The 72,089-nt window shown below is 44.1% G+C and overlaps 1 pseudogene across 1 annotated transcript; it reads left to right on the forward strand.

Moving 5' to 3' along the window:
• Positions 1-15,892: 15,892 nt before the first annotated feature.
• LOC308273197 (putative RNA polymerase II subunit B1 CTD phosphatase RPAP2) lies at positions 15,893-40,493 on the forward strand (annotated as a pseudogene). The gene is made up of 4 exons: positions 15,893-15,949; positions 35,599-36,098; positions 36,607-36,824; positions 40,019-40,493. The product of its transcript is annotated as a putative RNA polymerase II subunit B1 CTD phosphatase RPAP2 (transcript).
• The last annotated feature ends 31,596 nt before the right edge of the window (positions 40,494-72,089 follow it).

Raw genomic sequence — 72,089 nt, forward strand, 5'->3', positions numbered from 1 at the left:
CTTTGAAAAAAATAAATCAAGAAAATAATCTCATCTACAATGGCAACAAAAAATAAAGTGTTTAGGGATAAATTTAATCAAGGAGGTAGAAGACAGTGAAAACCATAAAATATTGATGAAATAGATAAAAACACAAATAAATAGGAAAATGCCCCATGTTTGTGAACTGAAAGATTTAATATTGTAAAAAGATTCATACTACCCAAAGCAAGCTACATATCAAATGCAATCACTATTAAAGTTCCAATGACATTTTTCACAGATAGAAAAAGCAATCTTAAAATTTACAAGGCAGCCTTGAGCAAAAAGATCAAAGCTGAAGCATCCCTATTACCTGATTTTTAAACTACATTATAAAGCTAAGATAATTAAAATAGCATGGTGATGTTGTAAAAACTTAGACCAAAGGAATATAAATGAGATCCTAGAAACAAATCCACACATTTCTATTCAATTGAATTTTGACAAAAGTGCCAAGAACACACAATGGGGAAAAGGAACATTTCTTTAATAAAGCATTTTGGGAAAACTAGATAGTCACAAACAAAAGAATGAGATTGGACCACTGTCTTACTTTAGATATGAGAATCAAGTCAAAATGGATTAAAGACTCAAACATAAGACTTGACGCTACAAAACTACTAGAAGAAAACATGTTGGGGAATTATACAACATTGGTTGTGACAAGAATTTTTTTGGACTCGAGCCTCAAAAGCTTAGACAACTACAGCAACAATAGACATGTTCTCACTTTCATGTGGAATCTAAAACAAACTCATAGAAGCTAGAAGAAGAGTGGTGGTTACCAGAGGCTTGGGTCAGGAGGACTGGGGGGATGTTGGTCAAAGGGTATAGAGATAGAGTTAGCCAGGTGTGATGGACATGCTTGTAATCCCAGCATTTGGGAGGCTGAGACTGGAGGATCACGGTTCACGGACAGCCTCATCTACTTAGTGAGGCCCTCCGCAACTTAGTGAGACCCTGTTTCAAAATAAAGAATAAAAATAGGGCAGGCAATGTGGCTCGAAGGTCAAATGCCCCTGAGTTCCATCCCCAAATCCACAAAAAAAAAAAAAAAAAGAAAAGAAAAAGCATTATGGCCTAAGAAGAAAATGACCATTAGCACGTAACCTCTTTCCCCACCTAGAGGTCAAAGAGTAAAACAACGCTAAGTATTTCCAAGAGATTCTTCCCAAAGTTCTTAAACCTTCTAGGTATATTTTCCCTTTTTCTTTTTTTCTGTACCTCTGTTTCTTTCTTTCTTTCTTTCTTTCTTTCTTTCTTTCTTTCTTTCTTTCTTTCTTTCTTTTTTTTGTGGTGGTACTGGGGTTCCTGGAAGCCCTTCTACCTCCGGGCTACACCCCCAGACCTATTTTTATTTGGAAACAGGATCTCCTAAGCCAGCGCACGCGGCTTTGATCACGCCCGACTTTAAGGCTGGCTTTGAACCTGCAAGATCCTCCTGTCTCTGCCTCCCAAGCACGGGGATTACAAGTGTGTGCCACCACGCCCGGTATCAAAATAGATTTTTAAAAATACTATCATGATTATTCCTAGAACGGGCACTTGCTCACAGAAAGACAGATCCAGGCTCCAGGCCTGGCCCTGCCATAGGCTGACCGGCCATGTGACCTTCAGCCAGTCATTGGTCCCCTCTGAGCCTCCTTTTTCCCATTAGTGAAATTGAAAAGTTGTGTGTAGTCGGGTGTGATGGCACAGCCCTGTAATTCCAGTATTTGGAAGGCTGAGACAGGAGGATTGAAGATTCAAGGCCATCCTCAGCAACTTAGTGTGATCAAATTTATTCTTTTGAAACCAAAATAAAAAATAAGTAAAATAGAACTGAGGTGTAGCTCAGAGATAGAACACCCTGGGTTCAACCCCCAGTACAAAAAAAAAGTTGTATCATCTTTGAGGACTCTTCCAGGTCTGTGATTTAAAAATAAATGTATAGCCGGGCATGGTGGCACACACTTGTAATCCCTGCGCTTGGGAGGCTGAGGCAGGAGGATCGTTTAAAGCCAGCCTCAAAGTCGGGCGTGGTGGCGCACACTTGTAATCCCAGCATTCGGGAGGCTGAGACCTGGAGGATCGTGGTTCGCGGATAGCCTCAGCTACTTAGTGAGGCCCTCTGCAACTCAGTGAGACCCAGTTTCACAATAACAAATAATAGGGCAGGGGTGTAGCTCGGAGGTCGAATGCCCCTGGGTTCCATCCCCAGACCTGCAAAAAAAAAAAAAAAAAAAAAAAAAAAAAGCCAGCCTCAGCTACTCAGTGAAGTTCTCAACAACTTAGTGAGACCCTGTTTCCAAATAAAATATAAAACAGGTCTGGGAGTGTAGCCCAGAGGTAGAAGTACCCTGGGTTCCATCCCTAGTACCACCAAAAAATAATAAATAAATAAATAAATAAATGTATAATATACTAATTCTTTCTCATAATATGTTAGGATTGAATAACTCCATATATTCTCCTAGTCTATTTAACAGCAATACAGTTGAAAAAAATTGGTAACCACTATTTCTGAATGTTTTCCACCCCTTAGAAAAATAAAAAGAATCCAACCTTTAAAAAAAAAAAATCTATGCATCATTCAGAAGAAAGTAGTTAATTGCTTGTACAGATGATACCATCCATTGAGCATGCCTTCAACATATTTTGGCTTAATGAATGAGTGAATAATGCCTTTGTGGGTGTTTGCCAAAGTTTCAAGGATGACAATTCACATTTCTAGGCTTGATTCGTTATAGACAGCTAGCTTAGCTGTTTTTTTTTTCCTACCAAAATTGGCTTTGAGTCACTGATATGATTCATAACTTAAAAAAAAAGAAAAACAGGTTGAACCTGAAATTACCCCGGCAGGAAATGAGGTAAAGAGCACAGATCAAGTGAAAGGGCCCACTATCAAAAAAAAAAAAAAAAAGGTAATTCATATCATTTTCTAGTTCCTGAAATGAAAGGAGGAAATGTCAACAAGTCGTTTTATTCTCATCCCTTTGATTACATTGGCTGAAATGGTGAAATCAGACGCAAAGTGCAGAGCAATTAAATCTGCAGGGTCCCAGAGGCACAGTCTTCAGGTGTGGCTGGCTGGCCTCCCCACTCCACCCCCAGATGAATCACTCACCCATCGGGAGGTGAGCTGAGGGAGGTGACAGTCCGTGGGCGAGAAGAGGCACATACCAGGTTTCCAGGGATCCAGGCCAGGCCTTGAGCCACACACAAAATCACTAATGTCAGGCAGGGAGACGCTGAGGGGCAGAGCAGAGAGGTGACTGTCAGAGAGAAGGCGATTGGCCCGCAGAACTGGCCGGGCTGGTCTCCCTTTAAAAGAGGAGAGATGGCAGAGATGCTGGGGCTTCCTGGGGAGGGAGGCTGGCTGAAGTAGGAGGTGATGACAGGTTTGAAGAAGGATTCCGAAAGGTAAGAGAGTGGTTTCAGCCCCTGCTTTCAACATCCTCTCTGCAACCCCAGCTCTCAGGAAGAGCTGGCACCTCCTTAGGAAGCTGCTTTGCCATGAGCTATTTTCCCATGGGGAATGGTATATCCTTGAGCTTGTCTAGAAGCCCATAAAAGTAATCAATCCAGGAGAGTAAACAAGACACCCGGGGAGAGAGTAACCCAGCTAAATAGGAGGGGGTTGGTTCAGCCCTTAGTGCCAGAAAGCTCCCTGGTACCTCCCCTGCAGTGTGGGCAGAAAGATTCTCTGCCTTCTTACTTTTTTGGGGGGACTGGAGATTGAACACAGGAGCATTCTACCCTCCAAGCTACACGTACAATCCTTCTATCTCAGCCTCCCAAGTACTGGGATTACAGGAGTGTGCACCCATGCTGGGTTATCCCGTGCTTTAGAGAGCTGATCCTCACTCTCTCCTGTTCTCAAGCTATTGGGGCACTCCTGCTTGGAGCTCATGCCCTTTCTTCTAAATCTCATTCCATGTGCCCATAAATGTCCTTCCCAAATGGTCCTGAGCCCTCTTCCAGGGCCGGCGCCAGTCACAACAGCTGGAGGAGTTCCCACCTCGTCCTGCAGGGGGCGTGACAGTCATGGAGAGGAGGTAGAAAACATCGCTCCTGGCCCTGTGCCACGAGGCCTCTGCGGTGCAGGATGGAGCGTGTGGTGAGAACAGAGGAGCGAAGACCGGGGTCAAGGCTGGGGGAGATATCAGTGCCCCCCCTTGTTACCTTATGCCAATATGTAACACTAGGTAGTCTCCGAGTTCCTAATTGGACCTTGCCTTTCAAGTGCAAGGCAGTATTCTCAATATCAATGGGTAAACTGTATTGTACTTAACAAGTTGGTTTATAGCTCAGAGACCAGTGTCACATGAGCCTCCATTTGTGCTTTTGCCTTGGCCTTGAAAATGTTGGGGGTGGGAGGCACACCGTGTATTTCCATCCAAGGCCGGTTATTTATTGCTTTTAGGGTGCGAGAGTGATTTGAATTTGTTCAGCAGCGAAGGATTGTTGCTTTGCTACCTGCCAAATCTTCAGTCCGTCAAAGGGATTGTCGTGCTCTACACAACAATCTAGAGCCGTATTTAAACTAGTGTCAGTAATTCATGACAATACATTTGGGTACAAAGAAAAATGCAGGCGTCAGGTTGGACTATGGTTTCAGGAAGTAACTCTAGTGACAGCTTCCCAGTTTATTTAAATTTCCAGACACTCTTTTTAGTATCCTTCTTAAAGGACTCTGTGAGGTTGAGTACTTAGCAAATTAATGAATTTTCTGTATTTCGATTTATTTCAGTGAGAGCACTATCAAAATATTTAAACAACTTTAATTCTAAAAATCTTTTAATGGATCTCAAAATTTGCACTACTATTACTATAGCAACTACCCCGAGCTGCTAGGCTCATGTGTCTTGCTGCTCTACAAATCATCAAAATACCAAATCAAAACCAAAGTCGTGTTAAATACATCCTGACACAGAACAGAATTCTGTTTTGTGCTTTGACTAATGCTGCTAAAGGGGCTTGGTTCCCAGGGAAGCTCATTATGAAAGGTTCTAGCTTGTGCCTCCGGATCTGATAGCAATCGCAGGGAGCAACATCATTACAAAACGCCAGTTACTGCGGAAAGAAATCAAAGTCCCTCTGTAAAAGGGGCAGAACAGTTTGCGATGGCACATGCCTATAATCCCAAGACTCGGGAGGCTGAGATAGGAGGACCACAGGTTCAAGGCCCACCTCAACAACTTAGCAATACCTTCAGCAACCTAGCGTGCCCCTGTTTCAAAATAAAAATAAAATAAAAAGGGCTGGGGGGATAGCTAAGAGATAGAATGCACCTGGGTTCAATTTCCAGTACCGAAATTTAATTAATTAATTAATTAATTGGGTTTTGTGCATTCAATCAATGATTCTGAAATAGATGTTGCATCCTACTGTCTGCCTGTTTTGAGTCATGGAAAGAGTAGTGGTGAGAAACATCTGAGGAGAATACGTGTTCACTCACTAGCTAGACGAGACTCACCAAATCATGATCATTGGTTTTCAGTGATAAATATCTGCAGCCTAATCTACTGTCCTGGCAAGAAGGGACAGGTCCTCCATCCCTTTCCTGAGAAATTCTGTGACAGGTACCACATACACACATGCCTACCAGTGAAGCTCCTCACCCGGACCCCTGTTGGCCACCTCTAATTTCAGCACCACTGGCTCCATTTGCTCATTACAGCACTAACCCCTTGGAGGAGCTGAGATAAAGAAAGAGACGTTTGGGCGACCAGGTCCACCCTCTGCACATCCTTGACATTGCACCCTCCTTGGGGTGAAGTGGGCGCATTCATTTTCTCTGAGGAGCAAGGTGTGACATCATCTCCTCAGGATGCTCCCCTAACACATTGGATGGCTCCCATCATAACACTTCTCAGTGTCTCCTTAGTATTTACTTATCCAGACACATCATAAGGGCAGGGACCGTATCTACCTTGCAAATGATTGTGACTCTAGGTCCAGTCCTGCCACCTTCTGAGTGCACCGTAAATGTTCCTTAAACTGAATCAGAACTCAAAAGCTGAGCATGATTGTGTGGCATCCTCTCAACATAGTGGGTGGTGAGGACTTGCCCTCTTTCCCGGCCCTCTCTTGCCTCCTTTTCAACAGTCTAATTATGTTCAACGGGGAACCTGCTCATCACCTACAACCAACCCTGGTCTCCAGCCCTGGCCTCCCAGGGCATGTGCGAGTTGTTCCTAATGGTTGAGTTGCCTGCTAGTCTTAGTGTCTGTGGTTTGGCTACAAGTACTCCAACTTAGGACATGACTAGGAAAGGAGGGATTCACACCTCTGTGTGAGTAAGCAAGGGACGTGGCACAAAACCTCTGCTCTGGAAGCCATGCTCCCCATTGTAAGGGCTTTATCCTTCCCTGACTCCAGTGAATCTCCTTACCTCTCCTGCTGAGGTGCTGCGATTGGAATTAAGAGTTGCATACTATAGAAACAGAATAAAAGAATAGGATATAGAAGAAAGGGGGCTATATGCTCATCCTTAACTTCTATTCTGATAAAGTCATAATTAACTAAATTGTAACTGTTTACCCTCTAAGCGGGGATAATTCTAACTTTCCTTCTGGCTTTGGCAGGCAAGACTGTCCAGAACGATTGTTATCTGAGTGGAATGTGGCCCAGGAAGGCAAGTGGAGGCATGTTGTTCTGAGACATAAAGGTTAGGGGCCATCATTGCCACAGGCGAATAAACAGTCATGCCTACTTATACATCAGTCTATTTGGTGGTACTGGGGTTCCTGGAAGCCCTTCTACCTCCGGGCTAACACTCCCAGAACTACTTTTTTTTTTTAATATTTTATTTGGAAACAGGGTCTCTTAAACCAGAGCAGCTGGCTTCGAACCTGCACGATCCTCCTTTCTCCGCCTCCCAAGCGCGGGGATTACAAGCGTGCAGCACCACGCCCGGCTACATCAGTCTATTTGACAAGAAGCCTTTGTGAGTCTTTGACGTAGAATGTAAAGAGATAAAATCCCTGAGCCCAGGTTACCAATAGGTTAATACGGGAGAAAGATCCAAGTAAGTACTTAGGGCAAGTTTAGCAAAGGTTATGAGAGAGTTGTGCTTGGAATACAGGAGAAGATTTGGAGGAAAACACAGAGGAAAGACATCCAATGAGTCGGAGGGAGGAGATGTCAGGAATGCTTCCAAGACTCATGCTTAAACTGAGTCTTGTAGACCGAGTGTGGTATGAAGGAGGTGGCAAAGAGGAGACCTCAGGGTGTACAAATGTTTGGTTTGTCTCCAGGGATCGCAAATAGAGCAGGTTGGGCCAGAGTGGGGAGGTGAGAGTACAAGAGTCATCTGGAGCCAAGACATGATGGATCCAAGGTGCCTTGCTCAAAGAGGACCACAGGGTGGCTCAAGATCTCCACCTCACAGGCCTTTTACGAATGTGTGGAGTTCTGCGGAGCTGAATCTCCTTTCTTGTCGCGTCAGAAACACATCAGAAAATATCTTTGATTTGGGTGTGGTAGCACACACCTGTAATCCCAGTACTCAGGAAACTGAAACAGGAGGATCTCAGGACTGCGGCCAGCCTCAACTATTTAGCGATATCCTCTACAACTTAGGGAATCCCTGTTTCAAAATAAAGAATCAAAAATACGGCTGGGGGTGTAGCTCAGAGGTATAATGCCCCTGGGTTCAATCCCCCAGTACTTCAATTATATATATACACATATTAGCATATTGATACGTATAAATGTTTGTATTATCAATGGCAGAGTCCTTGTTCATTTCAGAAATCAGCAGTGCATAGGACATAATAGACTCTCAGAAGATGCATGTTGGATAATTAGATTAATTAATTATCCGCTATCATCCAGAGGGGAATACTTCTTATCAAAATGACAAGAACAACTTTGTGTGTGCGTGTATGTGTGTTTTGCTGGGAAATTGAAGCCAAATTTACTTAAAAACAATAATCTCCACATTTAGGAAGCTTAATTAACTCCAACTAAAACAAATGACTAGAGATCGACAGGCAGACTCATCGTGGTAAAATTAGCGAGCCGGCGCAAGAAGAAAAACTTGAAAGCAGCAAGAAAAACAGTCGTCATTAATTACGAGAGAACCACAATAGGAAATTCAAGCCGATTCCAAAATTCCTATAGAATTACAAATGACCCACCAGAGCCAAGCAATTTTGAAAAAGAACAATAAGGCTGGCAGATTCACACTTCCTGATTTCAAAACTTATCACAAAGCCACAATAATGCAGACAATGTAATACTGGCACAAGGCTAGACATAAAGATCAATGGAATAAAAATAAACTACAGAACTGGAGTTTGAACCCAGGGGCGTTCTACCTCTAAGCTACATCCCCAGCCCTATTTTTTATTCTTTATTTTGAAACAGGGTCACACCAAGTTGTAGAGGGTCTCATAAGTAGCTGAGGCTGGCCACCACCCTGGGTCCTCCTGTCTCAGTCTCCCATGTACTGGATTACAAGTGTGCACCATCACATCCAGCCTGAATACTACTATTAATATAAAGGATGAGGTGCAGAAAGGAGAGTTGAACAGAACTTAAGTTTAAAAAACCAATAGAGAGAAGAGAGCTCGTATATGGAGGAGGAGAGATAGAAAGGAATGAGACGTTGGCCATATTTTTGGAAAGATGTCTTTGGTTTGTAGGAAATGATTTTTTAAAGGATGCCAAGATCTTTCATTAGTAGGCTTTTCAACAAATGATACAGAGGCTACTGGGCAGCTATATGCAAAAGAATGGTATGGAACTCTTATCTCACGCCATACACAAAAATTAACTCAAAATAAGTAATTATTATTATTATTATTATTATTATTATTATTATTATTGTGGTACTGGGGTTCCTGGAAGCCCTTCTACCTCCAGGCTACACTCCCAGACCTATTTTATATTTTTTATTTATTTGGAAACAGGGTCTCTTAAGCCAGCGAGGCTGGCTCCGAACCTGTACAATCCTCCTGTCTCCACCTCCCAAGCGCGGGGATTACAAGCGTGCGCCACCACGCCCAGCTAAAAAATAAGTATTTAATAAAACTGAGGATCTGATTTTGAAACGGACTCTTGTCTGTAACACCAAAAACATAGTCAACAAGTAAAATACGGGCAAATTGTGGTTCATCAATATTAAAACCTTAGCCTCAAAGGACACAATCAAGAAACTGAAAAGACAACTCAGAGAATGGAAGAAAACATTTGCAAATCCAGTTTCTGATGAAGGATGCATATCTAAAATAGGTAGATGAGCCGGGCGTGGTGGCGCACGCTTGTAATCCCCGCGCTTGGGAGGCTGAGACAGGAGGATTGCGCAGGTTCAAAGCCAGCCTCAGCTACTTAGTGAGGCTCTCAGCAACTTAGTGAGATCCTGTTTTCAAATAAAATATAAAAAAATAGGTCTGGGAGTATAGCCCAGAGGTAGAAAGTCCCTGGGTTCCATCCCCAGTACCACCAAAATAAATTAATTAATTTAATTAAATAGGTAGATAATAGGGCCGGGCGTGGTGGGGCACGCTTGTAATCCCCACGCTTGGGAGGTGGAGACAGGAGGATCGCGCAGGTTCGAACAAGACCCTGTTTCAAAATTATAAAAAAAAAAAAGGTCTGGGAGTGTAGCCCGGAGGTAGAAGGGCTTCCAGGAACCCCAGTACCACCAAAAAAAAAAAAAAAAAAAAAAGGTAGATAATACAACTCAAAAGTAAATAGGTAGATGATCCAATTCAAAATTTTGACAAAGGGTCACAATCAATGTTTCCCTGAGGAAGAGCCCCAACGGGACAGTAAACATTCAAAACAAGGCCCTGCATCACTAACCATCAGAGAATGCAAACCACTATGAGACCACTCATGACCATCAGGATGGCTAGAATAAAGGCAGATGTTAACACACCTTGGTGAGGACGTGCAGAAATGGGGCCTTCAATACCCTGTTACAGGCAGGAAAACAAGTTGTGGAGCCACCTGGGAAGAGAGTCCCGCAGTTCCTCCAATGCTTAGAGCTAGCGTATGACCCCGCAATTCCACCCCTAGGTATACAGGCAAGAGTGATAAAAATATGTCAACAGAACCTTGTACACAAATGTCCAGAACAGCGTTACAAGAGCCAAAGGTGGAAACAGCCCAAATGTCGACCCAATGATGAACGCAATTCCATGAACTATTATCTGGCCATTAAAAAAACAAAGCACTCATACATACTATAACATGGATGAACCTTGAAAACATGCTAAGTTAAAGATCCAGACACAAAAGGCCACATATTGTATGACTCCGTTCGTAAGAATTGTCTGAAACGTGCAAATCCACAGGACAGAAAGTAGATTAGGCTGGGCGTGGTGGTGCATGCCTGTAACCCCAGTACTTGGGAGGCTGAGACAGGAGCATTGCAGATTGGAAGCCAGCGTCACTCAGCGACTCAGTGAGGCCCTCAGTAGCTTAGTGAGTAAATGAATAGGGCTGAGGGTGTAGCTCAGAGGTAGAATGCCCCTGGGTTCAATCCCCAGTACTGAAAAAAAGAAGGGAGGGAGGAAGGAAAGGGTGAAGGGAGGGAGGGTGATCAGTAGTTACCAGTATCTGGGAAAATAAAGAATAAGGAGTATGTTGGTTTCCTAGGGCTACCACAACAAACCACCACAAGCGAGGTGCCGTAAAACTACGGGAATTTATTACTGTATGGCACCAGAGGCCACAAGGTACCAGCCAGGCCATATTTCTCAGAAGACTCTAGGGAAGAATCCTTCCCCTTCTCTTTCCAGCTGATAGCAGCTCCCAGAAGTCCTTGGCTTATAGCCACGTCACTCCAATCTATCTCTTTCTTCACGTAGCCTTCTCCTCCTCTGGATATCCTCTCTACCTTTCCTCTTCCCCCTCCCCCTCCCCCTCCCCCCTCCCCTCCTCCTCCTCCTCCTCTTCCTCCTCCTGCTTCTTCTTTTGTACTGGGGATTGAACCCAGGGGCATTCTACCTCCAAGCTACACACCCAGCTCTATTTTATTCTTTATGTTGAAGCAGAGCCTCACAAGTTGCTGCAGCTGGACACAAACCCATGATCCTCCTGTTTCAGCCTTCCAAGTACTGGGATATCCTTTACTCTTCTTCCAGGGACACTAATGTTTGTATTAAGAAACCGTGCTAATCGGTATGACCTCATCTTAACCAACTACAGATGCAAAAGCCCCATTTCTCAATTCAGTCACATTTTTTTTTTTTTTTTTTTTTTTTGGTGGTGGTACTGGGGTTCCTGGAAGTCCTCTACCTCCAGGCTACACTCCCAGACCTATTTTTACATTTTTATTTGGAAACAGGGTCTCCTAAGCCAGCGCGCGTGGCTGGCTTCGAACCTGCGCGATCCTCCTGTCTCCGCCTCCCAAGTGCGGGGATTACAAACGTGCGCCAACATACCCGGCTATCAATTCAGTCACATTCTGAGATGCCAGGTAGACATAAATTTGGAAAGACACATTTATACCCACCATAGGAAGTGACTGCTAACAGGTCTAGAGTTTCATTATGAGGTTATAAAGATGTCTTAAAATTCACTGTGGAAGCCAGGCGTGGTGGTGCACATTTTTAATCCCAGTACTTGGAAGGCTGAGACAGGAGGTACACAGGTTCATGGCCAGCCTCTGCTACTTAGTGAGGCCCTCCACAACTTGGTGAAACCTTGTTTCAAAGTAAAAAAAAGAAAAAAAATAGGGCTGAGGGTGTAGCTCAGAAGTAGAATACCCCTGGGTTCAATACCCAGTACCAAAAAATAAGAAACAAATAAATAAGTGAAGTGCAGGCTAAAGATAGTGATTCATTTTAGACCTCATAAGTTAAATATGCATGGAAGTATTTTAACCAGAGCCATAGAAAGACAGAAGAGGGTATAATTTCATAGCTAATTGAGCAAATGCTTGAGAAAAAGAAAAAGACAGAAAGGGAAGCTCTATCAACCCAAGATATTTCTGGGAAGGAAGAAAATATAGATAACATGGGATGATTAGAAAGTAGAAACTGGGAAATAGAAAAACTTAAATTATCAGAAAGATTTTTAAATAGGTTAAACCTTCCATGTAAAATATAGTTTGTTATGGTGGTACACACCTATCCAGTACTTGGGAGGCTGAAACAGGAGAATCACAGGTTCAAGGCCAGCCTTGGCAATTTAGCAAGACCTTATTTCAAAATAAAAAGAACTGGGGCAGGAGGAATCACTCAGAGGTATAATGCCCCTGGGTTCCATCTCCAGTACCAAGAAAAAAGCAAATCCGGCTAAATTCTACTTAAAGATACATATCTAAACCATAAGAACACAGAGAGAGCCCAGGCGTGGAGCCCGTATGGTGGAGCCAATTATGTTTCCGTGTAGGTTAATTTGAATTTAAAAGTCAATATGGGACATATGTCACCTATGGCCTGATACCTGCAGTACTTTGAGGCAGCACCCTATAATTTGAAAGAAGCACATGAACATTCACATGTGGGATAAAGACCATCACATCAGCATAGGTCAAGTTTTGCTGCCAAAAGCATTATATAATTAACTTTTGTGTTTTAAAAACTCTTTGATTTTCATAATTGCAGATGGAAAATTGCAGACCTGAACCAGGCAAGTATTAGCCAAAAGAGAGCTGATGTCCCTATTAGCAATATCAGACACAATAGATTCTCAGACAAACTCCCTTAATAGGTGTTACTGAGTCAGGGTCTTCCTTAAAATTTTAACTAAGCTGGGCGTGGTGGCGCACACTTGTCATCCCGGCGTTTGGGAGGCTGAGACAGGAGGACTGCAGTTCGCAGACAGCCTCAGCTACTTAGTGAGGCCCTTTGCAACTCAGTGAGACCCTGTTTCCAAATAAAGAATAATAAATCGGGCTGGGGGTTTAGCTCAGAGGTAGAATGCCCCTGTGTTCCATCCTCTGTACTGCAAAAAAAAAAAAGCTTGTTTTTTGTTTGTTTTTGTTTTGTTTTGTTTTGTTTTGTTTATGTAGTACTGGAGATGAAACCCAGGGGTGTTGTGCCTCTGAGCTACGCTCCAGCCCGACTTTTTTTTTTTTTTTTTAGTCTTTTTTGTTTTTGAAACAGGGTCTCACTGAATTGTGAAGGGCCTTGCTAAGTACCTGAGGCTGTCCACAAGCAAACCCGTGATCCTCTGGTCTCTACCTCCCTAATGCTTGGGATGACAAGCGTGTGCCACCACACTAACCTGGAATATTAAACAATTATAAATGTATATGCTCTTATTAAGATAGCCTCTAAACACATAAAGACAAATTGTATAATTAGGAAAGCTTGGAGTTCACGTCAAATAACCTCCCATTTATTACATCTTGTCTGTTCCCCGGCATTTCGGCATGTGGCTTGTCTTCAAGGCCACATTTTAATAAGCCAGTGACAACTGGGGAGAGCAGGGAGTGTTTTCACACGGCACCTTGGGCGAACGGCTGTGGGCAAAGATCTTCACTTCAGTATCTCCCCTACGCTAAGCTACGCAGCCTACAAGTGGGGAACCTCGGCTCCTGTGGCAACAAGAGGGTTTAAGTAAATGTGCCCAAACTCACACAGCTCCTTGTCAGAGGTTAGACTCAAACTCAGTTCTAACTTCAAACATCCAAGGCCTTTTCCATCTATCATGAAGCCAGGGTAAGACATTGTCCCTTGATTTAGTGAGATTAAAATGGCAGCCATTTTGTAGGACGAATTGAAATCAGAACCAGGTATCTATGTACACTCTTGTCCCAGGGGCATGTTATCAAGGGTCTGTGCAGGGGAGATGCCTTTTAATATCGTTCTCTAGTTTCCTCCTCTATCATCTCCCAAACTCTAAATAGGATGAACTCACAATCCCAAGACCTTTCGATATTTCTTAGCCTTAAAAGGCACTTTATGCACTTAACAGCAACAACAGAAATGTAGAGAGCAAAGCTAAAAATTTAAATGTAAAGGCTTTTTAAATTTACTTTTTTTTTTGTATTCTCATTTACTAATTATTTCCTGTAAAATAGGAAGGGAAAAATAATTATAACTAAGATTGGTCACAGTAACAGCAGTCAGCAAAAAAAAAAAAAAAAAAAATAGAGAGAATCAAATCTAGAAATAACGACCACACATTTTCCTGTTACGTTTAAAGAACAGCAGAGATCACTGGGGAAGAAAAATCATACTGTGTGCGTGCTTCTCTTCACCAGGGATATCCCAGACCACTCTAGACAAAGGCCTCATGCCTCACAAAGAACCTGGGAGCAAGATGGAGCCGTGCAGCCTTACGGCCCACCACCAGAGGGCGGTCATCAACAGCAAGTGAAAGGTCACCCTCCCCCAAGCGTGCACCGGAAGAGTAAATCCACGTGTGTGTATGGGGGGGGGGGGGATCCTTTTTATAATCAGAAGCTGCTGCTAGAATTAGGAAAACAGTGATCCAAAGTACGATTTTTTTTAAAAAACTATTTTTGGTAATCCCAATTCATTATGAATTATTAGAGATCCACGTGTTATAAATAATAACAAATAAATTTTAAAATTTTTAAAAAATAAATAATAACAAATTATCCCATCTGTTTGGGTGAAATTAATTACTCACACCAAGCAATTCCAGTAAGCTTCAGCACAAATTGGATTTTATTTTAGGTAGATTTTAACACCCCCCCCAAAAAAGATGGAGAATAAAAGGGATTCAAACTGCATTTGTCTTTTTAGAAGGTATAAATTTAAATCTTTATTCCTTATAAACTACTGATAAGTTAAGAAGTTCAAATTCTACTTTTATTATCTTTCAAAAGTATGGAAGGTGTGGCCTTCCCTAGCCTCCCTGTCTCCAGATCTCCATATCCTCAGTACCAGGTTTCTCTTGGATAACTCTTTCCTGTAAGTGGCTTCCACTGAGAAGTTTATTCAGTAAATCTGATCCGTCATCCAAAACTCCCGTGGGCTTCCAGGAGCCAATAAGCCACCAGTAGTGTGTGTGTTTAGAGGCTTTGGGTCCGTGTTTCTATGCTCAAATGCATTACTGGGTCTGAACACTGACTCTACTTCTTAGTACATATATATATATATATATATATATATATATATATATATATATATATATATATATATATATATATATATATATAACCTCGGGTCCGTCTCCCTGTTGGCATCTCTCTTTCCTTTGTACAAAATGGGAGAGATAACTGCACTTACCCCATGAGGCTTTTGTACAGATTCAATAAGATACATGGTGGGAATGTCCAGTAAACATTAATTTTTTTTTTTTTTTTTGTGGTACTGGGGATAGAACCCTTCTTCGGGCTATACTCCCAGACCTATTTTATATTTTTATTTGGAAACAGGGTCTCTTAAGCCAGCGAGGCTGGCTTTGAACCTGCGCGATCTTCCTGTCTCCACCTCCTAAGCTCAGGACTTACAAGTGTGTGCCACCATGCCCAGCTAAACATTAATTTTTATAATGCATTTATTCTCAGATATTTATTGGATCCCTACAACGTGCCCAGTACTAACCTAGGTGTTTGGAAGCATCCCTGAACAAAATATCTAATGATTCCTGCCATTGTGGGCTTGCATGCTAGCCAGGGGAGGCAGACAGTGAGTAATAGGCATTCTAAGTGAGTAAAGTAGGCTAGAAAGCAAGAAGGTAATGAATACTCTAAGAAGATATAGAGACTGGCCAGGCGTGATGGCGCACGCTTGTAATCCCAGCATTCAGGAAGCTGAGACAGGAGGATCGTGGTTCGAGGACAGCCTCAGCTACTTAGTGAGGCCCTTTGCAACTCAGTGAGACCCTGTTTCAAAATAAAAGAATAAAAAATAGGGCTAGGGGTAGAATGCCCCTGGTTCCCATCTCTTGTACTGAAAAAAAAAAAGACCTCATTTAGAAGGTGGGGCTTGGGTTCAGGAATGGGGAAGGCATGGGGATAGAGTTTAGCTATGGGGGAAGAAGCATCTCTGGCAGCAGGGACAGCCAGGTAAGAGGCTCCCAAATGCTGGGATTACAAGTGTGTGCCACCACGCCCGGCCCCCCTGATTTGTTCTTGAATGTGTACGCTTAATCTTCTTAAGCTTTCTAAACTCACACACACACACACACACACACACACACACACACACACACACAATCTCCATTCTTACTGCCCTTCTCATTTCTAGGCCAGTTGGTTTCTTATATAGCCTCCTCTTCGGGGCCTCTCCATTGTAATCCAAAGCATACAAAGCTTTCTTATTGATTTTGTAAGGTGCCACATTGATCCACCTGTGATCCCTACGTGAGGATATCTAATGACCATTTATGACTCACCAGAAAAAATCTAAATTGTAACAACTGTCCTCGAAATTCTGAACAACTTGAAGTCATGTAAGGCTTCTTTTATAGTCCCAGAAATGCTCAGCATGATAACACGTAAACACTCAACTCTCGGCGCATTGGTTTGAAAAGAAAATTGGAAGGAAAGTAAAAGTGAAACTCCCATCATGTCAAGTTGTACCAGCACTGAGGACTGTATTGGGTTTTTCTTTTTATCATCCAGTACAATTACACAAAGATTTGCTCTAGAGTGTATAAAATCTCTGAGCTGTGACAAAGGCAGATGCTAATGACACTATAATTATCACCAAGCTACAGAGCAGCTGTATCACGGTAAACATTCCCTGGGCCCCTCTGTAATCCGCTCCTCCTCTGGCCCCCGACAGTCATTGACCTGTGCTCCGCTCCTATAGATTTTCCTTTTCTGCAGGTCATAAGGGAATCATCTGATGAGTCTGGCTTTACTCCTCATAACACATCTGAACACCCACGTTGTCATTTCTAGCCATGGCGCATTCCTTTTGCTGGGTAGTCCTTCCACTGTATGGATGGGTCACAGCACGTGTATCCATTCACCAGATGAAGAACATGTGAGTTTTTTCTTGTTTGGAGCAATTATGAATAAAGCTACTATAATCATTCCATGTCCGGGTGTTTTTTTTAACATATGTTTTCATTTTTCATGGGCCAATATATAGAAGTGAAATTGTTGGATCATGTGGGTATGCCTAACTTCTGAAGAAAATGTCAACTGTTTTCCAAAATGGCTAAGCCCATTTTACATTCCCATCAGCAATCTCACCAGTTCCAGAGGTTCCACATCTTCACCAGCACTCAGTGTTGTCGGTGTTTTTAATCTCTTACTATTTTTACCCGTGCTAATAAGCCTATTTCATCAAAGTTTTAATCTGCTTTTGCCTAATGACAGTGCTGGGCATCATTTGATGTACTTAGCATGTTCTTACTAGGACACATACCTGATGAAGTGTTTAAATCTTATGGCATTTTGGCCGGGCGTGGTGGCGCACGCTTGTAATCCCCGCATTTGGGAGGCGGAGACAGGAGGATCGCACTGGTTCGGAGCCAGCCTCGCTGGCTTAAGAGACCCTGTTTCCAAATTTTAAAAAATATATAAAATAGGTCTAGGAGTGTAGCCTAGAGGTAGAAGAGCTTCCAGGAACCCCAGTACCACCAAAAATAAATAAATAAATAAATAAATAAATAAATAAATAAATATCTTATGGCATTTTTTCATTGGATTGTTTCCTTATTATTAAATTCTGAGAATTCTTTATATATTCTGGATACATGGGCTTTATCAAATGTAAGTTTCAGAAATACGTTCTCCTACTCTGTGACCTCCCTTTAAAAAAAATCTACATATAATAGAATTCACACTAGTGCACAATTCTATGAGTTTTAATGCATGCAAAGAATTCTTTAGCACAGATACAAGATATTTATAGAAACAGTACAGAAAAGCTGGGTGTGGTGGCGCACACTTGTAATCCCAGCATTTGGGAGGCTGAGACCAGAGGATCGTTTTTCAAGGACAGCCTCAGCTACTTAGTGAGGCCTGTTGCAACTCAGTGAGACCCTGTTTCAAAATAAAGAATAAAAAATAGGGCTAGGGGTGTAGCTCAGAGGTAGAATGTCCCTGGGTTCCATCCACAGTGTTGCAGAAAGAAAGAAAGAAAGAAAGAAAGAAAGAAAGAAAGAAAGAAAGAAAGAAAGAAAGAAAGATTCTAACATCCTAAAGAATCTCTCAGGACCCTTATTGATCAGACTCTCTTCTCACTCCAACCTCTGGCAACCTGTTCTCTTCCCTATAGTTTTTCCATTTCCAGTAGTATTTCAAATAAATGTAATAATATAGTTGTAATATTTTGAGGCTAAATTCTTTTGCATAACATGGGAAAGAATTTAGCCTTTTCCATAGCTTATCTATTCTTATCTATTCATTTTCCCTCTGAAGAATGCAAATTGTTTCCAGTTCTTGGCAATGAGGGTTTTGGAGAAAGAAATGCAATTTTCATGATGAATAAAGACAAAACATTAGACATGGCTGAAGACAGTAGGTTCATGCAACACTCTCAAGTCAGTAAAGAGTCATTGAAAAAGGGAAGAGGGAATGACCACCCATGGGAGAGCATACCCATGAGAAAGGAGAGAAGCCAAACTCAGTAGGAAGATCATGACGCACCCAAGAGGAAGCCGGGCCAGCTGGAATGGCTTGCAGTTGAGCTCAGGAGATAGGGAGCTGTTGGTAGCATTGTGAACCTCCAGCCCCTTTAAATATTTTATTTACATTTTTATAATTTCTCCTCCCTACTTCTCAGAAGGCGTGAAGGTGCTATAGTAAAAAGCTATTTGCATCGGGACAACCAAAAACTAAATCAGAAAGAAAATTCAAAAGTTATATTGAGCAAAGAGCCAAAAAAAAAAAAAAATCTGCTGAAAACCTGAAATCACATGCTTAATTCTCTAAACTTCCTATGATCCCCCCCCCCAAAAAAATGATTTTTATTCCCTGGATCACCAATTGAAAAGATATCTATTTTTCAGAAAAAGAGTTTTTTCCCGTCACTAAATCCCCAGATAAAGATGTGACATAATATCTTCTGTAAAAGGTTAATAAGAAGTATTGAATAACATCCTAAAAAGAAAATAATAACAGTTTTGCAGCAGCTGCAAAAAAACTTTCTTCATAGGAAAATTGATTGCGCCTACCTCCATCATAATCCAGTGGCCCACAGCATGGGAAAATTTGGTGTATTCACGTTCAGCTGCTTAAATGATACCATGGTCAATAGTATCACTTAGATTAAAATCACCTGTAGGTAAACCGGGCCTGATGGTGCACGCTTGTAATCCCAGCACTCGGGGAAGGGGAGCTGAGACGGGCTCTGAGATGGTGGTTCACAGACAGCCTCAGCTACTTAGCGAGGCCCTTTGCAACTCAGTGAGACCCTGTATATATATATATATATATATATATATATACACACACACATCACCTGTAGGTACATGATAAATGTATACTTTATTAAGCTCTATCCCTGAATGACTAAATCAAAATGTGCGAGTGGGCCCCAGTCCTGGGATCTAGTACAGCAAAGTGTTATCCCTGAATGACTAAATCAAAATGTGCGAGTGGGCCCCAGCCCTGGGATCTAGTACAGCAAAGTGTGAGAACCACTTCTACGTTAAGTAGGGCTGCTTTTAGGTGATGTCATCGTGCAGGAACAGAAGTGAAAAGATTTAGGATAATGAATGTTTAACATGTCCTTGAAGCCATCTTTCCAGATGTTAACTGCGTCTATGGTGCATGTGGCAGCCCACTAACTGCCTACAGCTGTGGTGAGTACCTGGGGTGCCAAACTTTGGTATTATTAACTAAGCCTTGGTAACCTAAATACTTGGAAGTAGGAGAGTCTACAAAAGAGGCTATGCTATTGGTCTTTGAAAAAAATCCCAGTAAGTAAATTAATAAAATAAGCAGACTCCTAACATTGCCATGTCTTTTCGTAGAGTCTGCCTTAAGTGTGTTAGTACACTGCTGGTTTGGTGTCTACACCGTCCATCACAGATGAGATATAAACATAGTCCAGGAGACCCTGGACACAAAAACACCATGCCTGCAATTTGAGTTTATGTATGGTTTTGTTTTGGGGGTTTGGGGGGTTTGTTTGTTTGTTGTGGCACTGGAGAAGGAACCCAGGGGCATTCTACCTCTTAGCTACACACCCAGTCCTATTTTTTATTTTTTATTTTGAAACAGGGTCTCACAGAGTTGCAAAGGGCCTCACTAAGTGGTAGCTGAGGCTATCCGAGGTTCACGATCCTCCTGTCTCAGCCTCCCAAATGCTGGGATTACAAGCGAGCGCCACCACACACGGCTGAGTTTATGTATGTTCTTGAAAGTAATAAACTCCAGTTTTTTAAGAAGACTCTCTGTTTTGTTTTGTTTTGTTTAAGAAAGGCAGACTGCCACGTGCAGCGCCTCACGTGGACGTGTCTGGAGTCTTGGAAGCGTTGACTACCCTACGTTCTCCTACAAATGGACCTTGAGAGCTTGTTTGGAGGTTCTAGCGGGGGAGCGCAGCTACTCGTATACCCTTGACCGAAGACCGGTCCTCCTCTATTCGGGGAAGGTCGTCCTCTTCGACCGAGCGTGCAGCTTCAAGAGGGACACACTGGAGTGGTGAGGGAGGAAGGAAACACCCGCCTAACCAGCCAGATCAGCTGAATCAACCCTGACGATCTACGGGGTGACAGATGTCACAGCCAGATCGCCCTCACATCCAACTCTGTTGTTGTTTTAAGACTGTGTTCTCACTATTAGTCGCAGTTACTGAAGTGTTACAGTAGACATTACATAAGTCTCCTTCTTTAATCAGGAGATCACTAGATTTGGCAATTTTCTAATTACAAGCAGGATAAATAGATGAGGCTAATTGGTGAGAAAAAGTTGAAGTTTCAAGTCAAGAAAACATACTGCATTTATATTATAATCCAATTTGTGCTTATATCTATAGCATACCCAAAGGTCTTGATATACACCTTTTTCCTTGACGGTGTTGGCCTGTATAACAGTGTCCACGGTCACTATCTGTTTCTGGAAGCAAGTAGCATTTGTTAAGCCCCTGTAGGAATGTGTGAAATGTTGTGTGTCTGTGTTACAAAGCATCTCTTAAGAATTTATACTTTGAGGGGGGAATAATAGCACATCAACACTGAAAGACACATTGAAATAACTTGTATTTTCAAGCCCCAATATAAAAATAAGAAGACTTCCACTAAAAATAATACAATGCTGAACTTTAAGTCCATAAAATTTTTTTTGAAACATCATTTTTGCCTATCACAATGTGCAAGGAAAATCAATAACCACCTTCATTGTTTGCTTTGGAATAGTTAGGAGAACAAAATATGTGAACATTATATTTGACTTACTGATAAGAATTAACCTGTGTTTCTATTTAACCCAATTCTTTTGGTCTTGTGGGCTAAAAGTATTCTGGGTGTAAATTTTCTGTTCATTGGGGATCACCCTTTCTCTTCCCCACCCCCACCTTCAATTCTCAAGAAATGCGTTCCCTAGAGTGATTTAGTGACCTATGTTCTCATGTCTTCACTATATACTGTATTATATATACATATAAATATATACTTTATGATTTCTGTCCCTAAAGAACTTTGGTTTGGCTGGACACCTAACCCTTCATTTCTTTTCAATCATGCAGTTGTCAGTAGCTGGAAGTTCTCTTCTAGCTCCCCAATTTTTTAAACATTAAATATTTCAGACTCATTCCAAGCCATTTCCTTTTCTAGTCCTTGACTCTTTCTTGAAATGACCCCCTTTAGTTCAGCCAAATGTAAACAAAACTGAATTTTAGCTCTGTTCTTTCAAGAGCTGTGTTTAGACTATGATTTGCTCCGGACCAATGCTTTTCAAAAGGAAGATTTTGATCTCTGGGGAATCCTTGAAGGTGAAAGATGCCAGGGATAGGAAGCCAGGATTTAAAAATACATATTTGTTCATCATAACTTATGTTGGAGTAAAAACTGACATTTAAATGCAAGCAAAAATGCATCTGAGCCGAGTTAGCCACTTACATAATTCACAACATGCAAAATCACCCCATAATTCATTAATATAGTCCTTTGTAGCCCCATCTTATTTCAAAGTGGATTGTGTGGTACAATTCCACTTTTAAGAAATGTCCAGAAGAGACAAATCTATAAAGACAGAAAGCAGACTGGAGATTGCCCGGGGCTGGGAGATGAGGATGGAAGGAAACTGAGAGCAGCTATTAATGGAGATGGGCTGTCTGTGTGTGCTGGTGGGGGAGTGATTCAAATGGTCTAAAATCAGATGGTGGTGATGGTTGTGCATCTTTGCGAATATACCAAAAAATATTAAACTGTACATTTTATTTATTATTATTATTATTATTATTATTATTATTATTATTATTATTATTGGTACTGGGGTTCCTGGAAGCCCTTCTACCTCCAGGCTACACTCCCAGACCTATTTTATATTTTTATTTGGAAATTAAATAAAAGGGTCTCTTAAGCCAGTGCGGCCGGCTTCGAACCTGCACGATCCTCCTGTCTCCGCCTCCCAAGCACAGGGATTACAAGCATGAGCCACCACGCCCGGAATAAACTGTACATTTTAAAAGGGCAAACTTTATGGTGTATGCATCATATCCCAGCCCCATTTTATTTCTTATTTGGAAACAGGGTCTCACTGGATTGCTGAGAGACTCACTAAATTACCAAGGCCGGCTTTGAACCTGTGATTACTCCTGTCTCAGTATCCCAAGTACTGGGATTACAAGCGTGTGCCACCATGCCCGGCCTAAACCAAGATATTTCAAACGTATTATATTGGGGAATTTTTAATACTTCACAATGAGAGCAGAATGTGAGAATGAGAATCTATTCATAGCGGGCGGGGATGTGAATGAATGCAAAAGCTCTGAGGGAGATTTGGAAACACCTCAGAGTTGAAAATAAGCATATCCTCTAACCCAACAGTCCCATTCCTCAGCACACTCTTACACATATCTGCACAGGAGCATCCCGTAGCCCCCTTTGTAATTGGGAAAGAACGGGGGAAAAAACAAATATCTGGCAATAAAGGGATGGAGAATTGAACTGTAGTGCACACATGCAATAGAAAACTATATAGCACCAAGAAAATAAATTAGATTTACACACACTCAACACATTTAGAAGCCAGGCATGGTGGCACAGGCTTGTAGTCCCAGCGCTTGGGAGACTGAGACAGGAGGATCACAGGTTCACATGGCCAGCCTCAGCTACTTGGAGGCTTTCTGCAACTTAATGAGATTCTGTTTCAAATAAAGAATCAAAAAAACAAAAAAATAGGGCTAGCTCAGAGGTAGAATGCCCCAGGATTCAATCTCTAGTACTGCAAAAAAAAAAAAAAAAAAAATGTACAAAGAGTGTCACGAGATTTTTCTAGAAGGACGTAAAATAGGAGAAATAAGACCGAGTTAAGAGTTCACACTATGCACAGAATGAAGTCCACTCATCTGCTAGAGCTGGGTCACAATGGACTCTTAACCTTTTAGCAGCCAAAGCAGATTAATATGATTAATTACAGAATCAGACTGTGCTTCAGGAACATTCAACTACGGCTGGCACTAAGGGCAGAGAGATTTCTCCTACAGAACTTTTATAAAGGTTCCTTCGAGCCGGGCGTGGTGGCGCACGCTTGTAATCCCCCGCGCTTGGGAGGCGGAGACAGGAGGATTGCGCAGGTTCGAAGCCAGCCGCGCTGGCTTAAGAGACCTTGTTTGCAAATAAAAAAGTATAAAAATAGGTCTGGGAGTGTAGCCCGGAAGTAGAAGGGTTTCCAGGAACCCTAGTACCACCAAAATAAATAAATAAATAAACAAATAAATAAATAAATAAATAAATAATAAAGGTTTCTTCGTGGCAGGCACACGGTCAGCAGCCTCCTTGGCACCCTTCTGTCCTCCTGGAGACTGACCTCATTTCTGCAAACATGCCTCTGAGAGCTGCATTCTCCAAGGGTCTGGCTTTATCTGCAATTCCCTTGTGAGAGCCTGAGTTAGAAGCTGGGGTATTCAAAGTATCTTGTCTGGCCAGAATGGTGCTAAAAAGAAAAAAAAAAAAAAACTTGCCTGCCTCAGGTGAGCTTTATACTCCTTAGAGATGGGAAAGGGAGATCCTCTGCACCCATTAACCCATCTCTTCCGATACTTGCCTTCCATTACTCTCCCTAATCTCTGGTAACCACCATTCTACTCTGCGTTCATGAGACCAGCTTTCCTAAGCTCCACTTACGAGCGAAACCATAGCGTAGTTGTCTTTCTGTGCCTGGCTTATTTCACTTAACATCCTCCAGGTCCATCCGTGTTGCCGCCAATGACAGGACTGCATTCTTTTTACTGCAGAACGGCATTCCATTGTGTCTGCACACTGTGTTTTCTTTCTCTGTCCATCCACTGATCTATATCGGGTTGGGTTCTGGATTATTGCAAAGAGTGCTGCAATAAACGTGGGCGTTTATTATCAACGTGCTGATCTCATTTCCTTTGGATACATACATACCTAGTCGTGGGCTTGCTTGATCCTTTAGTAGTTCTACTTAAATATTTCGAGGAAACTCCATACCAATTTCCATAGTGGCTATACTAATTTATATTACCACCAACACTACATAAAAGTTTCCATCTCTTCACATCCTCTCCAGCATTTATCTTTTATCCTTTTGATAAGAGCCATTCTAACTAGAATGAGGTGATACCACACTGGGTTTTTGCTTTGCATTTCCCTGGTGATTAGAGAGGCTGAACATTTTTTTATATACCTGTTGCTCATTTATACGTCTTCTTTTGTGAGGTATCTATTCGAGTTATGCTGTCCAGGGTGGCCTTAAACTCCTTGGACTCAACAAGTTCCCTGCCTCCGGCTCAGATGTGTGCCACCACATCTGGCTCTTTGCCCATTTCTAAATTGGATTATTTGGGTCTCTGGAGTTCTTTATATATTCTGGGTATTAAGCCTTTGGCAAATGCATAGTTTGTAAATATTTTCTTCCATTTTCTAAGTTGTCTCTTCGCTCTGCTAAGCGTTTCCTTTGCTGTGTGCAGAAGCTTTTTGGTTAGTTGTAATCCCATTTGTCTACTTTCGGTTTTGTTGTCTGAAGTGCAAGAGGTTTGAACCACGTTAAACTGACTTTGGACTTTGTCCTGAGGGTAGTAAGAAGCCACTGGAAATGTTTAAGCAAAGAGGTAGAGTCCTGTAACCTCTTCTTGTGAAATAAATCCACCAGAATGACCATGTGATCCAGCAATCTGACTGCTGGGTGTACGTCCCCAAAGAATTGAAAGCAGGGTCTCAAAGTGATATTTGCATATCCCTATTCATACCAGTGTTATTAACAATAGACAGAAAATGGAAACGAGCCAGAAGTCCACCAATGGAAGAATAGACAAACAGAACGTTGTCCATACATCTAATGGCATATTATTCTGCTTTAAGTAGAAACAAAATTCTGATGCATGGTAAAAAGGCGGATGAACCTTGGGGATATATTATACTAAATGAAATATGCCAGTCACAAAAGGACAGACACTGTGTGGTTTTCCCATGTGAGGCACCAAAAATCATCGAATTTATAGAAAGAGAGTGGTGGTTCCGAGGGCCTGAGAGGAGAAGACAAGGGAGTTTCTATTTATTGTGTATAGAACTTCAGTTGGAAAAGATGAAGACTCTCTAGAGATGGGGAGCGGTGACAGCTGCCCAGTGTGGATATACCTAATGCCCTGAACTGTCCACCAGGTTCGAATGGCAAACCTTACGTTGTCTCTATTTTGCCATGATACAAAAATACAATAAAATTAATCCATTATCATTTCTTGCTAAAACTCTGTATAAACCTCCTAAGTGGTCTCCCTGTGGCTGCTCTTGATTCTGTGCAGCTTATTTCCCACAGAGGAGGAGGAGGAGGAGGAGGAGGAGGAGGAGGAGGAGGAGGAGGAGGAGGAGGAGGAGGAGGAGGAGGGAGAATTTTGCAACATGAGTCAGGACTCATTTCTACCCTGCAGAAAAGCTTATAATGGCTGCCAAGACCTTGCTTGGTGGTCCAGTCCCTGTCGCCTCCTCAGTTTCCTCTCCTCCATTCTCTCTCCACTGCCCTTGGGCTGTTTTTGGACACAGACACCAAGCTCCCACTTCAGAGCCTTTCACCCTGGAACATTCTTTCCTCTGATCTTCACTCTGTTTCCTTCTTCCCTTCATCCTGTTCAAATGCCGCCCCTCTAGCATCTCCCTGGAGCACTTATCTAAAAACTTCCCTTCCTCCTTTCCTTGATAGCACTTATCCCTGTGGCGTTATTATATTTTCACTTGTTGATTTGTTTATTGTCTATCTCTCCTACAATGTACGTTCCACGAACTGTGCTTTGAGCACTACTTAACCCCCAGGGACTTGAACAGAATTTGGCATGTACGAAACACTCAGTATGTATTTTATGAGCTGGAAGAACAATTAAATTTGCATCTCAGAAAGATTGTGAAGATGGATTGGAGTGGGAGGCCAGAATAGGGGATGCTAGCTAGATGCCGGCATGACCCACAAGTAGTGGTGATGACCAGGTTAGTGGCAATGAACTCACGGGATACAGGGATACAGAGATGCTTAGAAAAGATGATCAGAGGGCTGGATGGAGGGGTCATTCAACGGAGCAGGAAACTCAAGAAGAGGAGAAGCAGGATTGCAGAAAAAGATGCACTCAATTTTAAACTTGTTTAGGAGACTCCTGTTCAGTGGGAGCTGGATATGTTCAGCAGAGCAATTTGGGCAAGAGATGTAGATTTAGCAGCTCATAAAAATATAATCTTAGTGGAAATTTTGATAACTGTTGAGTAGTTAGTCAGAGGTTATACATTTGAATAAGCACTTGAATGTACATACTCAGTGTTGCCAATTAATTTCAGACTCGTGGGCTTTTGTACTCTGCCAAGCTGGTCATATTTTAAAGGCTGTATGTGGAATGCAGGAAATGAAACTTCTGATTACAAAGAAAAAGTAACACTACTCTTATTTTTATTGCAATGATCAGCTTTAATGGATGATATCTAATCCTCAGGCTATATATTTTTAATTCACTGAATTAATATATAAACTAGTGGTAAGCCTTGTGGAAACATCATTATCTTTTATATTTATTTATTATTTAAATTTCATATGTGGAGGACACTGGGGATCAAAACCTGGGGCATTCTACCTCTGAGCTACACCCCCAGTCCTATTTATTTTTAAATCTGGAAACAGGGTCTTGTTAGGCTGCTGAGAGCCTCGCGAAATTGCTGAGGCTGGATTTGAACCTGCGATCTTGTCTCAGCTTCCCAAGTACTGAGATTACAGGTGTGTGCCACCACACTCGGTCTTTTTTATCTTTTAAAGTGGTCTGATCACAGAACAGCCTCAGCAACCTAGTAAGACTCTCAGCAACCTAGAAAAACCAAAATTAAAAAGGGCTGGGGATGTAGCTCAGAGGTAAGATGTCCCTGGGTTGAATCCCTGTACCACACACACAAAAAAAGAGGTCTGAGTCTCGAGGTGTAGCTCAGTGGTGGAGTGTTTGCCTAGCATGCTTATGGCTCCAGAATCAATCCTCAGCACTAAATACATAGAAAAATAAGCAAATTAATAAACAAAGAGCAAAGGCTCCTCACCCAACTTCATCATTTCACACCTTAAATCCTAGAGACATTAATGACTTGCATAAGTTCTCATGGTTGGATGGAGATGGAGCCAGACTAGAATACAGATCTCCTGTTCTGTGTCTAAGCACGGGGCATTGTTTCATGTGGTTTCGGTATATCCTCAGAAGGACTCCAGAATTGCTCTTTGCTACTGCATTGCAGTTCACCTGGATACCTGACTATCCTGCCGTGCCCCGTCTGTTTCACACCGGGAGCCTGTTGTCAGACACTGAGTTCTCACTCTTTATTACCTTTCAGCAAAATTTAACTCACTGTCAAATATGTAGTGGGACTGCTGAAGAGTAAAGATGCGACCTCTGAGGCATGTTCAGATTTCAAACCACTGAAAGCAGATGTTGCTACCCTACAGAGCCAAAGTCTAGGCTTTAAGACCCCTCAAAGACTGGTTTTCTTGAATGAGTGTCTTGCTTCAAAAGATATATATTATCAGGGGCTGTCCCTAAAGACCAAAAATTGAGTGACTGCTTTCAGCATGAAAATCTTGTACTGGAGGCAGAATAAAGAATGATTTCAGTTGTGATGGGCAACCAGCCAGAGAGGAATTTTTCTGTCCAGTCCACAAACTAAGGAAGACAGATCCTTTGAATGGCTGTCCCCACCACCTTCACAGCCTCTTCATCTTGCCTGCCTGCCGAGAGTCTTCCTTACAGCTGGACATGGCTAAATGATCAGGTTAGGACCACGAGACAGAAGCAGACAAATGCTTTGAAGTGGCCATGGCCCTCTTCCCTGTTTCCCTTGGACAAGATGGCTATGACAGCTATCTTGAATTTACAAAGGAAAAAGCCAAGACAATCACACACTGTCGGCCCTGACGTTGTCTAATTGTTACTCCGAAACCCGCTAATTCCAAAATTTTTAATCACGTGAGAAAAACTATCTCATCTTATTTAAGCCACTATAGAGGTATCTTCTCTTTCCCATAGTTAAATATCATTGTAACCAAAATCCTAATGAATTAACTCAAGTAGAAAGGTTTGAGGGATGGAGCCAGGTGTGGTGGTCCACACTTGAAATCTCAGTACTTGGGAGGCTGAGACAGGAGGAGATCGGTTCATGGACAGCCTCGGCTACTTAGTGAGGCCTTCTACAACTTAGTGAGACCTTGTTTCAAAAATAAAGAATAAAAAAATAGAGCTGGGGTTATAGCTCAGAGGTAGAATGCCCATGGGCTTAATCCCCAGTACCACAAAAACAAAAATAAAAAAGAAAGGTTTCAGAATAAGTTGAGACCTCTAGAATATCTGTATGGGGGTAAATCTAAAATCCAAAATGCTCCAAGATCTGAAACTTTCTGAGCAGTGAAAAATTCTACACCTGACTTCATGTGCTGGGTCTCAGTCAAATAGCAGGTACAATAAATACATTGTACAAAATGACCCTCTAAGTTGGTGTTTAAAATGTATGCAAGCTGAGACAGGAGGATCATACAGGTTCGAAGCCAGCCTCAGCTAGTGAGGCCCTCAGCAATTTAGTGAGACCATTTCCAAATAAAATATAAAAAATAGGTCTGGGAGTGTAGCCCAGAGGTAGAAAGCCCCTGGGTTCCATTCCTGGTACCACACACACACACACACACACACACACACACACACACACACACAAGTGTATGCTAAACATAAATAAATTTCATGTCTGGACTTGGGTCCCATCTCCAAGATGTCTCATTATATATAGGCAAAAATTCCAAATCCAAAATCCAAAACACTTCTGCTCTCAAGTATTTTGGATAAAGGATACCCAATCTGTGTGTGTGCGTGTAATGTATGCATGTAAGTGCATGTATACATATGCTATTTAAGGGTCTCTAAAATCTCCCCTCCTACTTTGAAACTACTATACATGTTCTTTTTAATAGATCCAGTTTTGTTTCATGCATAGAGCCATAATAAATAATGGGGGGGGGGGAACCTAGAAAGTTAGCATCAGAAGACAACTTCCACACATGTAAACTTTTTCAATTTGGTCAGCTCTGAATATCACGCAAAGATCTGAGATAATGTCCTAGGAGCATTAAATGACATAAATGAGTAGAAGCCTCATTAGAGAACGGCGGCGCTCTGCAGAGCTGTGCCCCGTGTGCTAGCGGAGGCACAGGATTAGGGGAAATGTGCTTTGCCCTGCCAGCACTTGTCCTTACACAACCTTGGAACAGCCCACCCCCTGGCCTGTGCAGCGTGTGGGGCTTCGGCTGACTAAGCAATCGCTCGCAAGCACTGGGCTCCGTTGCTATTAGCGCCTTGGCCAGATCACTGTAAACCATCTGCTGGCTTTCCCTACATCCATCATTCGGCAAAGATCACGGTTCAAGCTGTTCCACCACGCGGAGGCCAAAGCTCCCTGATCAACACTATTATTCAACGCAAAAGTCAAGCTCTTGCCAGCCACGGGTTGTTTCTTAGAGCCTTTGTGCCCTCCCCATACCCCCCAACACTTTTTAACAAGTAATGTTGATAGTAGGCCTTTGAAATCCAGAGACATTTCCTCCGTTCCCTAACTGCAAGAAACAGACAAGCAGGTGTCTGAACAATATTTTGTTTTCCTCCTTGGACTAGCTCACAGTGAGATGGGTGAAGCCGCCTCCCTGGCTATATGAGAATACCCCTTAGCATGCTCAGGCTTCCTCTTCTGAGCTGTCGTCTTGTGACTCTCAGACTGCCTAGGACCAGCCCCTGGAAAGTCCATACATGCCTCCCCAGCCAGTCACCTGCCACTTTGGGGAGAGTGGCTTCTCACACTCAGGTTAGCCTAGATTTAAGTTACCATGCCTTCTGGGCAGTGGACCTTTAATAACCACCACCAAAACCAAAGACATGAACCTGGAGGACTACTAGGCCTCGGCAGCAGACTGTCGGAGACACGGTACACCAATACCAACCCCAAGTACATCTAGCCCCAGCCTGCCTTCATTGGGAGCCTGTGCGTTCCCACTCCTGTGGGCTGCTTTGATTACTCTAGCATTTAAAAATAACAAAAATAAATACAATCTGTACATGTTTTATCTGTCCTCTTCCTGCTATCAGCTATTTCTTAAAACAAGGCATTGGCTGCTTAATCAAACAAGTTAGGAAAGTGGCTGCGATGGTTTGCGTGCCCCTCCCAAGCTCATGTTGGAATTTAATTGCTGTTGTGACATGTGAGAGGTGGTGAGGTCCCCAGGGCTCTGCTTTTCTCTCTCTCTCTCTCTCTCTCTCTCTCTCTCTCTCTCTCTCTCTCTCTCTCTCTCATGTCTTCTGCTATACTGTAATGCATAAATGCAGTAAAAATCCCCTCATCAGATATGGCCCCTCTGTTCCAGATTCCCTAGCCTTGAGAACCATGAGTCAGATACATTGCTGTTATGATTGACCTAATCGGCATCATTCTGTGGTGTTGGCAAGAAATGGACCCAGACGGTGTCCGTGAAATCCGACAGGCTTCCCAAACCAGTGGGCCTGTACCACGCTACTATAACTACACAAACTTTCCATGAAAACGATGAGCCAAAAGACAGTCTATTATATCACTTTTTCTCCGATGGGAGATGAGGGGACACTTCAGCGGCCACTAAGTGTTGTTTGCTCGGTCTCCTGTAGCACGAATGTTCTCTATTCTGACCTAGTCCATATCTTTCTTTGTTACTTGAGTAAATGTCTTTGTTTACTCTGTTTAACACAAATGAAACATCACCTGATTATTCTCTCATTAAATGTCTCATTAGCCTCTCCCACTAATTCTGCAAATTATTCTTTTCACTGGTGTATGGAAGCTGGCAAAAAAATAATGAAAATAATTAATAAGTGATGTGTTGATGTGTTTGTCCTGCTGCAGTGGCTTTTAAAGAAAAGAGCATGATAATTACTATAGCAATCTTTTGGGTACTTATGGCTGATGTCATAACTAATTTCAAAAATCTTTATAAATAAAGCTGGGCATGATGATGCATACCTTTAATCCCAGGACTTGGAAAGCTGAGACAGGAAGATTACAGGCTCGAGGACAGCCTTGGAAAGGAGTGAGACACCATTTCAAAATAAAAATAAAATAGGGTTAGAGGTATAGCTTGGAGGTAGAATTCCCTTGGGCTCAATTCCCACCAGTAACACACACACGCGCGCGCACACACACACACACACACACACACACACACACTTTATAATAATCACAATCTCCTCTCATGCCTTCGGCCAGACTTTCTGGGTCTTGTTAAAAGTGCCTCTACAATCATGGGAAGTATGTTCAAAGTAATTTAAGAGAACAAATCCTACACCTTTGCAAAAATAGCCCAGTGGGGATTACTGGCGTCAATTCCAGACCTTGACAGACTGCCTGGTGTGAATTTCACCCGCCACTTGTTAGTATCCAAGGGCTTGATTCTGGGCAGCCTGGGAAGAGACTTGCAGAAATATAATGAGAAGGAGAACCCTTGTCCGAGGAGGTTTAAGATTTTTTATTTTCTTCTTGTTCTCTATGGAATGGGCACCGGGCCTACACCTGCCACCTGTCGGAAGAAACCCAATGAGCAGTGGCCGCTACCTACACTCCTGGCTGTGATGCGAAACAAGTGCGTGGCGCTGCTCCCTCTCACTGGGAGAGAGGCAGCAACACATAAGTAGAACGCATGGCCGGCAGGTGAAGCCGAGGACCGGGGGTGTCACCTTGGAAGCTGTGGGTCACAGGGCGGAGGGTGCTCACGTGTGTTATCGTGGTGGTCACCAGTGCTGCCGGCACCCTTCTCTGCATATTTCCCAGGTGAGGCCTCTGTTCTCCCGGGTGTGAAACAAGCACAGTAATAATCTCACACATTAGGCAGGCATGTCAACCGGGAGAGGTCCCACCGCCACATCGCGTCTATGTCTCTGTCCCCCATTGTTTGCCCACACCTATAAGACCTGCCTGGAAATGTGCCGGGGCATCTTGTTCTGTCTTTTGTTTTTTGTTTTTTTGTTTTTTTTTTTTTTGTTTTGGTACTGGGGATGGAACCCTGCGGTATTCTACCTCCAATCTGTAACCCCTAGCCCTATTTTTTATTCTTTATTTTGAAAGAGGGTCTCACTGAGTTGCAAAGGGCCTCACTAAGTAGCTGAGGCTGTCCGCGAACCACGATCCTCCGGTCTCAGCCTCCCAGATGCTGGGATTACGCCTGGCTCTTCCTTGGTCTTTATCACGGTCCCTATTCCTACTCCGGCTGCTGACACTGTCTCTCCTATTCTGCTCACCCCCAGCTGACTGCCAATTCCCTCTCACAAAACCAGATGGAATTACAACCCAACACCGCACACAGCTCCAATGCGGGTTACCTACTTGTTCTATGTATGTGTCCCTATCTGCACTTTGATAAAATAAGAATCTTTGGACACCATAAAATGATGATTACATGTTAGCATTACATGCTCAAAGGTCAAGAAGAAATATAAGAGGGAGAATCTTACCCAGTTTCCTTTTCAATTGTATGGTCTGATCAACCCAATGGGGTTATATAGTGAACTTGTAAGAGAAGTCTTTTTGCATTGATTGCTTGCTAATCCAGAAACTAAAAATAGGGGGAATGATACCACTATAATGCGGTGAATTAGCTCAGGCTTAACGAGTCCCTGCAACAACTGCTTTGTTAGATTAAAGATAGAGTCTTTTGCTTTAAGGATTAGGGAAATTAGTACTGAAAGGTCAAAAATGGACCTTTCCAATGCTAGCCCCAATGCTAAAATTACTCAGTAGTAATTTTATGACCGAATTTGAAAAGCAAGGATCAAATTAGAAAGGCTCTTCAGCTGGGCATGGTGGTGCATGCCTGTAATCCCAGTACTCAGGAGGCTGAGGCAGGAGGATCACAGGTTCAAGGACAGTGTCAGTATGTAGTTAGACTCTCATCAACCTAGTAAGATACTGTTTCAATATTTTTTTTTAAAGTGCCAGGCATGGTGGTGCATAATTCCACTACTTGGAAGGCTGAGACAGGAGGATTGCAGGTTTGTGGCCAACCTCAGCTACTTAGTGAGGCCCTTCACAACTCAGTGAGAACCTGTTTCAAAATAAATAATAAAAAATAAGCCGGGCGTGGTGGCGCACGCTTGTAATCCCCGCGCTTGGGAGGCAGAAACAGGAGGATCGCACAGATTTGAAGCCAGCCGCGCGCGCTGGCTTAGGAGACCCTGTTTCCAAATAAAAATGTAAAAATAAGTCTGGGAGTGTAGCCCGGAGGTAGAAGGGCTTCCAGGAACCCCAGTACCACCAAAAATAAATAAATAAATAAATAAAATAAAATAAGGCTGGGGCCAGGCATGGTGGCGCACGCTTGTAATCCCAGAGCTTGGGAGGCGGAGACAGGAGGATGGTGCAGGTTTGAAGCCAGCCTTGCTGGTTTAAGAGACCCTGTTTCCAAATAAAATATAAAATAGGTCTGGGAGTGTAGCCCGGGGGTAGAAGGGTTCCATCCCCAGTACCACCAAAAATAAAAAATAGGGCTAGGGGTGTAGCTTGGAGGTAGAATGCCCCTGGGTTTAATCACCAGTACCGCAAAAATAAATGAATAAATAAATAAATAAATAAATGCCAGGCGTGATGGTGCGCGCTTGTAATCCCAGCTTTCAAATAAATAAATAAATAAATAAATACTGGGCGTGATGGCACACGCTTGTAATCCTAGCTTTCAAATAAATAAATAAATAAATAAATGCTGGACGTGATGGCACACACTTGTAATTCCAGCATTCAGGAGGCTGAGACTGGAGGATCACAGTTCACGGACAGCCTCAGCTACTTAGTGAGGTTCTCCGCAACTCAATAAAACCCTGTTTCAAAATAAAGAATAAAAATAAGGTCAGGGAGTGTAGCTCAGAGGTCAAATGCCCCTGGGTTCCATCCCCAGACTTGCAAAAAATATATATATATAAAATATAAATAAATAAATAAATACAATAGGACATCTGGCCACGCTCTGGTGATCCCAGGACCCGGGGTTCTTATGCCTCCCGAAATGCAGATGTAAAGTAGACAAGTGCCCTGAAGCAAGAGGATACTTTTAAGAGAAAAACAGAACTAGAAGCAACTGTGTAAAGGAAGACTGAGTTTGAAGCCGGGCACGGTGGCGCACGCTTGTAATCATTTCGGTGCTTGGGAGGCTGAGACAGGAGGATCATGGGTTCGCAGCCAGCCTCAGCTGCTTAGTGAGGCTCATTGCAACTTCGTGAGACCTTGTTTCAAAATAAAAAATTAAAAAAAAAAATAGCGCTGGGGGTGTACCTCTGAGGTTGCATGCCCCTGGGCGCCATCCCCAGTATCGCAAAAAAAAAAAAAAAAAAAAAGTTGAGTTTGAGAGAAAAGCTCTATGTATTGTTGAACAACTTCTAGAAGAGGATATTATAGCATTCCTGTGAGAGAGTGACGTCATCATACCTGCTCACTACAGTGATGTGTGGATGAGCAGTTTACTATTAAACTTGGTGGTTACCCATCCCATCAGAAGAAGCTGGGGAATTATACTGGAACAGAAATCATGCAATATTTCTACCCAAACCAAAAAAGTCTATGATATTGCTGAAAGGAAGTCTTTTTTTGTAGCAATTTTTGTTCCAAAGCATCTAAATTTTTTGAAGCCCAAATTTCCCCAAACTCCAGTATGGGTTCAAGAAAAAGAAAGACATCCTGATTGTCAGTTGCTAAAGGAAAGGCGAGATTCAGAAGAAGCACAGTTATGCAGGAAATCTATTAAAATGTCCACCATTGAGCCGGGCGTGGTGGCGCATGCTTGTCATCCCAGCATTCGGGAGGCTGAGACAGGAAGATCATGGTTCATGAAAAGACTCAGCTACTACCTAGTGAGGCCCTTGGCAATTCAGTGAGACCCAGTTTCAAAATAAAGAATAAAAAATTGGGCAGGGGATGTAGCTCGGAGGTCAGATGCCCCTGGGTTCCATCCCCAGGCCCGCAAAATAAATAAATAAATAAAAATAAAAATAGGGCTGGGGATATAGCTCAGAGGCAGAACACCCTTGGATTCCATCCCCAGTACCGCAAAAAAAAAAAAAAAAAAAAAAGTCTGCTATTGATAATCCTGGTCAGTTTGAAGAACAGTATGAATGTAATTCTTCTAGCTTTTGTAGTGATATTACCAGTTATATGAGCAAGAATTTGTTTCCTCCGTTCTACCAGAAAAACAGACCAAATGCAGAGGGTACAAGGCCACAGCTGCACCAAAAAAAAAAAGCATAATGAAGAAGAAAGCTGATCAAAAAGCTTTGCTCTACACACAAAGAACAGAAAGTAAGTAGATGTCACTAAGCAGTCAGGCCATTGCAGCTTGGACAGTCGAGAGAAAGCTGCTGCTTGTGGACTTCCCTTACAGATGGCGAATACTGCGATTTCTTCAGCTCATTGTTTGCATGAAAGATTAAAAAGAAACTTGAGGAAATTTTGAAAATAAATGCAATATGTCAGAAATAACTCTTGTAAGAGTAAAGAAAAGTGCTGAGAATTTTAAGAGTATGAAATTTGCCAAATCAAACCAAGCTTCTAGGTCAATCTCCGGCTCCATGAAAGTGTGTCCTGGAGTTGCAAAGATAAATGTACTTAAGCTAGGGATGGTGGCACAGTCTTGTAATCCCAGAACTTGGGAGGTTGAGACAGAAGGATCGCAGGTCTGTGGCCAGCCGCAGCTACTTAGTGAGGCACTCAGGCACTTAGTGAAACTCTTTCTTTCTTTCTTCCTTTTTTTTTTTTTTTTTTTTTTTGGTGGTACTGGGGTTCCTGGAAGCCCTTCTACCTTAAGGCTACACTTCCAGACCTATTTTATATTTTTTTATTTGCAAACAGGGTCTCTTAAGCCAGCACGGCTTCGAACCTGTGTGATCCTCCTGTCTCCGCCTCCCAAGCGCGGGGATTACCAAATGTGCGCCACCATTCTGGTTAGTGAGACCCTGTTTCAAAAAAATATTTTTTAAATAAGGCTGGGGGTGTGGTGCAAAAGTAGAATGCTCCTGGGTACCATCCCCAATTCTGAAAACAAAATAAAAACTTACTTAAAGTTTAAGTTTGTTCAGTGAGTAGAAGACAGAAGAAACTTTGAAGTTTTTGTATGGCCAGAATTATGATTTTGTATGTATGAAACCCTCTTCAGCTGCTCTGGTTAATGAAGAACTTGATGAAGACGGCATAGATTTTGATCCAGATAGTCATTCCGCCACTGTGGGGGAATCTCAGACCAGCCTAGATGAATCTTTACCTTTCAGAAGATCAAATACATCCATTAAGCCACTGCCTGATAAGTAAAATAAAAAATTAAATGCGAGTAAAATAAAAATAAGTGAGTACGGCGGAGTGTGAAAAACACGAGAGAGGTCTGGTACACATGGCATGTAAAGTTTTAATGGCACGGCTCTCCCGGGGATCAGGGCGAGGCACCGTGGGGCCCGCGCGCCTGTCTGAAGCTTGAGGACACGGGCTCTCCTTTTTAAGGTATGCATCTCGCGAGAGGAGGGTTTACTCGCGGGAACGCCCAATTCTCGCGGGGGTTTCAGCCCCTCCCTTGCCCTGCAGAGGTCATGTGACACAAAGTCACATGAGTGCAGGACCCAACTTAACATTCCGGCCTTTTGATGGTAGGGATAATGGATGACGTTGGACCCTCTAGCTTCTTCCTGCTGTCAAGGGGCGTCGTCAGGGGCCCCAGGCCGGGAGGAGTCGGGAGTCCAGTTCCCCAGAAGGGGGTGCAGGTGGGTGCATAGCTGCAGTGCGAATTGGAGGTTACCCTGGACAGCTTAGTGATGTGCGCTTGAGGAGGCTTGAACAGGCAAGGGCTATTAAAGAAAAAAACAAAACATGAGATTGAGCAGGCGACCAAAAAGGAGACTGGCTTACTCAGTACCTGGAGAGCTACCCTGAGCTGGCAAAGAGGATGGAGGTTGAGGGATCCAGGAGCCAGGCTGAGTAGGGCCAGCGGCGGGGCCTGGCCTGGAAAGGTGCTCCCCCTGTGTTGAGGCACCTGCGGCTCATCCTTTTCCAAGGGCACTGTTCCAGTGGCCCTCCTGGCCGTACGCCGGGCACAGTCTGATTGGTGGGCTTGGCTTCGCCCCACTTGAGGCAGGCTCCTGGAGGTAGTTGTTGTTGCAGTCCTCCACACCTAGGTGGCGCTCCAGAGGGCTGAGCCGCCACCGCCAGCCAAAGGGCAGCTACTAGGGATCTGCTTTTTGGCAAAGTCAAGAGTGTATGCTCCATCTCCGCCTGTTTCTCTCTGGAATTAAAACTTAGATGCCATGTTAAGGTTCTGTCAGCTGCGACGGACCTATACTCACAAAGAGCGCGTCCCGAGACGGGTGTCCAGCAAGAATGGCAACGCGGACTCCGCACGGGCAGACAGAGAGTGTCGCCCCAGCCCCGGCCTGTTGTTTCTCGCAGCACCTAGGGCGCGCCCGAGCGGGCCACCCAGCAAAATTGCAGTCTGGCGCAGGCCAAGATGGTGACTGTGACATCACCAGGCAGTGACTATGCGCCATCACAAAATGGCAGCTGGCGGGAAAATAAATGGAAGCTGATGGGGGAGAGCATTTGGAGGGATACCAGACCGCTTATAAAAGTTCCTAACTATTCCTGGGCCACCGCAACCTATTTTCCAACTCGTATCAAGGCAGACAGGCTCTCAGGGCATCTGCTAGTATAAAGGTTCGACTCCCCATAATTGGTTCGCGGGCGGAAACGAAGAACAGGAAATGGGCGTCCCCGATTTCCCTGCTCAATCGTTCGGAAACAGAGGTTAAGAGATAGGGAAGAACGTCTTCATTCCTTCTCAAAACCGGAGGATGACCTGGTCATCCGCAGGGTGGTCCCAGTGGACCGGGGGACAATGGGTCACCAAGCGCTTGGATTTTTGGGTCCCAGTGGACCGGAAGACCCAAGTCTGGAACCCACTAACCAAGGGAAGAAGGCAGTTTACCGGAGTGAAGTGTTGCCAGCCAGCGCTGGCTGCGACAGAAGCGCTGAGAAGCTGCTGGGAGCGTGGTGGAGCTGGGGCGCGTGGATGCCGGTGGCTGGTGTGGACGGCACTGGCGGCTGGCGCAGGCAGGATCAGTGGGGGTGCGCAGGCGGCATGGCTTGCCGGGCCCGCGGCGTGGAGACAAAATGGCTTCCAGGCACGTGGCAGTCGCTGAGGCTGGGCCCCGAGGAGCACCGCCAGTGAGCCTGGCTTGGGCGGGTGAAACGGAGCAGCAGCAGCAAGTAGAGCTATGCCTGGCGCGGGTGACTGTGGCGGACACCGAAGCCGGCTGTGCGCCGCCCAATGAGCCTGGCTCAGGGCGGGCGGGGCAAATCGGCCAGAGGTCCTGGCGGTGACTGGAGCGCCGAGCTGGAACGGCAGTTTTAGGAGGTCCAAGCGGCAGGCAGAGGTCCTGGCCCGTGCAGGAGGTCGGCAAGCAGAATAGGTGCCAGCATTACCCAAGGAGCCTGGCTCCGGGCGGGTGGAACTGGCAGCCTGGCGGCCGGCGGAGCCTGCACGCCCCGGCGGTGGTGGCTGCGGCCGCGGTGGCAGTGGAAGATGGCCTCCGGTGCTCCAGAAGAGAGCACATGGGCGGGAAAAGATGGCCACCGGCTCTCAGCGGAGCGCGGGGCCGAAAAGATGGCTGCGGGCTCTCAGCAGAGCGCGGGGCTGGAAAGATGGCCACCGGCTCTCAGCAGAGCTCGGGGCCGAAAAGATGGCCGCGGACTCTCAGCAGAGCTCGTGGCTGGAAAGATGGCCGCGAGCTCTCAGCAGAGCCCGGGGCGGGAAGAAGGCCGCCGGCTCTCAGCAGAGCGCGGGGCCGAAAAGATGGCCGTGAGCTCTCAGCAGAGCTCGGGGCCGGAAAGATGGCCGCAGACTCTCAGCAGAGCCCGGGGCGGGAAGAAGGCCGCCGGCTCTCCCGGAGAGCGTGGGGCTGGGGAAGAAGGCTTACGGTCCAGGCAGGCACGGGGCAGCAGTGGCGGCAGTGGCGGGAGCAACGCCTGCAAGCGGAGCGCTGGTGTGGGACCTCACAGTCAAGCTGCTGGTGGGTCGGAGAGTCCAGGGCTCAAAAAGAGAGTAAAAAGAAAAAGAGAAAAAAAGAAAAAAAAAAGAAAAAAATGGGGAGGGACCCAAGAGTTCTCCCGGGTTTCGGCACCAAATGATAAGTAAAATAAAAAATTAAATGCGAGTAAAATAAAAATAAGTGAGTACGGCGGAGTGTGAAAAACACGAGAGAGGTCCGGTACACATGGCATGTAAAGTTTTAATGGCACGGCTCTCCCGGGGATCAGGGCGAGGCACCGTGGGGCCCGCGCGCCTGTCTGAAGCTTGAGGACGCGGGCTCTCCTTTTTAAGGTATGCATCTCGCGAGAGGAGGGTTTACTCGCGGGAACGCCCAATTCTCGCGGGGGTTTCAGCCCCTCCCTTGCCCTGCAGAGGTCATGTGACACAAAGTCACATGAGTGCAGGACCCAACTTAACACTGCCAAGTTATGAGAACTTGAAAAACAGAAGCTGAAACCTTAAATCTGACGATCAGGGAGTTTTATAGAGGACGCTGTGTTTTCAATGAAGAAACAACCAAATCACAAGACTTGAAAGAGTCCACATTCCCACCGATAAATTCAAGTTCCCAGAACCAGATTAGAAAACATATCAGATTAGAAAAAAATTGAATAAAGTATTGCCTGGACTTTACGATCCTCTTCAGATTACATTAAAAGATATTTACACTCAACTTAAAAATTTTGTCCAAACTTTCAGTTTGGCAAATGGAAATACTATCCACAAACTTGCGGAGTAAAACTTAATTGTTATTACTGACCCAAATTCTAGGCATTTAGAAGCATTCCCCCCCAAAAAAAATGTGGTGTTTACACAGTTTATAGCCACCCTGCTGGAAGAATTACATTAAAAGAATGAAGACTTTTAAAGTTTAACCATCATATTTAAAATCAGCTATTAACCTAAGAGATATAATCCAAGAAGACAGAAAATGAACTACTACTCATCATATCTGGAATTCTAGCCACAGTGATGGGCGACTGATAACTAGATTTCTTCTAAAACAGTGCTTTATTTTCTTAGGTCTCAGCTCCCAATTTCTAGTCCCTAACTGCAGAGAAGAAATCCGCAGCAGAGGAGAACTATATTACTCAAGCAAGAATGACTAGGTCCTCGAATCCCTAGCTACAAGATATGATATTTTCATTTGAAAAGGAAAATCGAGCTATACATAGTGATTCATGGCTGTAATTCCAGTACTTGGGAGACTGAAATAGAAGGATCAATGGTTTAGCAACTTAGTAAAACTCTATTTCCAAATAAAAAATAAAATATGGTCTAGGGTTCAATCCCAGGTTCAATATCCACAATGCCATATAAAAGAAGAAAAAAGGGAAATTGAAGGCTTAAATTGAAAATTGAATAAATATTCAAGAAAATATAATGACCTAATTTTTCTGTATAATTCCAGCCATTCTATTAGCTGAGCAAAAAAAAAAAAAAAGAGAGAGAGAGAGAGAGAGAGAGAGAGAGAAAATTACCATTCTTCCCATTTAACGTAAACTATAGATTCTAAAGAATGGCAAATAATTAAGTTAATGGATGCTAAGCCCTAGAAGAAACAAACAAATAAAAACAAATAAAAAATTAAATAGGGCTGGGGGTGTAGCATGGAGGTAGAGTGCTCCGGGGCTCAATCCCTAGCACCACACGCGCGCACACACACACACACACACACACACACACACACACACAGGGAAAGGCTCTTCATCAAATCTTATATACTCAATGACAAAGTGGAGACATGCCTTTAGAATGGCATTGGTTCAAATCCCCACTCTGCTACTCACCGTCCATATGTCTTTGGACAGGTTACCAAGCCTCAGTTTCCTTGTATGCAAAAGAGGAATGAGAAAATTGGAGTGAGGTTAAATGCCATTGCATATATAAAAGGCAAAGCACAGAGAGTGATACGGAGCCTGGGGCTTGGGACCAGACCCTGGCATAGCTTGGTAGGTAGAAGGCTTTGGACAAATACATCACCCCTGAGCTGCTATAGAATTCAGTGAGACCCCAGTACAGGAATCAGCAAACTTCTCCTTAAAAGGTAAGATAGCAAATATCCTAGGCTTTGTAGACCACATGGTCTCTGTCACGACTACTCACCTTGGTCCCTGTTGCATGGAAGCGACCTTAGGCAATATTTAAACAAATCAGTTTGACCCCAGTAAAATTCTACTTGTAAACCTGGGAATCAGATTTTGTTTGTGGCATAATTTGCTAATCCCTGATTTAGCTGATGATCAAGAAATGATAAAACTCCAGCTTTTCAACTAAGGAGAGAGAGAGAGAGAGAGAGAGAGAGAGAGAGAGAGAGAGAGAGAGAGAGAGAGAGAGAGAGAGCGCACACGCATTAGGGCATTAATATTTCCGTCTTTCTCTAGACTACTGAAAGTTTTTCCACAATTATGCCATGTCAGATTTCCAGATGGATCCTATGAATATTAGTACAAGTCATTTCCTTCTGAAAAAAAAAATCTCTTTTAAAGACTTGTAATTTCTGGCAGAGAGAGAGAAAGAGAGACAGCAAAGATGAGATTCCAAAACCCTAAAAAATTTTAAATCCCTTTCCCACAGGAATCAAATAAAAATAATTAGAAAACAGAAAGGGAGAGAAAATCACAGTGAATTATGCACAATGGTAGAATTGGCGTTACTCCCCAAAGATTTCAAAGCAAGACGAAGTCATCTAGCATTAACTAGGTCGTTGGAAAGGAAAGAAGAAAATGTACAATATGAACATCCAGCGACACAGAAAGACCTAAGTAAACTTGTAAGCACTATGAAAAAAATATCCATGCATTTGGTTTTTGTTGGGTTGTTTTTTGTTGTTGTTATTTTGCAATATAGGGATGGGCCCAGAAATGCACTACTACTGAGCTACATACACAGCTATTTTTAATTTTAATTTTGAGACAGGCTCTCCCTAAGCTGCCCAGGCTGGCCTCCAACTTGAAATCCTCCTACCTCAGCCTCCCCAGTTGCTGGAATTACAGGCATGCACCACTGCACCCGGCCATGCATTTGTGAAGAATAAAATTCATGAGGCACTGGTGGGGTGGTTAGGAAACAAAAGTCACAGCTAAATAACACAGCCATTGATAAGAACTGAAAAACAACACGTTGAACGGATAGATTCAGAAGGTACAGGAGCTGGGGGTGAAACCCCAGTACTTGGGAGGCTGAGACTGTAGGCTCACAAGTTTGAGGCCAGCGTCACCAACTAAGTGAAATTCTCAGCAATTTAGCAAGATCCCATTTTAAAATAGAAAACAAAAAGAGATGGAGGTGTAGTGCAAAGGTAGAATGCCCCGGGGCTCAATCCTCAGTACCAAATAAATCATAAATGTCCAATTTAAGATAATAGGAAACTAGAACAGATTAGGCTATATGGACGATCATTGTGTGTGAACACTGCTAGTTGCCAAACCAATATCCATTCTTGTTACAATAAGGAAACTAGGAGGAAGAAGGCTACAGGCTAAAAATCACAGAGTAGAAAAAACAAAGGAACCTGGTTATGAGTGGGAATCATCAACGTCACGTAGCTGCTAAACCACCCTGAACCGCCGGTCTCCTTGCTTCATGGCACATGAGAACAGCAAACTCTATTTGGCTACATCACTTTAGTTTCTCTTATACGCAGCTGAATACAATCCCCACCTCATCATGTCGTGTATTATCAAACCTAGGATGCCGTAGATTATGAGATGTCTCGTTATTAAGAAAAAGTATTACCAGTTATGTGTATATATCACACATGCCAAGACAGCCCTATTAGACATGTGAATTGATCACACTGGACTTTCTTGCTTTAAAATTTCATTCACCTGCCGGGCGTGGTGGCGCACGCTTGTAATCCCCGCGCTTGGGAGGCGGAGACAGGAGGATCGCGCAGGTTCGAAGCCAGCCGCGCTGGCTTAAGAGACCCTGTTTCCAAATAAAAAAGTATAAAATAGGTCTGGGAGTGTAGCCCGGAAGTAGAAGGGCTTCCAGGAACCCCAGTACCACCAAAAAAAAAAGTTAAAAACAAGCCAGGTGTGGTGGCACATGCTTGTAATCCCAGCATTTGGGAGGCTGAGACAGGAGGATTGCAGTTCGAAGATAGCCTCAGCTACTACTTAGTGAGGCCCTTTACAACTCAAGTGAGACCGTTTCAAAATAAAGAATAAAAAATAGGGCTGGCAATATAGCTTGGAGTAGAATGCCTCTGGGTTCCATCCCCAGTACCCCCCCAAAAAAGTAATTACCATCTCAAAAGAAAACCAAGAGTTTAAAGCATACTGTTAAAAAAAAAACATAAATGGAGAAATAAGGAATACCTAAAAATATGCTCTATTATATAAGGAAATGCAAAAAAACTAGGACTAGCTCAATTTCTGGGTCCAATGCATATGGAATGTGTAATAAAGATTTGGGGGGACAGGAGAATTGAATATCCCCCAAAGCATCATGTGCCACATGTTCAACTTTTTGAATTTTTATAAAAATACACAAAATTTAAAGAGATAAGCAAACCCAAAGTAAAGCCAGCAGTTTGCTTGGGTCATCTGCCCAACCCCGAGCAATAAAATGCCCTCCCGTGGGAAGCATTTCACAGTCACAGAACACCATAGCATATTAAGGATTTGTGAAGTAAAATAAATAAGTAAATAAATAAATCTACCCATTCACTATTTTAAGTGGATGTAAAAAGACCTCAAAATTCCTTCAAGTTAACTATCTGTAAAATTACAAATATGCTACTCTGAGTTAAACTGTGACCATTCATTTGCTTATTTATTTAGATACTAGGGATTGAAGCCAGGGACATTCTACCTCCAAGCTACATCCCCAGAGCTTTTTGGTTTTTTCTTTTGAGATTGGGTCTCACTAAGTTGCTGAGCGTCTCATTACATTGCTGAAGCTGTCCTGTGAACCTGTGATCCTCGTGTCCCAGCCTCCAGGTACTGGGATGAGAGGCGTATGTCACCATATCCAGCTAAACCGTGACCCTTTAACATTCATGTGTTGAAGTCCTGACTCCCAGTACCGCAGAATGTGACCATATTTGGGGGGAGGGGAAGGTCTCTACAGAGGCAATCAAGTTTAAAAAAGTCATTAGGATGCCGGGCGTGGTGGCGCACGCTTGTAATCCCCGTGCTTGGGAGGCGGAGACAGGAGGATCACGCAGGTTCGAAGCCAGCCGCGTGCGCTGGCTTAGGAGACCCTGTTTCCAAAAATGAAAATGTAAAAAATAGGTCTGGGAGTGTAGCCCGGAAGTAGAAGGGCTTCCAGGAACCCCAGTACCACCAAAAAAAAAAAAAGTCATTAGGATAAGTCCCTATTACAATATGACTGTTATCCTTATAAAAGAAAATGGTCAGGGGGAAGATCTGGGCACAGAGGCACACACAGAAGAAAGATCATGCAAACACACAGAGACAAAGTCATCCATGAAGCAAGGAGGGAGCTGTTCTCATGGTCCCAGGAGGAGCCATCCTTGCCCACACCTCAGTTATAGATTTCCATCCTCCAGAGTTGCAAGACAATACATTTTTGCTCTTTAGGCTATCTGGTCTGTGGTACTTTGTTGCAGCAGCTCCAGAAAACTGATGTTTAAAAAAAAAAATGCTTGGAGTAAACAGAGGAAGTGTGGCATCGCCTGCCTATTGAATATAAGAGTTGTTATCTTCCTATTTGATTTCCAAGTAAAGTCATTATATAACAATAAAAGATTTTACTAAACAAGAGACAGACATTATCAAAACACTATGCAAGGAAAAAATAGGAAGAAACAGAAGTGTAATTTGAAATGTCAGTGTTCCACACAACAAATCAAGAGGATCAACACTTAATGAAGAAAGTGTGCAGTTGATTAGTGTAATACATTAGGTAGAATTAACTGGCAGAATCAGAGCAGTTAATATATTTTTCCAAAAATATTAATCAAAGAAGGCACAAGAAATTTCTTCATATGAAAAAAAGAGATGCTACATACCACATTCCAAAAATAAAAGGAGAATTTGACATAAAGAACAATTATCAGAATTCATTAAAATTTTAAGCTGGAGGCCAGAGGTGTAGCTCAGTGGTAAAGCATGTGCTTAGCATGTGCAAAGCTCTGGGTTAAATCCTCACCACTTTTTAAAATTAACCTCCGAAATAATCATTTGCATCACAGAAGAAATTAACAACACAACCCCAATATGTTTTTTTGCATTACTAGAGATGGAACCCAAGGGCATTCTACCTCTAACCTACATCCTCCAGCCCTATTATTTTATTCTTTATCTTTTGAAACATGGTCTCACTGAGTTGCAAAAACCTCACTAAGTAGATGAGGCTTTCTGCGAACTGTGATCCTCCTGTCTTAGCCTCCCAAATGCTGGGATTACAAACACGTGTCACCATGCCCAGCACGATCCCAATATACACTAAAAAAAAAAAAAAAAATGCACATGGCCAGGTGTGGTGGCGCATGCTTGTAATCCCCACGCTTGGGAGGTGGAGATAGGAGGATGGCGCAGGTTCAAAGCCAGCCTCGCTGGCTTAAGAGACCCTGTTTCCAAATAAAAAAATATAAAATAGGTCTTGGAGTGTACCCAGTGATAGAAAGGTTTCCAGGAACCCCAGTATCACACACAAAAAAAAATTCACATTATATAATGCACATATATACAGAACAATATACATAGTTCTACACGTGGCTTACATATAATTATGTAAACACTTAAAAATAAATATATCAAAGGAACAATAGTAATCTTTGGGTTGTGGAGCTGAGTCATCATTTTTCTTATTTTATAAATTTTCTAAATTACTTTTTTTTTTTTTTTTGTGGCACTGGAGGTAGAACCCAGGGACTTTTTCTAACTTCAGGCTATACTCCCAGACCTTTTTTATACTTTATTTGGAAACAGGGTCTCACTAAATTGCTGAGAGCCTCACTAAGTAGATGAGGCTAGCTTCAAACCTGTGTGATCCATGCCGGGCGTGGTGGCGCACACTTGTAATCCCCGCGCTTGGGAGGCTGAGACAGGAGGATCGTGCTGGTTCGAAGCCAGCCTCGCTGGCTTAAGGGACCCCAGTACCACCAAAAAAAAAAAAAAAAAAAGAAACCCTGTGTGATCCTCCTGTCTCGGCCTCCCAAGTGCTGGGATTACAAGTGTGTGCCACCACGCCCGGCTTCCCTGCTACCACTCCGGCTTCCTACTTTTTTTTTTTTTTAAGACAATGAAAGTCATCAAGAGAAAGTAGGAAAAATAAAACTAATAAACTAGGCATAAATAAAGTAGGGGAAACAACTGTAATCATATACAGGAGGCTCTTTGACAATCTTTTAAAGTGCTAATCATTGAAATAAAAGAAAACCCCAATTAGTAATATTCAGCGCAAGAGAAAAGCTATTATAATTTAAACCAACGTGTTTTTTTATTTCACTGAAATGGAGAAATATAATTTTTAATTCTAGGATAAAATACTTGATAACCAAATTAAAATGGATGAGTTTTCAAAAATACAAGTGCTAACAGTGCTGGCAGAAAGGCAGACCTCATTCTTGCCAATGCAGGTCCTAAAGCACAGCTCAGGAGGTTTTCTAAGAACTCCTTTACAAAGTATCTGCAGTCACCAGCTCCCTGAATATCCCACCCCTAGTGAAAAACTCACAGGAGGTGATTTGTTATGAGACTTTTGCAGTAGGGAAAAAGCTAATTAGATAGAAAAAGAAAGGAAAAGTAAGGATCAGGAGAAAGGCATTTGGCCCTACTGAATTTGCAGATCTTTCAAATAACAAGTAATTGTATCTCGTGTTACTTGTTTCCAATCTTGAAAAAGGCATGTGTTTCAGAACTGATTGTGTAAGTGAGGATTTGTTCCCAAGCCCAAGGGCAATATGAAAAAATTATAATTATCTGTCTAGATATAAAGAGAGAAAGGAGAGAGAAAGAAATGGAGAAGGAAGGAAAAACAAAATCTTTCCAAACACCTAAAAACCAGTCATCACTGATGACCAAGTAAGGCTTAACTCAGGAACCCGAGGTAGATAATCTAGTGTTGAGAAAAAAACATAAGCAAGACAATTTGTAATATTCACAAGACCCTGTGAAAACCATATAACCATATGAGCAAGTACAAAGAAAGTATTTGATTAAATGCAAATATTTTCTGGATTAAAATTCTAGGAATTACTCTTTTCTAATATGATAGCAACTGTTAGCACAGAGCATTAGAAATGTTCAGCTTAGCCGGGCCTGGTGGCGCACGCTTGCAATCCCAGAACTTGGGAGGCTGAGACAGGAGGATCACACGGGTTCGAAGCCAGCCTCAGCTTCTTAGTGAGGCCCTCTGCAACTTAGTGAGACCCTGTTTCCAAGTAAAAATAAAATAGGTCTGAGAGGTATAGCCTGGAGGTAGAAAGCCCCTGGGTTCCATCCCCAGTACCAGACACACACACACACACACACACACACACACACACACACTACAAATGTTCGGCTTAAAAACAGACCTCTGTCAAATTTCTCTTTGTTGTAAATCCTGTTTACGCTCATCCTAAAGTTTTCGGAGTGAATGGAGCTCCCACAAACATGATGAATGTTCCCAAAACTGGCCACACTTTTTTTCTATACAAGCTCCAGCCCGGTTGGGTAGCACACAGCAAGGGCAGGATTCTCTGTGTGCCCAGGGAACACCCCAGCCTCAGGACAGGACGCAGAGGGGCTACAGTCAGCAGACTAAGCTGGCGCTCCAGAAGAAGGCTGAAAGTCCAGAGGCTGAGGCTGGAGTCTGTGAAGCCAACTGCAGACCTGAGAAAAGGCTGCCTGTTAAAGGGCTGAGCAGCCTGCACCAGGGAGGTGAGAAGAGGAAGGGCCAGGTGATGCCATTCTTGGCTCCATCTTCTGTTTAATTGAGAAGACAATGTAAGTCTTGGGGTTAAGTTAACTTAAGACATAGCATAAGAGATCTGGAGTGGTGGCACACGCTTGTAATCCCAGCACTTGGGAGGCGGAGACGGGGGGAACCATGGTTTGTGGACAGCCTCAGCTACTTAGTGAGGCCCTCTGCAACTCAGTGAGACTGTTTCAAAAATTTTAAAAAGACTTAAAAAGAGGACTGGGAGTGTAGCTCATAAGCAGAATGGCCCTGGGTTCCATCCCCAATACCGCATAATATATATATATATATATATATATATATATATATATATACACACACATATATATACATATATATATGTATATATATATGTATATATACACACATACATACATACACACATATATACATATATATTGTATCTTATATAAGATATAAGATATGAATAAATATTTATAGTACTAGAAAAATTGACCACCATTATTTAAAATAAAATTAAAGCAAATACAGAAGGAAAAAGATGTTATCACTTTTCACAAAGTATTATAAAAGAGTTTCATGAAGAAGCCAGTTATAAAGATTCATATATCTTAATAGAAATAGATATTTGTTCCAGAAAAATAGCAAAAAAAAAAAAAAGATAACCAAAACAATGCTAACAGGGAGGGGAACACTACTAAATTATTATTGTTGGATATCAATACTAAAATTTATGTCAATTATTGCCTTATATCACACAATCAAATAAGAAGTACCTTGAAATCTAGGAACTATAAGACAGTGTTATTTCAGAGGTCGAGGGTTACTAGTCACTGCATTAGTTTTTCGTCACTGTAACATATGCCTGAGATAATCAACCTAGAGAGAAAAAAAGGTTTATGTGGCTCACAGTTTTGAAGGTTCTGTCTACTCGATGATCCATGGTTTAAGGCCTATAGCGAGGCAGCATGCTGTGGCGGAGTCCATGCGGGAGCAACATCATTCACCTCAAGGAGGAGAAGTGAGAACGTCAGGGACACACCCCCAATGACCTAAGACCTTCCATTAGGCCCCGCCCCTTAAAGGTTCCATCACTTCCAAATAACACCAAGTTCGGAACCAAGAGTTTAATAACCAGGCCTGTGGGAGCACTTATGATCTAAACTCTGTCAGTCACAATTGTCAAGGTATCAAAGGAGCAAAATAGCAGCATGAGGAAATACAGTGAAATAACACATACCATTTCACAGCCTTACTTAATTATGAAAAAATCAAAATGACAGTGGTAAAGTAAGTTGAAATGGATACCAGACCTGACAAGCTCCTATCCAGACAAAGCCTGTCGGGTCTCATAAATGACCTTAGCCTTGCTTGATTTGCTAACGTAAGTTAAATATCACTCAAGCCATCTCTTGTAAATATCTTCACTAATGAAAGGCAGAACTTAAGCTCACCAAATAAATGATAATTATGTAACTTGGGAATTTCCAGTGGGGTAGAGCAGATAAGAAAACCTATAATGTAACCAAGCAAATATCTTCTTTGTATTACTCCCAGATTCACCTGGAGCCCAAACCCTCTTTGCAATTGTGTCTTCTCAATTCATGAATTACTATGTGTTTGTATAAACTCTTTAAAATCATACTGTGCTTTAGTTTGTTTTTTTTTTTGTTTGTTTTTTGTACTGGGGTTCCTGGAAACCCTTCTACCTCTGGGCTACACTCCCAGACACCTATTTTTTATATTTTTATTTGGAAACAGGGTCTCTTAAGCCAGGGAGGCTGGCTTCGAACTTGCGCGATCCTCCTGTCTCTGCCTCCTAAGCACGGGGATTAAAAGCGTGCGCAACCACGTCCGGCCAAACACCAGTCTGTGTGTGTGTGTGTGTGTGTGTGTGTGTGTGTTACTGGAGATGGAAACCAGGGGCCTTCTACCTCCAGGCTCCACTCCCAGACCTATTTTTATGTTTTATTTGAAAACAGGGTCTCACTAGATTGCTGAGAGCCTCACTAAGTAGCTGAGGCTGGCTTTGAGCCTTTGCGATCCTCATGTCTCAGCCTCCCAAGTACTGGAATCACAAGCGTGCGCCACCACGCCCGGCCGAACGCCAGTCTTTGAGAAGCAAATACTGATCTGTCATCCTCTTTGACTAGATTGCTTCCCCCACCTCTGATTCCATGGAACAATAATAGCTAACAAAGTGCAGAAAAAGAAAGAGAGGTGAGCCATGGAGAAAATTCAGGAGTTTCATAAATATAACCTCCGTTACACGGACCACCACCACCTTCCCCCGCCCCCAGAAATGCCACTGTCTCTCTAGGACGACTTCTATGCTGTGCGAATTTCAGCCCTTGACCCTGTGTTTGGTTACATGTGTTTCTCCCTAACCATACTATAATTTTCTTGAAAGCACAGAGCAGAATTCCCAAACTAGTGGTGACAGGCCACATATGGCCCCACAGATGTTTTGTTTTACCATCGCAGTGTTTTAAAATATATGAATTGGTTGCCGAATGTAAAGCACCGATTCTCAGCACCACCACCCCCCACGGCACATTAAAACCACCTGGAAAACTTTCCCCCAAATGTCAGCATCTGACTGCCGCCCTCCCAGCGATCTCGCTTTCATCTGTCTAGCAGGGTCCTACACACCGATGTTTGATTTTTCAAACTTTTTTTTTTTAATTTTAGAACAGCCGTGACTTCCAGAGTCAGTGCAGAGATTGTACAGGGAGTTTCCAAATACCTCACCTTTGAGTTTCTCTCCTATTAACACCACACATTATTATGATACATTTGTCACAATTAAAGAACTGATATATTGGCCGGGCATGGTGCCGCACGCTTGTCATCCCCGCGCTTGGGAGGCGGAGACAGGAGGATCGCGCAGGTTCGAAGCCAGCCGTGCTGGCGTAAGAGACCCTGTTTCCAAAAATAAAAATAGGTCTGGGAGTGTAGCCCGGAGGAAGAAGGGCTTCCAGGAATCCCAGTACCACCAAAAAAAAAAAAAAAAATAGAACTGATATATTGTGCACTATTATTAAGTAATGTCATACTTTACTCAGACTGCCTCAGTTGTTCCCTGATGGCTTTCCGTTCCATCCAAGGAAGCTCATTACATGTAGTCGTCCTGTCTCCTCCAGCTCTTTGTGGTCATCACAGTTTCTTACTTGGCAATGGGAAGCCTTGATAGCCCCAAGGAGGAGTACTCGGGTATTTGGGGAATTCTCCTCCATTGGGATTCAGTTGATGTTTCTCATGATTAGACTAGGATTTGCATCGATTGTTTTTAAGGATCCCTCGGTTATTCTCCTGCCCAGGTAGCAGTAAAAGCCATTTGCCTTAAGAAGGCGAAGAGTTTGCACAGATGTTCAGACTCTGGCTTCTTTTGGTATGTAGGGAGAACTGACAACGCGAAGTGTTCGGGCTTTCATGGACATAACGGGTTGATAGGTGAAGAGGTCACCAGCGGGCTGGGGATGCCGCTCAGGGGTAGAGTACTTGCCTAGAGTGTAGGATACTCTTGTTTCTATCCCCAGCTCTGAAAATAAAATGAAAGAGAGAGAGAGAGAGAGAGAGAGAGAGAGAGAGAGAGAGAGAGAGAGAGATTGTGTGTGTGCTTGGCAACATATTCCAGTTTTCCACAACTCTCGTCTCTCTGGCCTCTGAAATTTCACTCCCAGTGTAGGCCTTAACATCTTAATCTTTCATGCACAGAATCTAACATAGTGCTTGGTGCTCAGCATGCGCTCCATAAATGTCCATTAAGTGATGGATGCATGCGTTTATAAATAAATGAATATGTAGTGACAGAAAAGGGCCAGTGTGTGAATCATAGGACTAGGCTAACAGAGTGGAGCAAACATCGCAGGTTGATTTACTCGACACTCGTTCTGACTCGATTTCTGTATAATTAGAGATGCAAAAGCTAAAAACTTCATTTCCCAGACTCCTAGGCAATAGGTTTCCTCCCGGGGAGGCAAGTCTCACAGCCTCACTTTATCAGAACAGGAGGAGGCTTGAAGCCACATCAGGAGGAAGCCAGGCACAGGGAGATGGTTTTTCTAAAAAGTGATGGAGACCTTGGTTATTCTAAGATCAGCAGCTTTCTGACTGGTGTGGGAGAGGAAGGAGCTGGCAGCCACGGCAGCCTAAATAGGCCAGTCTAGTGAATATAACATTGCTAACCTGGACATTCAGTATTGGGCGGGAGGGAGGGAAAGAGGAATCAGGGGAGCAGGAGGGCACCAAGTTCTGTGTGAATCTATGCCATCGTCAACATGATCCATATCCTGATGTTACAGTGCACCAATTAAAATAATAAAAAATAAACAAATAGGCCAGTCTAGCAATAGAGTGAAGGCCTTGCAGCCTGGCCTCCTCGGGTCTGCTCTTTCAGCGGTGCTAACACGTCCCCTTAACCTTATAACATGAATTATATTAAATTCATTTACTCAACTTAAGTAATGCAATAATGAGGCAGAAATTGCCTATTGCCTACCTGACACTCATTCTCTTCTTTACTCCTATATTTGAAAGCATGCATAGGTTATAATTTTCTCTGTGAGTGTGTGTGTGTGTGTGTGTGTGTGTGTGTGTGTGTGTGTGTGTTACTGTGAATTGAATCCAAGGGCATTCCATTGAGCTACACCCCCAGCCCTGTTTTGTTTTTTGTTTGGAAACAGGATCTCACTGTGATGGAGGGTATCCCTAAGTTGCTGAGGCTGGCCATGAACCTGCAATCCTCCTGTCACACCTTAAAAGCCTGGGATCTCTTTCCACATCTTCTTGTGGAATGGATGGAAGGCTTCGGACAGGATGTCTAGGAATGCTTGTTATAGGGGTTCACTCAGCTGGCAAGCACTCCTCTGTGCCCTCCCAACTCAGGGGTGACGTTTTTAGCTTCCGAAGACACGTGTTCAGGTTGAAGAAAGCAAGCTCAGAGGTTGGCTATCAGTGCCACCGGGGGCCACCTGACCAGCCTAGACTTCCTGCCCCTCAGCATGGTGGGAGAGAGGGGCAACATCATCTTAAAACCTCTGTCACTTTGCAGTATGAGAAATTCCAGTTCTAAAGAACTTAAGTGTCAATGATGCACATTTAACTGTAGCAGGATGTCAGGCTGGAAATTAAACTTTTCAGCTCTAGCAAAAGGATCAGCAGAGAGTGAATTTGGCCGTCACCTGCCAGGTCGAATCTCCTTTGAGCCACCAAGAGAGGATTCTGACTTGCTCCTTCAGAGCGGGCTTAGGGTTTCTGGAGGCTCCATCTCCAAATGGGGATGAGGGTAAGGAATCGCCTGATCATCTGGCAAGGAGACTCAGAATCCATTCTCTTGGGTTTTCAGAAATCCTAACGGAGCCCTGGGGAGCGCATGGGGGAGGGAAGTTGGGCTCTGGATCCATCTGCATAGTACCCCTACCCAAGTCTCTATTGCTGTGCGCCAGGCGTGGTCCAGGCGCCGTGCAGAGAGCTATGTACGAATGAAAGATCACATTTCCCGCCTCCACGGAGCTTGCACAGGTCTCTGAGCTGCATCACAGAACTAGAGGTGATTGCGCCAGTGAAAACAGATGAAATCAGCCATCTGAGCTGGCCAGCTACGGTGCTGCAGCCTGGACGGCAGCCCCGCACCCTTCTAGGCCCTGCCTTCCTGCTGAGACCCCAGCTGGGCACCTCCAGCCCGAGTATGGATGGGCTCTACTCCTCTGGGATCAGAAGAGAGTAAGCTGGGGTCTGCTGAGCTTGAAGAAGGAGAAATGCAGGTCTGGCTAAATATTTATAAAATCCTGACTTGGGAAGGGAGACAGAAGTCCAACAGAATGTGTACACTGATTATACCCGGTCTCTGTTTGTTCTTGCATTTTATTTTATTTTTTATTTTATTTTTTGGTACTGGAGTTGGAATCTAGGAGCATTCTACCTCCAAGCTACACCCCCATCCCTATTTTTTTTAACCTATATCTTTTTTTTCTTTTTTGGTGATACTGGGGTTCCTGGAAACCCTTCTACCTCCGGGCTACACTCCCAGACCTATTTATTTCTTTTAATATTTTTATTTGGAAACAGGGTCTCTTAAGCCAGCGAGGCTGGCTTCGAACCTGCGCGATCCTCACCTGCACGATCCTCCTGTCTCCGCCTCTCAAGCGTGGGGATTACAAGCGTGCACCACCATGCCCGGCTGTTCTATATCTTTTTGAAACAGGGTTTCCCTGAGTTGTAAAGGGTCTCACTAAGTAGCTAAGGCTGTCTGCAAACCACGATACCCATCTCAGCCTCCCAAATACTGGGATTAATACTGGGATTACAAGTGTGCGCCAGCATGCCTGGCTTGTTCTTGCATTTTATAATAAACGCAGCTATGACAAGCTAGGCACAAGGACTTATCCATTTTTTGATGGATATCCAGGGAGCAAGGTACTATTATTTTCATTTTACAAACGAGAAAGCCAAGCACGGTGGCGCATGTTTGTAATCCCAGTACTTGGGAGGCTGAGACAGGAGGATCGCAGGTTCGTAGCCAGCCTCAGCTTCTTAGTGAGACCCTGTTTCAAAATAAAGAATAAAATAGAACTGGGGGTGGTGGTATAGCTCAAAGTAGAATGCCCCTGGGTTCAACCCCCAGCACCAAAAAAAAAAAAAATGCAAATGAGAACAGTGTTCAAAAAAGTCAATTATCTTTTCTTGTGATGCTGATAATGAATCCAGGAGCTTTCTACTTCTAGCATACATCTAGGGCCCCCTTTTTTATTATTATTTTGAAGCAGGGTCTCACCAATTTGTGGAGGCTGGCCTCAAACCTGTGATCCTCCTACCTCAACCTCCCTGGGATTCCAGGTATGTACCACCACACCTCGTTGAGAAGTTAATGATCTTGATCGGATACAGTAAGAAATCAAAACAAAATCTCATCTGCGTGTAAGGCTGGAGCTTTTCCACTTCACCGCTGTGCCTTCTCCATGCCTCTGCAACCAAAGCCGTCGTGTTTTAGAGAGACTGGCCGGTCTTTAATCAGCAAACCTAGCAAGTTGAGAGTCAGCCCCGGCAGCATCCACACAACCTGCTAGTGAACTCCAATGTAGGCTGTCCAGCTGGCAGGAGGGCAGGAGCCATACGCACCCAGGAATATAGTGCTTCTCAATAGATCTTTCTGACGAGCGCATCTAGCCCTAAGAAATACTTAACGGTGCAAGGAGTCTACTTGTCTCCGCTATTTCTGTCTCTTCTATTTTCCTGACCTCGTCTTGTGGCGGAGGGGGCTTCTTGCCAATGACTGCTTCTCCAAAGAGAGGAAAACCTCTCTTGCCATTTTCACCTGCACAGCCTTGGACGGAGGACCGTGCAGTCTTCAGCAGTAAACACCAGTTAGTGGGAAATGCACAGACTAGGGGAGATGGGAGAAGAAAAGAAGGTGCCAATTTTTTTTTCCCCCAGACCACTAGATCCTCCTAGAACTAATGAGCTCGAGGCACGTGAGGAAGAGAGGTTGCATATCTTATGGTCACTAGGAGTGTAAGCTAGTCGCCAACTGCCACCCTCCCCAGGCCGAGGAGACTCACTCCCCCGGACAGAACCAGTCTCCGCGCCAACAGCGTCGCTCCCGAGCTCAGAGCTGTCTCTGCATTCGTGCTGCACCGTACAGTTGGCTCGGCCTGCATGTATACGTCTGCCACCTCCAATAAGCCTCCGTATCCAAAGTCAGTGTTGGTGGCAGGAGACATAAAAACGAATGCATGCTGGCTTCAGCGGAGGAGGGGCAGGCGGAGAAAGGAAATCTAAGGGGCTCGCATCACTGACTAGTTCAGGGCTAGGGCCAGGCCGATCTAGCCTGAATCTAGTGGCTCCAATATCATCTTTTTTTTTTTTTTTTCCAGTACTGGGGATGGAACCTAGAGGCATTCTACCTCCAAGCTACAGCCCTGGTCCCATTTTTTAGTCTTGTATTTTTTGAAACAGGCTCTCACTGAGTTGCAAAGGGCCTCACTAAGTGGTTGAGGCTGTCCCTGAACCGAGATCCTCCGGTCTTCACTTCTCAAATGCTGGGATTACAAGCGTGCACCACCATGCCTGGCTCTGATATCATTTTTGAAATTCCAATATTTTTTCCTCCATTTGAGTTCTGCTGCCCAGAGTTTTATTTTTTTTTTATTTTTTTTTTTTTTAGGTACTATGTGGTGGCCCTTGGCAATTCCAGGCTCCTCACTGGTACTTCCTATAAGATTGTAGAGCGTGTGTGTCCCCAGTAGCATAGAAACACGCCGAGATCCATAATTAGTTATGAGAGGCTTTATTCGTGGGGGATCGGCCTCCAGCCCCCACGTGGCCGCGGGGGCCGGTGGCGGGCGGGAGAATGCCTCCCTCCCTCTCCGGGTCCTCTCTGAACCCTGCTCTTCCTGACCGGGAGGCCTGGTCCCCTCCCGGAATCGCAGAGCTCCGCCTCCTAGCTTCCGGCCGTGCCCCAACCTTACACTTCCCACTTAAATCCCGGGTCCATTCTTCATTTTTATTGGTGCACTCTAGTCTCACATCATAATGTGGATCATGTTGACAAAGGCATACGTTCACACAGTACTTGGTGCCCTTCCTCCCCAACCCTATCATTTCCCCTTTTCCCTCCCTCCCAATACTGAGTGTCCAGATTCGCTGTCATATTCACAGGTACACATATCCGAGTGTAGCTTTTCTATTAATGAACCTCAGCCGTCTTCCTCCTCTACCCCTCCTTTCTGGCTTTGCTGAGGTTTCCCCTCCATTATCTGGGGTCCCTCTGGTATCCCTAATACTCCCTAGCTTGAGCATATTAGAGAAAACATATATGTCCCTTCTCTTTCTGTGCTTGGCTAATTTCATTTAACATAATGTTCTCCAAGTCTTTAGATCTTCTTGCGAATGACACAATTTTGTTCTTCTTTATTGCTGAGTAGAATTCCATTGTGTGTATTTCCCATAATTTTGCAATCCATTCATCTGTTGATGGAGACCTAGGTTGGTTCCATATTTTGGCTATTGCGAACTGTGCTGCTATGAACATGGGTATGGAGGAACCTGAGTGCTGTCGCTGCCTTTAAAGGAGTCACTAGCAAGGGGCATCGAGTACAGCCAGTGCTGGCCCCGAATCACATGGTCCATCCTGTTGCCGGGGGCAGAGTAGACGGTAAGTTACCAAATAACACACTTTCTTGCAGTATCCCTCCGCCTAACACAGTGCCTGAATGCGGGGTGGGGGGAGCTCACAAGTCTTTATTCTACTTAATCGTTGAAGAAGGAAATGCTGGCAGAACAGATATGGACTTGGAGCCGGCTCTGCCCCAAACACCTGGAGTTATTGTTAAATGATGCCCAGCTGGGCTGGGTCCTGTGTTTCCCCTTGAGCCTGGTAACCTGCACTTGACCTGGGTAAAGTCCTCTATTCTACAGCATGCCATCTACTTCCCAATCACGACTAGTCTATCCTCTTTCAATACAGATTAGACTCTTAAGAAGGGAAGCCTCAGCCAGGCTGGTGGTGCACACCTGTAATCCCAGCACTTAGGAGGCTGACACAGGAGGATTGCAGGTTTAAGGACAATCTCGGCAACGTTGTGGGACTCTCAGCAACCTAGCAAGGCCTTGTATCAAAACAAAATGAAAAACATTTAAAAATTTAAAAGGGCTGGGAGCCAGGCGTGGTGGTGCACGCTGGTAATCCCAGTATTTGGGAAGGTCCGGGTTAGAGGCCAGCCTCAGCTACTTAGTGAGGATCTCCGCAACTTAGTGAGACCCTGTTTCAAAATAAAAAATAAAAAATAGGGCTGGGGGTGTAGCTCAGAGGTAGAATGCCCCTGGGGTCAATCCCCAGGATGGCAAAAAAAGGGGGTCTGGGGGTGTAGTTTGGAGGTAGAATCCCTCTCGGTCAACCCTTAGTACCCCTCACACACGCACGCACACACACACACACACACACACACACACACACACAGAGGAAGGGACTTACATCTCTACTTCCTCCATCCCTACAGATTTCAGCTGGACCTGAGCTGTCTCAGTGAGACATGAGTTGGGCCAAAGACCTGGCCACATGAGGATGCAGGATGGGAAGGAATGCCAGTCTTAATTCAGATCCTCATTCCACCCTTTCTCCATGCAGCTCAGGGTCTCTTTTCCAGTTCTTCTGGATGATGTTCTGAAAATCAATCCAGTGGTCTTTCAAGAGGACAGCAGTTAGTGTCTAAACAGCTATAGCTGCAGTGGGACATTTCCATCCCGCTGCCGTATCAGTCCATCCAGGAATATTGTACCAGCAAGTCAATAGCTAAGCCCTGTGTAGCATCTGTGAAAAGACACGCTCATTTTCAGGCTACTGTTGTATGTGTGTGTGTGCATGCATGTATGTGTGTGTTACTGGGGACTGAACCCAGGGGCATTCTGCCTCCAAGCTATACCCCCAGCCCTTCTTTTTGTTTTGTTTTGAAACAGTCTCACTAGGTTGCTGAGCGTCTTTTTGCTTGCTGAGCCTGGCCTTCAACCTGCAACTCTTCTGTCTCAGCCGCTCAAGTACTGAGATTACAAGCATTTGCCACCACGCCAAGCCAGCTAACCTTCTAGAGGCAGTCTTCTGTGACTCTCAAAGGAAGTTGGAGTTGACTGAATATTCCTTTTTTTTTTTTTTTTTTTTTTGGTGGTATTGGGGTTCCTGGAAGCCCTTCTACCTCCGGGCTACACTCCCAGACCTATTTTTATATTTTTATTTGGAAACAGGGTCTCCTAAGCCAGCGCGCGCGGCTGGCTTCGAACCTGCGCGATCCTCCTGTCTCTGACTCCCAAGCGCGGGGATTACAAGCGTGCGCCACCACGCCCGGCTGAATATTCCTATATTATAAAATTCTTGGCCTGGCTTGGTGGCCCAAGCCTGTAATCCCAATACATAGGATGCTGAAACAGAAGGATCACAGGTTCAAGGACAGCCTCAGCAATGTAATAAGACCCTGTTTCCAAATTAAAAAATAAAAAAAACAAGCCTGGGGATATAGCGTAGAGGTGGAATACCCCTGGGTCCACCAATCCCCATTACCACATACAAATACACACACACACACACACACACACACACACACACACACTCACACTCACACTCACACATATACACGTATACACACATTCTTGGAAATCCTTTGTTTTTCCTACAATAATGAATTAATTTGTCCTACCTTCCTTCTTAACCAATACCTTTTTTTTTCTTTTTGGTACTGGTGATGGAACCCAGGGCCATTCTACCTCTGAGCTACACTCCCAGCCCTGTCTTTTTTTTTCTTTCTTTTTTTTTTTTTTGAAATAGGATCTCACTGATTTGCAAAGGACCTCACTAAATAGCTGCGGCTATCCACGAACTGCAATCCTCCTGTCTCAACCTCCCAAATGCCAGGATTATAAGCGTGTGCCACCACGCCCAGCTGCCAATACCTTTATTTTAAAATTTACATTGCATATAACAAAGGCTAGATTTGTGCTCCACAAGATAAAATGCCCAGTTTTCTATTTTCAAAACCCATATGCAGCTGGGCACGGTGGCACACTTTTGTAATCATAGTACTTGGGAGGCTAAGACAGGAGGATCACAGGTTCACCACCAGCCTCAGCAATTTGTGAGTCCCTGTTTCAAAATAAAGAATAAAAAAAAAAAAGCCGGGCGTGGTGGCACACGCTTGTAATCCCCACACTTGGGAAGCTGAGACAGGAGGATCTCACGGGTTCGAAGCCAGCCTCAGCTACTTACTGAGGCTCTCAGCAACTTAGTGAGACCCTGTTTCCAAATAAAATATAAAAAAAAGGTCTGGGAGTATAGCCCGGAGGTAGAAAGCCTCTGGGTTCCACCCCAGTACCACCAAAATAAAGAATAAAAAAGTAGGTATTGGGAAGCGGCTCAGAGATAGAATGTCCCTAGGTTCCATCCCCAGCATCTCACACATACACACACACACACACACACACACACACACACACACACATTGGATACTACCTTTAGATAGGTATTTCATGGCAGGCGTCATATATAAACTTTGAAGTAACTAATAAACTTGATTTCTCATACATTATCAATAAGAACTTGCAGAAGAAGATGGCAGTAGTCACCTGGAACAAGGAACTCTGAGGAGTACCTGCAGATGTGTCTTACAATATTGCTTTAGCATATTCTGTTTAGAGGAAACCGAAAATGAAAGACAGAGCAGCTTACTAAAAGAGGAGTGTCCTGTATCCATTATGCAGTGCATTTCTTCATAGCATTTTGTAATCCTTATCTTGGTGATCTCTTAACAACAAGGAGGGTTGAGTAGGTGGCTCGATAGCTCCATTTTACAGATAAAGAAATTGAGTCACAGAATAATTGCATTTCTTAAAGTCACACACATTGGAGATAAAGCCAGGAGTCAAATCCAGTCCCTTAATTATTAGGCGGGCAGAATTTCACTGGCTCTTTATTTTTAGAAGCTAAGACCTACCCGCCTTGCTTATTAACCTTTAACATGTTGTTATTCTTTCTGTCTTCCTTGTAATCCTCTTCTTGTTTTCTTCCCACATGTCAATTCTCTTCCCGACACCTGAATTTTTTTCCTAATCTTTAGTTGCCTCTCAGTATAAATCAATTTCCTGTTGTGCTCCTAAAACTAGAAATGCATTTATTTTACCACCTAAAAGACATGAGCTCAAGTCCTTGTAATATCGATTGTAAGGTCGTCAAGTTGTTAACTGGATCACCAAGTATTCCAAAAACCAAACTGCAAAGGTGTCAGGGTGCCCAGCATGGAGGCTTGGTACTCTCTGCCACTGATACTCCTTTTCTCTCCCTTCCTTTCCACCAGACACAAATCTGTCCATCCCTGATGTAAGACTAAATGTGACAAACTTACCTTTTTTTTTTTCTTCAGGACTGGGGATTGAACCTAGGGGCATTCTACCTCCAAGCTCTACCCCCGGCCCTATTTTTTATTCTTTATTTTGAAACAGGGTCTCACTGAGTTGCAAAGGGCCTCACTAAGTAGCTGGGGCTGGCCACAAATCTGCGATCCTCCTGTCTCAGCCTCCTGAGTACTGGGATTACAAGCATGTGCCGCCGTATTCGGCTACCACTTTCTTTTAAAAGCAGTATTAAATAACTGTTAGTTTCCCAAGAGAGTAGGTGTTACAGGCAAAGGTCTTTGCAGTGCCTTATCATGACAGAAAAGTGGAGCCTCTGATTTCTACATATGCTTTAACAAGCAATGAGCGAAAATGTTCAGAATGCTTCCTAGGGACTTGCAGCCCATTCCTAGACCTTCTTTGATCCGGCTATGTGTTACTTAATGAAGCGCAGCTTCCAGGGAGGGAAGCATTGACTCGGCATCAAGTTCTTCTAGGACACGGGATCTTCTAGCCACGCTCTCCCTTAGCACAAATGGATTTGTTGCAAATTAAATATAAGCAATAAAGAATTGATCTGATGAGGCGTTTGGTAGGGAGTAGAGCATGTCAGTCGGCACCCTGGGCTTCTAAGTGACGTGGACTCGGAGCTCAGCTCTGCCACCACGGAAGGTCACTCCACGGCCCGTGCCTCCTCACGCATAAAACAGCGCTGATGACACCCCCTTCCGAGAGTGGTGGTGAAGCGGAATGGGGAAGATACAGGCAAAGCGCCTTTCTGCTCAATGAGTAGCAATTGTTTGATGGTATGCTGAAGAATGCATCAACACGTCACGTCCTATACCATAATCACAGGCAAATTTTGCTTGTCAAAGCAAAAGTTGAAAAAGTAAATTCCGGTAAATAAATATGGCTATTAATTTCTCTCCAGTGTATGAGAGCATTCAAGGCAATTCGCCCCCATGATCGGTGATAGCTTGAACTCTGAACCCTGTGCTGCCCATTTTGCATAATTGGTCCATAGGAAGCGCAAGGTAGCCAGCCACTGAGTTGTCTGCGTGTGATTTGAATGAGGACAGACGGGCCGGTTCTCCAGCCTGTGCACGGTATAGCTTTTTGCTAACCTAAGGAACGAGAGAATTGATTTTCCATCTTATGGGGGGAGGTGAGGAGATTTCTTTCTATTTCCTCCTGGGTCATGGCGAGGTGGCACACACCTTGAAGAGCAGGAAGCTGAGCTGCTTACCTTTCTTAAAATAGAAAATCTTTGTAGATGGGATGGCATTGAATTTGGCACTTTTTGCAAATAGTCTCATTTTGAAAGTCTAGGCAAATTGGGGCCTCCAAAAAAAAATCTCTCACTAAGAAACTAAAACTAGAACTTATTAGACAGCCTTTGATAACACTGTAGCCATAGGATGACTGAGTCAGAAGGCTTGGATGGAACCCAAACACGGTGTCTCTGCCATCTCCTTTTCTGTCTGGTGTATTCTGTGAATGAGCAGGGACACCCAGCATGCATCTGTACTTCTTTACAGATAACATGGTAGCTGCAATCACCGCTAATTGGGCTGTTTTCATGGACCTCTGTTTTTGTGGACCTCTACAGGTTGAATCCCTGGTGCTCAGAGTGTGGTTGGAGCTCCTCAGCACCTGCATTTTCTCTGTGAATGGACCAGTGTCATGGTGTTCTATCAGGTGAGAATCAGCTGCGATTAGACTGCTAACAACCTGCAAGCCACTGATCAGTCAGCTGTGGACTTGAAGCAGCATCCTAGCACCGCCGCCATGGCTAGGAATCAAATAATAGGTATCCTTTTATTGACAGCCTGAGGAATCCTGGGGTACCAGAGAACACAGTTTGAAAACCATTTTATCTGTATCCTTTACTTGGCAGTTAATCATACATTTCTCCTGTTTTCCCCATCCTTGTAGATTTACTAACTTGGTTACAAATTCCTAAAGGGCAAAGATTGGAATGAAAGCAACAGAAATAGCAAAAGTTGGGTGTTGGGAGATGGAGTTTCTGGACCTGCCACCACCACTAGGCAGACCTTGCAGACAAGTTCATGCTGGGCCAAGGAGAGCTAACCTACACATTATATAACAAACATGACCGTACTTTCCAGTTTCCCAACATAGTCCTGGTTTATACATGCTGAAGCTTAAGGAACTATTATTTTTAGGACCCCTTTTACTCTCAGTCTGGATGGTCAATCTTACAGCCTCCCTCTTTTCGATTGAATATATATATATATATATATATATATATATATATATATATATATGATAAAATCCAGAGGCATTCTACCTCCAAGCTACATGCCCAGCCCTATTTCTTATTCTTTATTTTGAAGCAGGGTCTCACTGAGTTCCAGAGGGCCTCACTAAGTAGCTGAGGCTATCCTCGAAACGCAATTCTCCTGTCCCAGCCCCCAAATTCTGGGATTACAAGCATGTGCCACCATGCCCAGCTTCGATGGAATTTGTGTGTGTGTGGGGGGGGGGGGGTTGGGGATGGAACCCAGAGGCATTCGACCTCTGAGCTACACCCCTTGCCCTATTTTTTATTCTTTATTCTGAAACCGGGTCTCACTGAGTTGCAAAGGGCCTCACTAAGTAGCTGAGGCTGTCCGCGAACCACAATTCTCCTGTCTCAGCCCCCAAATTCTGGGATTACAAGCATGTGCCACCACGCCCAACTTCAATGAAATGTGTGTGTGTGTGTGTGTGTGTGTGTGTGTGTGTGTGTGTGTTTGGGGATGGAACCCAGGGGCATTTGACCTCTGAGCTACACCCCTTGCCCTATTTTCTATTCTTTATTCTGAAACCAGGTCTCACTGAGTTGCGGAGGGCCTCACTAAGTAGCTGAGGCTGTCCGCGAACCGCGATCCTCAAGTCTCAGCCTCCCGAATGCTGGGATTACAAGTGTGCACCACCACGCCCGGCTTGATGGAATCTTTTTAACTTATGATGTTCTCTCTGTGTTGTACATCCATCCTCTCGCCCACCCTAGGGTCTAGCATAGGACAAAGGACATAATAAGGATTTGAGAGATAGTAGATTAGTTCAAGATAAGACAGTCATCGCCCTAAAGGAGCCTGAAACCAATGGAGCTTCTAATGCCGGACGTGGTGGTGCATACTTATAATCCCAGTGCTTGGGAGGCTGAGACAGGAGGATCACATAGGTTCGAAGCCAGCTCAGCTACTTACTGAGGCTCTAAGCAACTTAGTGAGACCCTGTTTCTAATAAAATATAAAATAGGTCCGGTAGTGTAGCCCAGAGGTAGAAAGCGCCTGTATCCCATCCCCAGTACCACACACAAACACAAATAAAAATAAATAAATATACAAATAAATAAGTAAAAAATGGAGCTTCTAGGAATCAACACAAACCCCTGTTGGGTGAAGGGGGCAGAGTGACTTGCCCGGCAGTGAGAAGGGCCACGGGCAGGCACCATGTGGTCTGAACCACAGGCGATCCTCACTCCCATCAGGATGCTTTAGAGTTTGGACATCAGAGCCAGGGAGAGAGGGCGCGGCCGGGCTCCAGGCTGACTACCCCGTGGAACATGTGATGGGTGATTGAGCTCCGAGGTGGAGCGTGTGGGGCAGAGCTGGGCCTGGGCGGGCGTCTGGCCGGCTGGCAGCACTCCACTGTGAGGCAGTTGATGGTGATTCAGGCAGACGTGGGTGTCAGTAAGGCCCATATGTGGATGGACCAACAGCAGTGTGGGCAGAGCCCTGGGGGAGAGCAGGTGCCGGGGTGCGGGAGCCCCAGGCAGCATCCAGCCCTGGAGGAAAGGAGTCCAGGGGCATGAGCGGCCTGATCCTCACGCAGGGACTTTCTGGAAGTTGGGCGGGTGCGATGCAGTTATGTTGTGCTGATCTGGTTATGGGGCATCCTGGGACCTCAATGGTGGGTGAACACTGAACCAGTGAGCTACAAATTGGCAGTGACCAAGCAACAGGGATTAATTTGGTTTGGGGCCCAGCCTCAAGGAGAGGAGCCAGCTGTCCAAACCACAAGCCGGGGTCTGACGTGAGCTAGTGCCAGGGTCCAAATCTGCAGGCAGGAGCTCCAACCTGTCTCTCCTGCCAGGCTGAAGCCAGGCAAAACCTCTGGGGCAGATCCCAGGAGTTGGAAGAGACCGACCACTGGGCATGTCTTACCCAGGATGAAGATTCCCGGGAGTGAGGCTGAAGGCAGGGGCCGCAAATTGCATCAAATCTTTGATAGCAAATCCAAAACTAGGTCACAAAACAAGAGTTTGAGAAATAATTTTGAGTTAAAAAGCCCAGTGGGGCCGGACGTGGTGGTTCAAAGCCAGCCACGCTGGCTTAAGAGACCCTGTTTCAAAAAAAAAAAAAAAAAAGTGTAAAATAGGTCTGGGAGTGTAGCCCAGAGGTGGAAGGGCTTCCAGGAACCCCAGTACCACCAATAAATAAATAAATAAATGAAAACATACAGTTATCCCTTCCGGAGCAACTTCCTGTCAAGGTACAAGGGCCACGTATGTATACTGGCTTTATACATAATAGCCCCATCATGAACTGATGTACAGGTGTTCTTTGCAGTTTAAAGAGGGTCTTATCGCACACACCCATCTCCAGGCAGAGGTCATACATAGAGCTAAGCAGAAGAAAGTCTGGCCAGCTGAACACAAGACTCTGCCTACCCCACCCCCCACCCCCAGGAGAGGAATATGTAAGGCCCAGTAGGATTGAGGGCCTCAGAAAAAAAAATCAAGGTCAGGGTGAACCCTAAGTCTCAGGGGTGAAAGTCAGGATCCTGGGGCAGCAGAATTTGATCTACACTCAGGATTCAGACAACCTGGGGTTTTCACCTTTATTCTGCCATTTACTGACTTGGAGACCAGTTAATTAGCATCTCCAAGTTGTGGTTGCCTCATCTTTAAGATGGAGCTAACGACACGGACTTGGCAAGGTTGTTGTCAAGAGTAAATGATGTCATGTGTCTGAAGCTCCAAGCTCGGTGCCTGGCACCATCCTAGATCTCCATAAACAGAACTATTACCATCATTAAGACTAACTTCAAACCACACAGGAGGGAGGGGAACGGGGCTGGCACTTACAGTGCACTGCCAGGCCATCTGGATCGCCACAGGCACGGAGGAGGCTGAGCCCAGGGTGGAAGCTGGAGGTGGCTGACTTAGCCAAGGGCTGAGAGTGGGCTTGGTCCTATGAACAGTAAAGGTGATACTTCTCAAACAGAAGAAGCAATGTTGAAGTGCTGACTTAATTGGTCTCCATCTCTACCTCAAGGGACACTGAGCCTACAGGCAGGTCCAGACAACCTTTGCAGAACAAGGGAAGAGATATGAGGTTTAAGAAACCAATCTAAGCCACGTATGGTGGCACATACCTGTAATCTCAGCACATGGGAGACTGAGACAGGAGCGTCACAGGTGTGAGGACAGCCTCAGCAAGTAGTGAGACTCTCATCAACCTAGCATGACCCTGCTTCAAAATAAAAATTAAAAATAGGGCTGGGGGTATATCTCGGAGGTAGCATGCCCCTGGGTTCAATCCCTAGTACTACAAAAAAAAAAAAAAAAAGATGGAAGCCCATCTGCCCATTACATTGAGAGGTAGTGGATCCTATCACCTAAAATTGAACCTCTCCTTAATTCGGGAGCAATGCTATTCCAGGTTCCACTATTGTATTTTCATTTCTTTGAATTAAATACGGCTAGCCTCCGTATCCTTGGGTTCTTTTGTGTATGGATTTAACCAGCTACATATAAAAAAATGTTCCCAAAAAACTACACCTGTGCTGAACATATAGATTTTCTTCTTATAATTATTCTCTAAATGATAGGGTAGTGATTATTTAATATGAGTGTTTACATTGCACTAGGTATTTTAAGTAATCTACAAGTGATTTAAAGTACATGGGAGGATGTGCATAGGTTGTAGGCAAATACTACACCATTTTATTTAAGGCACTTGAGCATCTGAGGAATTTTTGTATCTATAGAGGTCCTGGAACCAAACCACCACGGATACCAAGGAACAACTGTGTTCTTCTCTCCAGGCATAAGTGTTCAGAAGGAAGTGCTGCAGGAGGTGGAACATACCAGTCACTCACAGTTCATGCATCCAGGCCTTGATTTGCTGCAATGCCTGCAACCTGCCCAGACAGCTTGTCTGAGCATTGGCCTTCTCCAGATGCACAGCTGCAAGCACAAGAGGAGAGAGAGGACCACAAAGTCTTGGGAAAAAATTGGGAAGGGGTAAAGCTCACATTGGTGTTAGTTCCCCCTCTTTGCTGCCGATGTCAGGGTTTCCTGGGATCTAGTTGGTGCATTCAGTTCTCTTGTGGCACGGAGGGTACTGAGCGGCACACGAACTAGGCATCTGGTCTTGGAGACAATGGTCTAGAAAAACAGGAAGGGGGACACTGAGTGCGATTTCTTCTCTGTGAGGCCTAAACCTCTCATGGGACCTCTTCTTCTGGTCCCTAGACATCCCCTATAAACCTTGGTTATAAAGCTGGCTGAGGCAGCTTTGAATTCAAACGCCAGTGCTACACTGGAAATGTATGTGTGAGGTGGCTTGCGCAGGTAGGTTTCTGACAGTGTGGCAGCCTTGACTATGGGGCAGTTCCATAGTCAAGCCCTTGACATGGGTCTGGTCTGAGCTGCGGTGTACTGCAAGAGTCAAATATACACTAGATTTCAAAGCCATATCACAAAAAGAAAACAAACATAAAGTGTCTCCTTAGTAATTGGGTACAATAATTATATGTTGCAAGGATCATGTTTGACCGTTGATTCAAATAAAATGTTAAAATTAATTCCACTAGTGTTTATATGTCTTGATTGTTTTACCTTTTAATGTGACTTCTATAATTTTTTAAGCTCTGCATGTAGCTCATGATATGTTTATTAGACAGCCCTGTTTTAAGAAAACTAATGAGTAGGTTTTGCCCAAGGAACCCCAGCTCCTTGAGGGTCTGGCCACCTCCACTGTGACTTATCAACCTCCCAGGTAACTGACCTTCACCCTGTCACCAATAGGTCGGCTCACCTGGGGTGAGGGAGGATGGTGGCTTCAATGATAACTGGGTAATTCCTTTATTCCTGCTGCTGGGATCTTTTAGGGGAAATGCTGTCTCTCATCTTATTAGACAAAAGGACACAGTTGAGAAATTCTCTCTTCTTATCAGACAAAAGGACACAGTTGAAATGTCTCCTAGGTCTTCTCTCCACAGAACCACCTGTATGTTGGGAAACAGAAACTCTTAACTCTTTTTTTGTTGTTGTTGTTCACCAATGGGTACATTGGAGGTCCAGGGCCACCATTAAGGCACCTTGTGTCTTTTTCTGTTTGGTGAATTAAGGTGCTGCATAGACGTCCTTCTCATCTGGATCAATGAACCTGCTCCACCTCCATAGCTACAAAGTTACTTCATTACTAGATTAATACAGACACCTCATTTCTTTGTTCATTTCACAAACATAGAATGATTTATGTCATACCTACTACAAGCCCAACTTGGAAGAGAAAAGCTCACGACACAGACATCGGGCTCTGCCCGCCGGCAGCACGCGAGGGGGCTTGCTCCTTCTTGAAAAACATCTTTCCCTTAATCTTCAGACCTCTGCATCTTCACAGCTGCCCCTGGTATTCCCTCACGCTGGTTCCTTGCAAAGACATGTCCAGTCCCTGTCCACATCTCCACATCCAGTTCTAGTTCTAAGGCAACTACAAAATCAAATTTCCAAGCCTGGGTCAGAATCTAAAATTTACTTTCTTACTGTGGCAAGCTGAATCATGCTTCCCTACCCCAACCCCCAAATATTTCCACATACAAATCTCCAGAACCAGTAAAATGTGACTAGATGTGGCAAGAAAGGGCTTTGCAGGTGTGACTAAATTTAGACACCAATGACTGTCTTGACACAGGGAGATTAGCCTGGATCACATGGATGGATCCTAAATGGAATCACATGCGTGCTTACAAGACGAGGTAAAAGAAGAACTCATGATCCCAAAAGCAGAAGGCAACGGGAAAACCAGGCGTGCTGGCGCACACTTGTAATCCCAGTACTTGGGATACTGAGACAGGAGGATTGCACAGGTTCGAAGCCAGCCTCAGTTACTTAGTGAGGCTCTCAGCAACTTAGTGAGACCCTGTTTCCATATAAAAATATAAATATAGGTCTGGGAGTGTGGCCCAGAGGTAGAAGGCCCCTGAGTTCCATCACCAGTATCACAGAAGAAGAAGAAGGAGGAGGAAGAGGAGGAGGAGGAGGAGGAGGAGGGGAGGAGGAAGAGAAGGAGGGGGGGAGGAGGAGGGGGGGAGGAGGAGGAGGAGGGGGAGGAGAAGGGGAGAAGGAGGGGAGGAGGGGGGGAGGAGGAGGAGGAGGGGGAGGAGAAGGGGAGAAGGAGGGGAGGAGGGGGGGAGGAGGAGGAGGAGGAAGAGGAGAGCAACGGGACTAGAATTTCAGATATTGGGGTGATATAGATACCAGCTACCAACTGCCAAAAGCCAAAAACAGCAAGGAACAGATTCCATCTCTGGGTGTGCTTGGAGAGCAAGGGCAGCCCCTGTCAACACCAGGATTGTAGCCCGGTGGTAATGATTTTGGACTTCTGGCCCTCTAAACTGTGATAGAAGATATTTCTGCTGCCGTGAGCCACCACGTTTGTGGTAATTGGCTCCAAGAGTACACAGTGCACGAATGCAATTACCTCACTCCTTCCTCGGCACCTCGTCCCCTCTGCCCCTTCGAGTTATCTTTACTGCTTCCTTGCAAGCTTTCCTGGTGGCCTGCTAGGTGTCTCCTGCTCCCTGACCCTTCTTCATGGTATACGCACTCGTATTTATTGCATACCAGCTCCACAGGTTTATGGAGGTACTTTTTTCTCCTCTTGCTTTCTTCATCTTAAAGCTACCCGATCAGACCAGACAGACTCCAGGCAAACACATCCCCCAGTACCTGTGATAGGTGGCAGACAGGCAGGCAGCCAGAGACACCAGCCCGGAGCCTAGCTCAGTGATCCCCTGAGAGGATGGGTGTGGACAAGAAGGTGGCTTTAGTTTTAACAATCACAGTTGCCTGGGATCCTGATGACTAAGGGCAGAAAACAAAGTCTCCAGGGATTATGATAATGGGGCTGGAGGAGTTCGAAGGGTCAAGGAAGAATCCACAGGGTTTAAGTGGCTGAATGGCCCGAGGGAATGGAAAACACAGAAACACTAGTTATTTTATTTTATTTTTTGGTACTAGGGATTGGACCCAGGGGCATTCTACCTTTAAGCTATACCCTTAGCCCTATTTTATTTTTCTTTTTAAACAGGTTGATGTGAGTCTCACTACTTGCTGAGGCTGTCCTCAAACATGTGCTCCTCCTGTCTCAGCCTCCCAAGTACTGGTATTACAGGCATGCACCATCATACCTGACTGAAGCATCAGGTTTTTTGTTTGTTTGTTGAGGGTTTTTTGCAGGTCTGGGGATGGAATCCAGGGGCATTTGACCTCCGAGCTATACCCCCTTCCCTATTTTTTATGTTTTGTTCTTATTATTATTATTTTGTGGTGGTGGGGGGGTGGAACCCAAGGGCTTTCCTACCTCCAGGCTATACTCCCAGACCTATTTTATACTTTATTTGGAAATAGGGTCTCACTAAGTTGCTGAGAGCCGCATTAAGTAGCTGAGGCTGGCTTTGAATCTGCGCAATCCTCTTGTCTCAGCCTCCCAAGCGCTGGGATTATAAGCATGCACCACTACGCCCAGCTTATTCTCAATTTTGAAACAGGGTCTCACTAAGTTGCAAAGGGCCTCACTAAGTAGCTGAGGCTGTCCGCGAACCACGATACTCCTGTCTCAGCCTCCCAAATGTTGAGCTTACAAGCATGCACCACCACACACAGCTGGGTTTAACTTCTAGCACCAAAATAAATAAATAAAGGTCATGTCCTATAGGAAACTTCATCTACCTTTATCCCTATCTGGTGCTTCCTGAATCCTCAGAGAACTAATAACCTTTTTTATAGTTCTTCTCTGATAGTCTCCGCGCCCTTCAGGGACTAGACCATGTCTTATAGCCCCAGCAACAACAGAGACTCCCCAACACCTAGAGGCTTCTCAACAAGTAAACTTTACATGAATGAATGAATGGGATTGAGCTCAGACCCGAATCCTGAGCTAGAGATGAAGAGCTTGGCGTTCCTGCTCACAGGTGAGAGAGGAAGCCATGATAATAAATAGCAGAACTGGAAGCGATGACAGTTTGACCTATCATCAGCCGAGCTCCACTATCCTAATAGGAGGTAGTTCTAGCTAAGGAGATAGTAAAACTTTGACCTACTATTCAGGTGTCAGGGATCATGGTAATTGAATACAGAAGAAGACAGGAGTCCGACACTGTCATCTACCCAGGACTGTCGCGAAACTAAAAGTAATTTTTCTTTTGCCAGCCAGTTCAAGGTTCACTCACCCTGATCTGTGTTGTCACGCAACATTATAATAAGCATCAGTCAGACGCCTAAAGACATTCTGCACATGACGTGCCTGACTTCGGGGACTTGTAATGTTCTTTTGTGCCATATCAAAAAATCTGCTCAAGTTGGAAATTTCAGATGGAGTTTTTGTACTTTTTTTTCATGGGTATTATTACTACTAAAAAGCTGTCAAAGAAGGGAAGATTTTTTAAAGTACTACTATGGAGTTCTCTGTCCTAAATTCCCAACTAAGTGTTTTTTTTATACCTTGTAGGCATCAGAGTATGGGGGTCACAATCTTCTGAATGC

The sequence above is a fragment of the Muscardinus avellanarius genome (assembly GCF_963383645.1).
Source record: "Muscardinus avellanarius genome assembly, chromosome: 14".
Classification (NCBI taxonomy): Eukaryota; Metazoa; Chordata; class Mammalia; order Rodentia; family Gliridae; genus Muscardinus; species Muscardinus avellanarius.